General features: G+C 44.0%; 3 protein-coding genes and 1 non-coding gene across 5 annotated transcripts; 2 read left to right on the top strand and 2 right to left on the bottom strand.

The window, feature by feature from the left end:
- Positions 1 to 21,616: 21,616 nt before the first annotated feature.
- LOC125547062 lies at positions 21,617 to 28,990 on the bottom strand. Its single transcript, XM_048711091.1, has 13 exons — positions 28,937 to 28,990; positions 25,098 to 26,303; positions 24,885 to 24,985; positions 24,688 to 24,802; positions 24,230 to 24,307; positions 23,782 to 23,874; positions 23,592 to 23,675; positions 23,389 to 23,484; positions 23,100 to 23,162; positions 22,981 to 23,011; positions 22,413 to 22,459; positions 22,151 to 22,209; positions 21,617 to 21,999 (listed from the first exon to the last, which is right to left on the bottom strand). The coding sequence occupies exons 1-13, from the start codon at positions 28,988 to 28,990 to the stop codon at positions 21,795 to 21,797; spliced, it is 2,232 nt and encodes a 743-aa protein (XP_048567048.1). The 3' UTR covers positions 21,617 to 21,794.
- Positions 28,991 to 33,776: 4,786 nt separating this feature from the next.
- Positions 33,777 to 37,639, top strand: LOC125545524. Of its 2 annotated transcripts, XR_007300067.1 has the most exons (5): positions 33,780 to 34,018; positions 34,337 to 34,708; positions 35,511 to 36,637; positions 36,744 to 36,929; positions 37,191 to 37,639. XR_007300067.1 is itself a non-coding variant. In XM_048709503.1 (4 exons), the coding sequence occupies exons 2-4, from the start codon at positions 34,366 to 34,368 to the stop codon at positions 36,736 to 36,738; spliced, it is 1,482 nt and encodes a 493-aa protein (XP_048565460.1). In that variant the 5' UTR covers positions 33,777 to 34,018; positions 34,337 to 34,365; the 3' UTR covers positions 36,739 to 36,881. The 2 variants fall into 2 exon arrangements, 1 of the variants encoding a protein (XP_048565460.1); XM_048709503.1 differs by lacking the exon at positions 37,191 to 37,639 and having other exon boundaries at positions 33,777 to 34,018; positions 36,727 to 36,881.
- Positions 37,640 to 37,783: 144 nt separating this feature from the next.
- LOC125545525 (ribonuclease 2) lies at positions 37,784 to 40,674 on the bottom strand. Its single transcript, XM_048709504.1, has 9 exons — positions 40,364 to 40,674; positions 40,156 to 40,184; positions 39,979 to 40,052; positions 39,740 to 39,841; positions 39,584 to 39,587; positions 39,356 to 39,447; positions 38,953 to 39,114; positions 38,216 to 38,312; positions 37,784 to 38,119 (listed from the first exon to the last, which is right to left on the bottom strand). The coding sequence occupies exons 1-9, from the start codon at positions 40,576 to 40,578 to the stop codon at positions 38,049 to 38,051; spliced, it is 846 nt and encodes a 281-aa protein (XP_048565461.1). The 5' UTR covers positions 40,579 to 40,674; the 3' UTR covers positions 37,784 to 38,048.
- A 2,409-nt stretch (positions 40,675 to 43,083) lies between these two features.
- On the top strand, positions 43,084 to 43,279 carry LOC125549785. The gene has a single exon (XR_007301504.1). It is a non-coding gene; the product is annotated as a U2 spliceosomal RNA (small nuclear RNA).
- Positions 43,280 to 70,409: the final 27,130 nt, after the last annotated feature.

Raw genomic sequence — 70,409 nt, 5'->3', positions numbered from 1 at the left:
CATCGGTGATTTGGATCACGACGAGTACGACTCCATCAACCCCGTTCACTTGAACGCTTCCGCTTAGCGATCTACAAGGGTATGTAGATGCACTCTCCTTCCCCTCGTTGCTGGTCTCTCCATAGATAGATCTTGGTGACACGTAGGAAAATTTTGAATTTCTGCTACGTTCCCCAACAGTGGCATCATGAGCTAGGTCTATGCGTAGTTACTATGCACGAGTAGAACACAAAGTAGTTGTGGGCGTTGATTTTGTTCAATATGCTTACCGTTACTAGTCCAATCTTGATTCGGCGGTATTGTGGGATGAAGCGGCCCGGACCAACCTTACACGTATGCTTACGTGAGACCGGTTCCACCGACAAACATGCACTAGTTGCATAAGATGGCTGGCGGGTGTCTGTCTCTCCCACTTTAGTCGGATCGGATTCGATGAAAAGGGTCCTTATGAAGGGTAAATAGCAATTGGCATATCACGTTGTGGTTTTGCGTAGGTAAGAAACGTTCTTGCTAGAAACCCATAGCAGCCACGTAAAACATGCAAACAACAATTAGAGGACGTCTAACTTGTTTTTGCAGGGTATGCTATGTGATGTGATATGGCCAAAGGATGTGATGAATGATATATGTGATGTATGAGATTGATAATGTTCTTGTAATAGGAATCACGACTTGCATGTCGATGAGTATGACAACCGGCAGGAGCCATAGGAGTTGTCTTAATTTATTTATGACCTGTGTGTCAACATAAACGTCATGTAATTACTTTACTTTATTGCTAACCGTTAGCTGTAGTAGTAGAAGTAATAGATGACGTGACAACTTCAAGAAGACACGATGATGGAGATCATGATGATGGAGATCATGGTGTCATGCCGGTGACGATGATGATCATGGAGCCCCGAAGATGGAGATCAAAAGGAGCAAAGTGATATTGGCCATATCATGTCACTATTTGATTGCATGTGATGTTTATCATGTTTATACATCTTATTTGCTTAGAACGACGGTAGTAAATAAGATGATCCCTCATTAAAATTTCAAGAATGTGTTCTCCCCTAACTGTGCACCGTTGCTAAAGTTCGTCGTTTCGAAGCACCACGTGATGATCGGGTGTGATACATCCTTACGTTCACATACAACGGGTGTAAGACAGTTTTACACATGCAAAACACTTAGGGTTAACTTGACGAGCCTAGCATGTACAGACATGGCCTCGGAACACAAGAGACCGAAAGGTCGAGCATGAGTCGTATGGTAGATACGATCAACATGAAGATGTTCACCGATGATGACTAGTCCGTCTCACGTGATGATCGGACACGGCCTGGTTGACTCGGATCATGTAATCACTTAGATGACTAGAGGGATGTCTATCTGAGTGGGAGTTCATAAGATGAACTTAATTATCCTGAACATAGTCAAAAGGTCTTCGCAAATTATGTCGTAGCTCGCGCTTCAGTTCTACTGTTTAGATATGTTCCTAGAGAAAAATTTAGTTGAAAGTTCATAGTAGCAATGATGCGGACTAGGTCCGTAAACTGAGGATTGTCCTCATTGCTTCTTAGAAGGCTTATGTCCTTAATGCACCGCTCAGTGTGCTGAACCTCGAACGTTGTCTGTGGATGTTGCGAACATCTGACACACACGTTTTGATAACTACATGATAGTTCAGTTAACCGGTTTAGAATTAAGGCGCCGAAGACGTTTTGAAACGTCGCGAAACATATGAGATGTTTCGAGGGCTGAAATTGGGATTTCAGGCTCGTGCCCACGTCAAGAGGTATGAGACCTCTGACGATTTTCTTAGCCTGCAAACTAAGGAGAAAAGCTCAATTGTTGAGCTTGTGCTCAGATTGTCTGAGTACAACAATCATTTGAATCGAGTGGGAGTTGATCTTCCAGATGAGATAGTGATGTTTCTCCGAAGTCATTACCACCAAGCTGCTAGAGCTTCGTGATGAACTATAATATATCGAGGACATATATGATGATCCTTGAGATATTCGCGATGTTTGACACCGCAAAAGTAGAAATCAAGAAGGAGCATCAATTGTTGATGGTTGGTAAAACCACTAGTTTCAAGAAGGGCAAGGGAAAGAAGGGATACTTCATGAAACGGCAAATCAGCTGCTGCTCTAATGAAGAAACCCAAGGTTGAACCCAAACCCGAGACTAAGTGCTTCTGTAATAAGGGGAACAGCCACTGGAGCAGAATTACCCTAGATACTTGGTAGATTAGAAGGCTGGCAAGGTCGATAGAAGTATATTGGATATACATTGTGTTGATGTGTACTTTACTAGTACTCCTAGTAGCACCAGGGTATTAGATACCGGTTCGGTTGCTAAGTGTTAGTAACTCGAAATAAAAGCTACGAAATAAAACGGAGACTAGCTAAAGGTGAGCTGACGATATGTGTTGGAAGTGTTTCCAATGTTGATATGATCAAGCATCGCAATCTCCCTCTACCATCAAGATTGGTGTTTGCGTTGAGCATAGACATGATTGTATTATGTCTATCGCAATACGGTTATTCATTTAAGGAGAATAACGGTTACTCTGTTTATTTGAATAATACCTTCAATGGTCTTACACCTAAAATGAATGGTTTATTGAATCTCGATCATAGTGACACACATGTTCATGCCAAAAGATAGTAATGATAGTACCACCTACTTGTGGCACTGCCACGTAAGTCATATCGGTATAAAACGCATGAAGAAGCTCCATGTTGATGGATCTTTGGGCTCACTCGTTTTTGAAAGGATTGAGACATGCGAACCATGTTTGTTGGTAGATATGCATGAAGAAACTCTATACAGATGGATCGTTTGGACTCACTTGATTTTTGAATCACTTGAGACATGCAAATCATACCACATGGGCAAGATGACTGAAAGCCTCGGTTTCAGTAAAATGGAACTAGAAAGCAAATTGTTGGAAGTAATACATTTTGATGTGTGCAGTCCAATGAGTGCTGAGGCGTGTAGTGGATATCGTTATGTTCTTACTTCACAGATGATTTGAGTAGATGTTGAGTATATTTACTTGATGAATCACGAGCCTGAATTATTGAAAGGTTCAAGTAATTTCAGGGTGAAGTTGAAAGATCGTCGTAACAAGAGGATAAAAAGATCTATGATATGATCATAGAGATGAATATCTGAATTACGAGTTTGGCACAGAATTAAGACATTGCGGAAATTGTTTCACAACTAATACAGCCAGGAACACCATGGTGTGATGGTGTGTCCGAACATCATAACTGCACCCTATTAGATATGATGCATACCATGATGTCTCTTATCAAATTACCACGATAGTTTATGGGTTAGGCATTAGAGACAACCACATTCACTTTAAATGGGGCACCACGTAGTTCCGTTGAGACGACACCGAATGAACTATGGTTTAGAGAAATCTAAGCTATCGGTTCTTAAAAGTTTGGGGCTGCGACGCTTATGTAAAAAAGTTTCAGGCTGATAAGCTCAAACCCAAAGCGGATAAATGCATCTTCATAGGACACCCAAAACAGTTTGGTATACCTCCTGTCTCAGATCCGAAAGCAATAAGGGATTGTTTCTAGAATCGGGTACTTTCTTGAGGAAAAGTTTCTCTCGAAAGAATTGAGTGGGAGGATGGTGGAGACTTGATGAGGTTATTGAACCGTCACTTCAACTAGTGTATAGCAGGGCACAAAGAGTTGTTCCTGTGGCACCTACACCAATTGAAGTGGAAGCTTATGATAGTGATCATGAAACTTCAGATCAAGTCACTACCAAACCTCGTGGGATGACAAGGATGCGTACTACTTCAGAGTGGTACGTAATCCTGTCTTGGAAGTCATGTTACTAGACAACAATGAACCTACGAGCTATGGAGAAGCGATGGTGGGCCCGGATTCCGATGAATGGCTCGAGGCCATAAAATCCGAGAGAGGATCCATGTATGAAAACAAAGTGTAGACTTTGGCAGAACGACTCGATGGTCGTAAGGCTGTTGAGTACAGATGGATTTTAAAAGGAAGACGGACAATGATGGTAAATGTCACCATTAAGAAAGCTCGACTTGTCGTTAAGATGTTTTCCGACAAGTTCAAGGAGTTGACTACGATGAGACTTTCTCACTCATAGCGATGCTAAGAGTCTGTTGGAATTATATTAGCGATTACTGCATTATTTATGAAATCTTGCAGATAGGATGTCAAAAACATTGTTTCTCGACGACTTTTCTTGAGGAAAGGTTGTATGTGATACAACCGGAAGGTTTTGTCAATCCTGAAAGATGCTGATAAGTGTGCAAAGCTCCAGCAATCCTTCTAAGGACTGGAGTAAGCATCTCGGAGTTGGAATGTATGCTTTGATGAGATGATCAAAGATTTTGGGTTTATACAAAGTTTATGAGAAACTTGTATTTCCAAAGAAGTGAGTGGGAGCACTATAGAATTTCTGATGAGTATATGTTGTTGACATATTGTTGATCGGAAATGATGTAGAATTTCTGGAAAGCATATAGGGTTATTTGAAAAGTGTTTTTCAATGAAAAACCTGGATTAAGCTACTTGAACATTGAGCATCAAGATCTATAAGGATAGATCAAAACGCTTAATGGTACTTTCAAATGAGCACATACCTTGACATGATCTTGAAGGTGTTCAAGATGGATCAGTCAAAGAAGGAGTTCTTGCCTGAGTTGTAAGGTATGAAGTTGAGACTTAAAGCTCGACCACGGCAGAAGAAAGAGGAAGGACGAAGGTCGTCCCCTATGCTTTTGTCATAGGCTCTATGCCATGCTGAGTACCGCACCTGAAGTGTGCCTTGCCATGAGTCAGTCAAGGGGTACAAGAGTGATCCAAGAATGGATCACAGGACAGCGGTCAAAGTTATCCTTAGTAACTAGTGGACTAAGGAATTTTCTCGATTATGGAGGTGGTAACAGAGTTCGTCATAAAGGGTTACGTCGATGCAAGCTTAACACCTATCCGGATAGCTCTGAGTAGAGATACCGGATACGTATAATGGAGCAACAATTTAGAATAGCTCCAAGTAGAACAGTTATTTGGAATAGCTCCAAATAGAACGTGGTAGCTACATCTAGGAGATGACATAGAGATTTGTAAAGCACACACGGATCTGAAAGGTTCAGACCCATTGACTAAAACCTCTCTCACAAGCAACATGATCAAACCCAGAACTCATTGAGTGTTAATCACATAGTGATGTGAACTAGATTATTGACTCTAGTAAACTCTTTGGATGTTGGTCACATGGCGATGTGACCTGTGAGTGTTAATCACATGGCGATGTGAACTAGATTATTGACTCTAGTGCAAGTGGGAGACTGTTGGAAATATGCCCTAGAGGCAATAATAAATTAGTTATTATTATATTTCCTTGTTCATGATAATCGTTTATTATCCATGCTATAATTGTATTGATAGGAAACTCAGATACATGTGTGGATACATAGACAACACCATGTTCCCTAGTAAGCCTCTAGTTGACTAGCTCGTTGATCAATAGATGGTTACGGTTTCCTGACCATGGACATTGGATGTCATTGATAACGGGATCACATCATTAGGAGAATGATGTGATGGACAAGACCCAATCCTAAGCATAGCACTAGATCGTGTAGTTCGTATGCTAAAGCTTTTCTAATGTCAAGTATCATTTCCTTAGACCATGAGATTGTGCAACTCCCGGATACCGTAGGAGTGCTTTGGGTGTGCCAAACGTCACAACGTAACTGGGTGGCTATAAAGGTACACTATGGGTATCTCCGAAAGTGTGTGTTGGGTTGGTATGAATCGAGACTGGGATTTGTCACTCCGTGTAAGCGGAGAGGTATCTCTGGGCCCACTCGGTAGGACATCATCATAATGTGCACAATGTGATCAAGGAGTTGATCACGGGATGATGTGTTACGGAACGAGTAAAGAGACTTGCGGTAACGAGATTTGAACAAAGGTATCGGGATACCGACGATCGAATCTCGGGCAAGTATCGTACGCTAGACAAAGGAATTGTATACGGGATTGATTAAGTCCTTGACATCGTGGTTCATCCGATGAGATCATCGTGGAACAATGGTGGGAGCCAACATGGGTATCCAGATCCCACTGTTTGGTATTGACCGGAGAACGTCCTCGGTCATGTCTGGCATGTCTCCGAACCGTAGGGTCTACACACTTAAGGTTCGATGACGCTAGGGTTATAAAGGAAGTTTGTATGTGGTTACCGAATGTTGTTCGGAGTCCCGGATGAGATCCCGGACGTCACGAGGAGTTCCGGAATGGTCCGGAGGTAAAGATTTATATATGGGAAGTCCTGTTTTGGTCACCGAAAAAGTTTCGGGTTTATCGGTAATGTACCGGGACCACCGGAGGGGTCCGGGGGTCCACGGGGGCCATGGGCCCCAGAGGCATACATGGGCCAAGTGTGAGAAGGCACCAGCCCCTAGGTGGCTAGGGCGCCTCCCACATGGCCCATGCGCCTAGAAGGGGAGAGGGGCAAACCCTAAGGGCAGATGGGCCCTAAGGCCCATACTCCCTGCGCCTCCCTCTCCTCCCCCTTTGGGCCGCCACCCAAACCATCTAGGGCTGCCGCCCCTCTAGGGGTGGGAACCCTAGAGGGGGCGCACCCTCCTCCCTTCCCCTATATATATGAGGCCTAGGGGCTGCCCAATACACGCGATCTGATCTCTGCCTGTTGGTGCAGCCCTCCCTCTCTTTCTCCTCATATCTCGGTGCTTGGCGAAGCCCTGCAGGATTGCCACGCTCCTCCATCACCACCACGCCGTTGTGCTGCTGCTGGATGGAGTCTTCCTCAACCTCTCCCTCTCTCCTTGCTGGATCAAGGCATGGGAGACGTCACCAGGCCGTACGTGTGTTGAACGCGGAGGTGCCGTCTGTTCGGCACTAGGATCATCGGTGATTTGGATCACGACGAGTATGACTCCATCAACCCCGTTCTCTTGAACGCTTACGCATAGCGATCTACAAGGGTATGTAGATGCACTCTCCTTCCCCTCATTGCTAGTCTCTCCATAGATAGATCTTGGTGATACGTAGGAAAATTTTGAATTTCTGCTACGTTATCCCTCTACATCATGTCATCTTGCTTAAGGCGTTACTCTGTTTTCATGAACTTAATACTCTAGATGCATGCTGGATAGCGGTCGATGAGTGGAGTAATAGTAGTAGATGCAGGCAGGAGTCAGTCTACTTGTCTCGGACGTGATGCCTATATACATGATCATACCTAGATATTCTCATAACTATGCTCAATTCTGTCAATTGCCCAACAGTAATTCGTTCACCCACCGTAAAATACTTATGCTCTTGAGAGAAGCCACTAGTGAAACCTATGGCCCCCGGGTCTATCTTCATCATATTAATCTTCCAATACTTAGTTATTTCCTTTGCTTTTTACTTTGCTTTTATTTTACTTTGCATCTTTATCATAAAAATACCAAAAATCTTATCTTATCATATCTATCAGATCTCACTCTCGTAAGTGGCCTTATAGGGATTGACAACCCCTATTTGCGTTGGTTGCGAGGATTTATTTGTTTTGTACAGGTGCGAGGGACTCGCGCGTAGCCTCCTACTGGATTGATACATTGGTTCTCAAAAACTAAGGGAAATACTTACGCTACTTTACTGCATCATCCCTTCCTCTTCGGGGAAAACCAATGCAGTGCTCAAGAGGTAGCACCCCGCTCCATCACCTCCCGCCTCCGCCGCGTACGTATGTCTGCCTCATTCACGGCACTGTGTTTCCCGCTTGGGCGCCGATGCTATGTTGGTCGCTCAAGCGTTAGCGCTGGACGTGCTCGCCCGCATGTCGTCACATGTCGGCCATCGTCGCTTGCTTCTGCTCAGACTCCTCCATCACCCCATCTCCGTCATTTGTGATTTCGATCTCATCACCGAGCAGTGCCCCCGACCTCGCGCGTGATTGGATTGATCACCCGCCCGCCAGCGATCCGCTTCATCCGTACTACATGACCAACCTGATAAGTTAGTTGCACGTGCCTCCACAGATCATTCATGGGGTACATCACGCCCCTCCACCGATAGAGTAATGGGCTTACCATTGCGTCGCTCCATCGGGCCGCCGCCCCTTGGTTCCCCACGTGGCTACACCGACCCGCCTGTTGCCGCTGCATTGCCCCTTTGGGCCGTAGCGCCACGGCACACGGTCCACACCGCCGCCTCGAGGTTGTCCCTGCGGTTGCATTGACCCACACGCTACCGCTACGTTGCCCCTTGAGGCCATAGCACTACGGCGCGCGGTCCACGCCACCACCTCGAGGTCTTCCACGCCATCACCCCGACCCTCACGTTGTTGTTGTGTCTCCTCTTCGGGTTGTAGCGTTGCGGCACGCGATCCACTCCACCATCCCCGTGTGTCGACTTCTACATGGTATGCACTGTGCCACCTTCCTAGGCACGGGAATGTCACCGTCCACACATGGTCTTCATCAACTATTAGGTTTTTCCCTACCTACTTCGAGCATCGCTGTCGCGCTTCTACCGGCGACTAACTGAAGGAAATATGCCCAAGAGGCAGTGATAAAGTTGTTATTTTATATTATATTTCCTTATTCATGATAAAGGTTTATTATTCATGCTAAAATTGTATTGATCGGAAACTTAAATACATGTGTGAATACATAAACAAATACCATGTCCCTAGTAAGCCTCTACTAGACTAGCTCGTTGATCAAAGATGGTTAAAGTTTCCTAACCATAGACATGTGTTGTCATTTGATAATGGGATCACATCATTAGAAGAATGATGTGACAGACAATACCCATCAGTTAGCTTAGCATAATGATCGGTCAGTTTTATTGCTATAGCTTTCTTCATGTCAAATATTTATTCCTTCGAATATGAGATTATGCAACTCCCGGATACCGGAGGAATACCTTGTGTGCTATCAAACGTCACAACATAACTGGGTGATCATAAAGATTCTCTATAGGTATCTCCGAAGGTGTTTGTTGAGTTAGCATAGATCGAGATTAGGATTTTTCACTCCGAGTATCAGAGAGGTATCTCTGGGCCCTCTCGATAATACACATCATAAGCATGCACCAAATGACTAAGGAGTTAGTCACAAGGTGATGTATTACGGAACGAGTAAAGAGACTTGTGATAACCCGCAAGTATAGGGGATCGCAACAGTTTTCGAGGGTAAAGTATTCAACCCAAATTTATTGATTCGACACAAGGGGAGCCAAAGAATACTCTCAAGTATTAGCAGCTGAGTTGTCAATTCAACCACACCTGGAAACTTAATATCTGCAGCAAAGTATTTAGTAGCAAAGTAATATGATAGTAGTGATAACGGTAACAAAAGGTAACGGTAGTAAAAGCAATGTTTTTGGTATTTTGTAGTGATGATAGCAATAGCAACGGGAAAGTAAATAAGCGAAGAACAATATGTGGAAAGCTCGTAGGCAATGGATCGGTGATGGAGAATTATGCCGGATGCGGTTCATCATGTAATAGTCATAACCTAGGGTGACACAGAACTAGCTCCAGTTCGTCAATGTAATGTAGGCATGTATTCCGAACATAGTCATACGTGCTTATGGAAAAGAACTTGCATGACATCTTTTGTCCTACCCTCCCGTGGCAGCGGGGTCCTTACGGAAACTAAGGGATTTAAGGCCTCCTTTTAATAGAAATGCCCTAGAGGCAATAATAAAGTTATTATTTATTTCCTTATATCATGATAAATGTTTATTATTCATGCTAGAATTGTATTAACCGGAAACATAATACATGTGTGAATACATAGACAAACAGAGTGTCACTAGTATGCCTCTACTTGACTAGCTCGTTAATCAAAGATGGTTATGTTTTCTAACCATGAACAAAGAGTTGTTATTTGATTAACGGGATCACATCATTAGGTGAATGATCTGATTAACATGACCCATTCCATTAGCTTAGCACCCGATCGTTTAGTATGTTGCTATTGCTTTCTTCATGACTTATACATGTTCCTATGACTATGAGATTATGCAACTCCCGTTTGCCGGAGGAACACTTTGTGTGCTACCAAACGTCACAACGTAAATGGGTGATTATAAAGGTGCTCTACAGGTGTCTCCAAAGGTACATGTTGGGTTGGCGTATTTCGAGATTAGGATTTGTCACTCCGATTGTCGGAGAGGTATCTCTGGGCCCTCTCGGTAATGCACATCACATAAAGCCTTGCAAGCATTACAACTAATATGGTAGTTGTGAGATGATGTATTACGGAACGAGTAAAGAGACTTGCCAGTAACGAGATTGAACTAGGTATTGGATACCGACGATCGAATCTCGGGCAAGTAACATACCGATGACAAAGGGAACAACGTATGTTGTTATGCGGTCTGACCAATAAAGATCTTCGTAGAATATGTAGGAGCCAATATGGGCATCCAGGTCCCGCTATTGGTTATTGACCGGAGACGTGTCTCGGTCATGTCTACATTGTTCTCGAACCGTAGGGTCCGCACGCTTAACGTTACGATGACAGTTGTTATGAGTTTATGCATTTTGATGTACCGAAGGTTGTTCGGAGTCCCGGATGTGATCATGGACATGACGAGGAGTCTCGAAATGGTCGAGACATAAAGATTGATATATTGGAAGCCTATGTTTGGACATCGGAAGTGTTCCGGGTGAAATCGGGATTTTACCGGAGTACCGGGAGGTTACCGGAACCCCCCGGGAGTCATGTGGGCCTTAGTGGGCCTTAGTGGAAAGGTGAAAGGGCTGCCCATAAGGGCTGCACACCTCCCCCCTCCCCTAGTCCTATTAGGACTAGGAGAGGTGGCCGGCCACCCCTCTCCCTCTTTCCCCATTGGGAGTCCTAGTTGGAATAGGATTGGGGGGGGGAGTCCTACTCCCGGTAGGAGTAGGACTCCTCCTGCGCCTCCATAGGGCTGGCCGCACCCCTCCCCCTTGGCTCCTTTATATACGGAGGCAGGGGCACCTCTAGACACACAAGTTGATCATTGAGATCGTTCCTTAGCCGTGTGCGGTGCCCCCTGCCACCATATTCCACCTCGATCATATCGTTGTAGTGCTTAGGCGAAGCCTGCGTCGGTAATACATCAAGATCGTCACCACGCCGTCGTGCTGACGGAACTCCTCCCCGAAGCTTTGCTGGATCGGAGCCCGGGGATCGTCATCGAGCTGTACGTGTGCTAAGAACTCGGAGGTGCCGGAGTAACGGCGCTTGGATCGGTCGGATCGGGAAGAAGACGTACGACTACTTCCTCTACGTTGTGTCAACGCTTCCGTTGCGATCTACAAAGGGTACGTAGATCATACTCTCCCCTCGTTGCTATGCATCACCATGATCTTGCGTGTGCGTAGGAATTTTTTTGAAATTACTACGTTCCCCAACACTGGGAGTTCCATAATGCGGCGTGGCTTGTCTGCTTTCCTGGATCTTGCATCGTTTGTGCGGTAGTTGAATTGCCGAACGGGTCATCCGAAGTATGGGACAACAAAGTAGGGCATGTAAAACATGCAACAACAAAGTAGAGGACGTCTAACTTGTTTTTGCAGGGCATGTTGTGATGTGATATGGTCAAGGCATGATGCTGAATTTTATTGTATGAGATGATCATGTTTTGTAACCGAGTTATCGGCAACTGGCAGGAGCCATATGGTTGTCGCTTTATTGTATGCAATGCAATCACGATGTAATGCTTTACTTTATTACTAAAGGGTAGTGATAGTCGTGGAAGCATAAGATTGGCGAGATGACAACGATGCTACGATGGAGATCAAGGTGTCGCGCCGGTGACGATGGTGATCATAAAGGTGCTTCGGAGATGGAGATCACAAGCACAAGATGATGATGGCCATATCATATAACTTATATTGATTGCATGTGATGTTTATCTTTTTTATGCATCTTATCTTGCTTTGATTGACGGTAGCATTATAATATGATCTCTCACTAAATTATCAAGAAGTGTTCTCCCTGAGTATGCACCATTGCCAAAGTTCGTCGTGCCCAGACACCACGTGATGATCGGGTGTGATAAGCTCTACGTCCATCTACAACGGGTGCAAGCCAGTTTTGCACACGCAGAATACTCAGGTTAAACTTGACGAGCCTAGCATATGCAGATATGGCCTCGGAACACGGAGACCGAAAGGTCGAACGTGAATCATATAGTAGATATGATCAACATAACGATGTTCACCATTGAAAACTACTCCATCTCACGTGATGATCGGTTATGGTTTAGTTGATTTGGATCACGTAATCACTTAGAAGATTAGAGGGATGTCTATCTAAGTGGGAGTTCTTAAGTAATTTGATTAATTGAACTTAAACTTATCATGAACTTAGTACCTGATAGTATCTTGCTTGCTTATGTTGATTGTAGATAGATGGCTCGTGCTGTTGTTCCGTTGAATTTTAATGCGTTCCTTGAGAAAGCAAAGTTGAAAGATGATGGTAGCAATTATACAGACTAGGTCCGTAACTTGAGGATTATCCTCATTGCTGCTCAGAAGAATTACGTCCTGGAAGCACCGCTGGGTGCCAGGCCTGCTGCTGGAGCAACACCAGATGTTATGAACGTCTGGCAGAGCAAAGCTGATGACTACTCGATAGTTTAGTGTGCCATGCTTTACTGCTTAGAATCGGGACTTCAACGACGTTTTGAACGTCATGGAGCATATGAGATGTTCCAGGAGTTGAAGTTAATATTTCAAGCAAATGCCCGGATTGAGAGATATGAAGTCTCCAATAAGTTCTATAGCTGCAAGATGGAAGAGAACAGTTCTGTCAGTGAGCATATACTCAAAATGTCTGGGTATAATAATCACTTGATTCAATTGGGAGTTAATCTTCCAGATGATTGCGTCATTGACAGAATTCTCCAATCACTGCCACCAAGCTACAAGAGCTTCATGATGAACTATAATATGCAAGGGATGAACAAGACTATTCCCGAGCTCTTCGCAATGCTGAAAGCTGCGGAGGTAGAAATCAAGAAGGAGCATCAAGTGTTGATGGTTAACAAGACCACTAGTTTCAAGAAAAAGGGCAAAGGGAAGAAAAAGGGGAACTTCAAGAAGAACAGCAAGCAAGTTGCTGCTCAGGAGAAGAAACCCAAGTCTGGACCTAAGCCTGAAACTGAGTGCTTCTATTGCAAGCAGACTGGTCACTGGAAGCGGAACTGCCCCAAGTATTTGGCGGATAAGAAGGATGGCAAGGTGAACAAAGGTATATGTGATATACATGTTATTGATGTGTACCTTACTAGAGCTCGCAGTAGCACCTGGGTATTTGATACTGGTTCTGTTGCTAATATTTGCAACTCGAAATAGGGACTACGAGATAAGCGGGCACTGGCAAAGGACGAGGTGACGATGCGCGTGGGAAACGGTTCCAAAGTCGATGTGATCGCGGTCGGCACGCTACCTCTACATCTACCTTCGGGATTAATATTAGACCTAAATAATTGTTATTTGGTGCCAGCGTTGAGCATGAACATTATATCTGGATCTTGTTTAATGCGAGACGGTTATTCATTTAAATCAGAGAATAATGGTTGTTCTATTTATATGAGTAATATCTTTTATGGTCATGCACCCTCGAAGAGTGGTCTATTCTTATTGAATCTCGATAGTAGTAATACACATATTCATAATGTTGAAGCCAAAAGATGCAGAGTTGATAATGAAAGTGCAACTTATTTGTGGCATTGTCGTTTAGGTCATATCGGTGTAGAGCGCATGAAGAAACTCCATACTGATGGACTTTTGGAACCACTTGATTATGAATCACTTGGTACTTGTGAACCGTGCCTCATGGGCAAGATGACTAAAACACCGTTCTCCGGTACTATGGAGAGAGCAACAGATTTGTTGGAAATCATACATACCGATGTATGTGGTCCGATAAATATTGAGGCTCGTGGCGGATATCGTTATTTTCTCACCTTCACAGATGATTTAAGCAGATATGGGTATATCTACTTAATGAAACATAACTCTGAAACATTTGAAAAGTTCAAAGAATTTCAGAGTGAAGTTGAAAATCATCGTAACAAGAAAATAAAGTTTCTACGATCTGATCGTGGAGGAGAATATTTGAGTTACGAGTTTGGTGTACATTTGAAAAACTGTGGAATAGTTTCGCAACTCACGCCACCCGGAACACCACAGCGTAATGGTGTGTCCGAATGTTGTAATCGTACTTTACTAGATATGGTGCGATCTATGATGTCTCTTACAGATTTACCGCTATCGTTTTGGGGTTATGCTTTAGATACGGCCGCATTCACGTTAAATAGGGCACCGTCAAAATCCGTTGAGACGACGCCGTATGAACTATGGTTTGGCAAGAAACCAAAGTTGTCGTTTCTTAAAGTTTGGGGCTGCGATGCTTATGTGAAAAAGCTTCAACCTGATAAGCTCGAACCCAAATCGGAGAAATGTGTCTTCATAGGATACCCAAAGGAGACTGTTGGGTACACCTTCTATCACAGATCCGAAGGCAAGACATTCGTTGCTAAGAATGGATCCTTTCTAGAGAAGGAGTTTCGCTCGAAAGAAGTGAGTGGGAGGAAAGTAGAACTTGACGAGGTAACTGTACCTACTCCCTTACTGGAAAGTAGTACATCACAGAAAACTGTTTCAGTGACACCTACACCAGTTAGTGAGGAAGCTAATGATAATAATCATGAAACTTCAGATCAAGATACTACTGAACCTCGTAGATCAACCAGAGTAAGATCCGCACCAGAGTGGTATGGTAATCCTGTTCTGGAGGTCATGCTACTAGATCATGATGAACCTACAAACTATGAAGAAGCGATGGTGAGCCCAGATTCCGCAAAGTGGCTTGAAGCCATGAAATCTGAGATGGGATCCATGTATGAGAACAAAGTATGGACTTTGGTTGACTTGCCCGATGATCGGCAAGCAATTGAGAATAAATGGATCTTCAAGAAGAAGACTGACACTGACGGTAATGTTACTGTCTACAAAGCTCGACTTGTCGCGAAAGGTTTTCGACAAGTTCAAGGGGTTGACTACGATGAGACCTTCTCACCCGTAGCGATGCTTAAGTCTGTCCGAATCATGTTAGCAATTGCCGCATTTTATGATTATGAAATTTGGCAGATGGATGTCAAAACTGCATTCCTGAATGGATTTCTAGAAGAAGAGTTGTATATGATGCAACCGGAAGGTTTTGTCGATCCAAAGGGAGCTAACAAAGTGTGCAAGCTCCAGCGATCCATTTATGGACTGGTGCAAGCCTCTCGGAGTTGGAATAAACGCTTTGATAGTGTGATCAAAGCATTTGGTTTTATACAGACTTTCGGAGAAGCCTGTATTTACAAGAAAGTGAGTGGGAGCTCTGTAGCATTTCTGATATTATATGTGGATGACATATTACTGATTGGAAATGATATAGAATTTCTGGATAGCATAAAGGGATACTTGAATAAAAGTTTTTCAATGAAAGACCTCGGTGAAGCTGCTTACATATTAGGCATAAAGATCTATAGAGATAGATCAAAACGCTTAATTGGACTTTCACAAAGCACATACCTTGACAAGATTTTGAAGAAGTTCAAAATGGATTAAGCAAAGAAAGGGTTCTTGCCTGTGTTACAAGGTGTGAAGTTGAGTAAGACTTAATGCCCGACCACTGCAGAAGATAGAGAGAAAATGAAAGATGTTCCCTATGCTTCAGCCATAGGATCTATCATGTATGCAATGCTGTGTACCAGACCTGATGTGTGCCTTGCTATAAGTTTAGCAGGGAGGTACCAAAGTAATCCAGGAGTGGATCACTGGACAGCGGTCAAGAACATCCTGAAATACCTGAAAAGGACTAAGGATATGTTTCTCGTATATGGAGGTGACAAAGAGCTCACCGTAAAAGGTTACGTTGATGCAAGCTTTGACACTGATCCGGACGATTCTAAATCGCAAACCGGATACGTGTTTACATTGAACGGTGGAGCTGTCAGTTGGTGCAGTTCTAAACAAAGCGTCGTAGCGGGATCTACATGTGAAGCGGAGTACATAGCTGCTTCGGAAGCAGCGAACGAAGGGGTCTGGATGAAGGAGTTCATATCCGATCTAGGTGTCATACCTAGTGCATCGGGACCAATGAAAATCTTTTGTGACAATACTGGTGCAATTGCCTTGGCAAAGGAATCCAGATTTCACAAAAGGACCAAGCACATCAAGAGATGCTTCAACTCCATCCGGGATCTAGTCCAGGTGGGAGACATAGAGATTTGCAAGATACATACGGATCTGAATGTTGCAGACCCGTTGACTAAGCCTCTTCCATGAGCAAAACATGATCAACACCAAGGCTCCATGGGTGTTAGAATCATTACAGTGTAATCTAGATTATTGACTCTAGTGCAAGTGGGAGACTGAAGGAAATATGCCCTAGAGGCAATTAATAAAGTTATTATTTATTTCCTTATATCATGATAAATGTTTATTATTCATGCTAGAATTGTATTAACCGGAAACATAATACATGTGTGAATACATAGACAAACAGTGTCACTAGTATGCCTCTACTTGACTAGCTCGTTAATCAAAGATGGTTATGTTTCCTAACCATGAACAAGTTGTTATTTGATTAACGGGATCACATCATTAGTGAATGATCTGATTGACATGACCCATTCCATTAGCTTAGCACCCGATCGTTTAGTATGTTGCTATTGCTTTCTTCATGACTTATACATGTTCCTATGACTATGAGATTATGCAACTCCCGTTTGCCGAAGGAACACTTTGTGTGCTACCAAACGTCACAACGTAACTGGGTGATTATAAAGGAGCTCTACAGGTGTCTCCAAAGGTACATGTTGGGTTGGCGTATTTCGAGATTAGGATTTGTCACTCCGATTGTCGGAGAGGTATCTCTGGGCCCTCTCGGTAATGCACATCACTTAAGACTTGCAAGCATTGCAACTAATGAGTTAGTTGCGGGATGATGTATTACGGAACGAGTAAAGAGACTTGCCGGTAACGAGATTGAACTAGGTATTGGATACCGACGATCGAATCTCGGGCAAGTAACATACCGATGACAAAGGGAACAACGTATGTTGTTATGCGGTCTGACCGATAAAGATCTTTGTAGAATATGTAGGAGCCAATATGGGCATCCAGGTCCCGCTATTGGTTATTGACCGGAGACATGTCTCGGTCAGGTCTACAGTTCTCGAACCCGTAGGGTCCGCACGCTTAAGGTTTCGATGACAGTTATATTATGAGTTTATGCATTTTGATGTACCAAAGTTTGTTCGGAGTCCCGGATGTGATCACGGACATGACGAGGAGTCTCGAAATGGTCGAGACATAAAGATTGATATATTGGAAGCCTATGTTTGGATGTCGGAAGTGTTCCGGGTGAAATCGGGATTTTACCGGAGTACCGGGAGGTTACCGGAACCCCCCGGGAGCTATATGGGCCATAGTGGGCCTTAGTGGAAAAGAGAAGAGGCAGCCCAACATGGGCCGCACGCCCCTCCCCTCCCTTGGTCCGAATAGGACAAGGAGAGGGGGCCGGCCCCTCTCTCTCCTTTCCCCCCTCCGCGAATCCTATTCCAACTAGGATTGGGGGGGAATCCTACTCCCAAAGGGAGTAGGACTCTCCTGGCGCGCCTCTCCATGGCCGTCCGCACCCCCTTCCCTTAGTCCTTTATATACGGAGGCAGGGGCACCCCAGAAACACACAAGTTGATCCACGTGATCATATTCTTAGCCGTGTGCGGTGCCCCCTTCCACCATAGTCCTCGATAATATTGTAGCGGAGTTTAGGCGAAGCCCTGCTGCAGTAGTACATCAAGATCGTCACCACGCCGTCGTGCTGACGGAACTCTTCCCCGACACTTTGCTGGATCGAAGTCCGGGGATCGTCATCGAGCTGAACGTGTGCTAGAACTCGGAGGTGTCGTAGTTTCGGTGCTTGATCGGTCGGACCGTGGAGACGTACGACTACATCAACCAAACGCTTCTGTTGTCGATCTACAAGGTATGTAGATCATACTCTCCCCTCTCGTTGCTATGCATCACCATGATCTTGCGTGTGCGTAGGAAAATTTTGAAATTACTACGTTCCCTTAACAATTAGCACATAGTGAATACATGAACTCCTCAAACTATGGTCATCATCGGGAGTGGTCCCGATTATTGTCACTTCGGGGTTGCCGGATCATAACACATAGTAGGTGACTATAGACTTGCAAGATAGGATCAAGAACTCACATATATTCATGAAAACATAATAGGTTCAGATCTGAAATCATGGCACTCGAGACCTAGTGACAAGCATTAAGTATAGCAAAGTCATAGCAACATCAACCTCAGAACATAATGGATACTAGGGATCAAACCCTAACAAAACTAACTCGATTACATGATAAATCTCATCCAACCCATCACCGTCCAGCAAGCCTATGATGGAATTACTCACGCACGGCGGTGAGCATCATGAAATTGGTGATGGAGGATGGTTGATGATGACGACGGCAACGAATCCCCCTCTCCGGAGCCCCGAACGGACTCCAGATCAGCCCTCCCGAGAGGTTTTAGGGCTTGGCGGCGGCTCCGTATCGTAAAACGCGATAATTTCTTCTCTCTTATTTTTTCTCTCTCCGAAAGCAAATATATAGAGTTGGAGCTGGCGTCGGAGGGCATCCAGGGGGCCCACGAGGTAGGGGGCGCACCCTAGGGGGGGCGCCCCCCACCCTCGTGAGAAGGGTGTGGGCCCCCGGGTCTTCATCTTTGGCGAGGATTCTTTTTTCTAAGATTTTATGTGGAGTTTCAGGTCATTCCGAGAATATATATTTTTCTGCACATAAAACAACACCATGGCAATTCTGCTGAAAACAGCGTTAGTCCGGGTTAGTTCCATTCAAATCATACAAGTTAGAGTCAAAAACAAGGGCAAAAGTGTTTGGAAAAGTAGATACGGCGGAGACGTATCATTACTCATAGATGGTTATGTTTTTCAAATAATTAATGGCTTAAAATAAAGGTGCATAGAAAGTAATATTAAAGTGGTTTCTTATGTGGGGAGATCGGGGTTCATAACACTAGTAGCATCTCTTTTGCACATGATATTCAAAATATAAAGCACAACTATAAATATAGAGATGATACCCCGCATGTTGCTACGTTAATCGAATGCAGATATTTTTTGAGATTTGGTAGCATGAAAGTTTAGTATTTGAATTAGCAAAATGGAAAATGAAACTAAAATACATATTGTATACTTATATTTGATTATCATATAGTTGTAGAACATTTAATGAATATGAGTAGCATGCGCGGTGCATGTTAATGTGAGTCTTTTTCATACATGGTGGCATGCATAGTAGCATGTTTACGAAATTAACGTTAGTGATGCATGCATGGTGGCATGATGAGTTGGCATAATTGCATGTTGAGATAATTAAGTTAGTGGGGATCGACTATTTAGGTACACTAGATGATACCCCGCACGTTGTTGCAGGAATATTTTGCAACATATTTCAATGTGATTCGTTGTATGAATAATGAATAATTGAAGTAATAATATAAAAAGCTAAAACTGAAAATACATATAATTTATTATGTTTGATTACTATATAATTGTAATTTTTATTATTAAATCTAAATAGATAGTAGAATGAAAATTCTCTTGGATGTTTGCATGTTGGGATGAGTCTTTTTTTCATGCATGTTTAATGATGAAGTGACATGCTTACATGTTGGAAGACATATGATAGTGAAGGTGGGCCTTTTCTCATGCATGATATGAGATGATGTGGCATGCTTGCATGTTGAGAGAAATAGTTAGTGGGGGTTAGCTATTTAGATATAGAAGATAGAAGATATAGGATAAACTCTATAATTATATACGTGGTACCTGAAGACCTTCATTCAACGACCTCCTCAAAACAAAGTTGTCCGTTTATCTCTTTCATTCGATAAAATAGTTGCCTCCTTTTTAGTACATATTAGATATAATTAATATTGCACTTCCAGGGTTTTGTCACCACAAGGTACATGTCCCTCATTTGCAGCAAGTTTCTCCAAATAGGGGACTATGTGCTTTTATGCTTAACATGTCTAAAACAACCCAGAGAGAGAATTTGTTGCCAAACCCTCTATTCTGCTTCTAATTTTCAACACCACTTACATAATAAGCTCACATTCAAACCCATGAGATTCTTGACACCCAAACCTCCTTTCTTCTTGGTTGTACAGATAATTCACCATTAGAAGTTCGCCATCCGATCATATGATTTTTTTATTGTCCACGTTACGAACGAAAGATATTCTGACTTGGTCAAACTTCTCAATGACAGGTAACGAATACATTGACATTGACACGTGATATTGACAAGAGCTAGCCAGGCAAGAATTTACCAGGGCGAGTCTACCTCTAAAATACACAGGGGCACTCCATCCTTTTATGAACCTTCTCCACCAAACTGGCCTAGTCAACAACATGAGTAGTCACACACAGAAAAGTTTTAAGTACTTCAAAGGCCAACGACCAATTTGACAGTTGAACATATTTAAGTACTTCAAAGGCCAATGACCAATTTGACAGTTCAACATATTAGAATAAAACTAAGCTCGGATAATTGTATTAACAATGAATTGCTCTTTTGAAAGTTAGTCTTCACCCGAAAAAGAATCCTCAAAAAAACAAAAATCTAAAGCAGAAAAAAAAAGCGCCTACAAAAAAGCATGGCACAAGAGAAAGGCCCACACAGCAGCCTCAGTGAAACTCCTGATGCCCTCATCGCCTAGAAGGCCACGCATAAACTTGGAGGTGATTTGTAATGACTACAACTTGTGAACCTTGACACCACCACTTGGCACTTGGAGTACTCAACCAAAGAGTGTCGAATCAACATGTCCGAAGCCAATGTTCCGAATAGAAGTGCCATGGCATCAATAGCCATGCTTATAAGTTAGACCATTTGGAATGAAAAAAATGCAAGGGTCTCTCGTTACAAGTCCGCACCACCGAAAATCCTAATTGAGGGCATCAAGAAGGAAGCAAGACTTCGGTCCACCACAGGTGCAAAACATTTGACATAAATAATGCCGGGAGAGTAATGGCCTTTTGTATTTTGTTTGGACATGTGTCGTCTTTTTCTATAACCGAACACTCTATTTCTCTCTTAATTAATGAATGACGCAAAGGTCATGCCTCCGTTTCGAAAAAATAAAAAATCTCCCGCTTCACCTCATCCTGAACAAGCATGATTGTCTCATCTGCATACTGAAACATGACCGATATTGGCTTGAGCACTCTTCACCATCCTAGCCAGACTACCAGCAGCTATATTGGAAAGGAAAGTGGGTAATGTTGTCCCCTGACTCACCCCACTTGAAGCTGACAAAATACGGGCCATTAAGTATGACACACATAGTGCCATTCTTAACCGCAGAATGAATCTGCTTGCCCCACCTCTCAGAGAAACCTTTATGCATGCAAATATGTGAGTGTTTTGTGCATGGTGTGGCATGTACAAAAACGTCAAGTGAAGTTGTGCTAGCATTTCTCTATTTTAGCGAGAGGCAATGAGACTGGACCAATGACTGAAGACTTCTGCTAACAAGTGTAATATAAACTGCTGCTTATAAATTTACAATGCCGGTCGTCGTCACGGCGGCTCATGGTACCATTACTAACATCAAAAACATCAATTCACCAGACTGACGGCGAAGTGGCTACGGATCCAGTTCACACGCTCACAGGGAGCTTCTCATGCTTCGGAGGCAAAACTGTCTGTCTTGGTGGACTCCTCCGCATCAGACGGCTTCGATTCGTGCTTCGCTGCCGCTTTGAGAACTCGGTCCTGCACCGCCGTCGTGGAGGGGGACGTCGCCAGGCCAATCTTGTTCGGCTCTAGCTTCTTAGCTGCCCACGAGAACGCTTCCGCGCCCACTCTTAGTGGGGACAGCAACAGCCTGCGGAAAGAGAAGGAGAGGGGGAGAATTTGTGATGGTTCTAATTTGTGCTTGAAGTTTGAGCAGTGGCAAGCTTAAAACACCTGAACTACAAAATGATGGAATGAAAGCGCACCACAGAACACAAATGTCACAAGCCAGGGGAACTTACTTTAGGTCTTGCAGAAAATCCTCCGAACCCTCGTACGTAGAGAACCGCAGGTAGATTGTCTATGACAGTAGAAAAATATCAGGTGGCAGGGCATAAACATTGTCGCTGACACTTGACAAATGGCCACATATTTTAACTTTTTGTAGTTGACGGTAGTAGAAAATTGCACAAACTTACATTGCTTGTATCCAATCATGATGCACATACATACTGAACAATGAATATGCTATGTGCAAAACATTTAAAAATGGAGAGTACTTACCAACCCAAGACTAAGAACACCGATGTACTGCAAAGTCGTCTCCCATTCTACAATCAGGTTCATCCATAGTCAATTCATCAGAAAGTAGTTTGAAGTGCTTGCAGTTTACAGGTTTCACCTAACTAAAATTTAGAAGCCCAATAAAAAATATCTGTGGGCATTAGGCCAAAAAGGCCAATGATGCACATTTAAGTGAAATGGCAAATAAATCAAACAATGGGAAGTGGTTTAGGTCGATGCCTAACAGAAGGACAGTATATACCAGGTAATGGAGAAGCGGTTTTCAAAACTGTTTAACTGCAAACATTCCACCAAGCAATACCTTCTTAATTTTACTAAAATGCCATACTTGAATTGCATCAATTTTTGCTATGCAAAAGAAAGTTTCCTCTTATGTGTATATATCCTAAAGACCATTCCCTTGTACTTTGTACATGAACTATTTGTCCTTTGAATCGAGTGTCACAGCCCTTGCCCTTTGTAGCAAAACACATGACTATCTGATACCCCTTGGTGTCAGGAGGACCCATTTTATAAACCATACATGCTATCTCCATACTCTACTTACCTAGCAAAGCATAAGTCACTGCTGAGAGGCCCTGTGCAAAAGAAATCAAAATTAGCAAGAAAGAAGCATGCCATCAGCTGCTGCAGACACCCATAAAAGAAGAAGTGGCATGTATGTACCAGAAGAGATCCAAAGACAAGTGTAGGGGTGGGCTTTATGCCTTCTAGGATTTCCTCGGCATCCTACACACATTCAGAACAATGATTCAAGTGCTTGACACTTTGATAGTGATAAAAGGCTGGAATGTGAGAGTGATGACAAACACCAAACCCTTTTATTAAATATCATGCAACCAATAATATACGAAATATGAATCCACTACAGTCACAAAAGATCCCAAGAATCATTCAAATGATAGCCAAAAAGTGAAGAAAATTGCACAAATGATTCTCAGGTGTGAATTATTACCTCATTTATTACTGTCAATGCAGTCTCAGGTTTCAGTTCTTTCACACGAAGATTCTTTGCCCAAGATTGGAAACCACCTTTAACCAGGTAAGGTTGCTGCCATCGAAACATTCAATATTAGACAGAAGAATAGTGCATGCAGGGAACTATGAAGAAAGAAGCATACAAAACTTGTCCTCAAGAAAAATATATCCAAAACTTGCCTGCACACCAAGCTTCTTCAGTAGCCTAGCAATGGACTTTGATCGGGTTCCATTAGCATCCATAATGATGACCTTTGAATCACCCTACAAAAGCAGGTGAAAAACACAGTACATATAGAATATTATTTCTTGTGAAGAAACGATAGAGTATAAATATCAAATACAAGCCTCAGTCAAACAGAGTAAGTACCTTAACCAACTTCAAGTTGCGGATTACAACTGCAACCAAAGCATCATCAACTTCATTTCCACCTTTAAGTAGCTTCTTTGTTGGACCTTTGATCTGAATTTCAAAACAAATGTATTAATTATCAATAAAGAAATATATTTTGTAATTTCACCATTTTAAAAACCTTAAGACAAAGTGGCTAATAGATCATAAGAGTAATTTCATATTCTTTAAAAATTAACAAACACAAATCTTAATACTATCAGGACAAAGAAGGACTTTTCGTTACATGAAACAGCTTTAATCTTTACGGATAGACGTACAAATTTGGAGCTGAATTCAGGGGAGTTAGAGAAATTGTCCAGAAATTAGTGGGTGCTTGAATAGATATAATTCACCAAAAATAGAGCTTCTAGAATTAGGAGAGGAACAAGTAGCACTCTAGATCTTCAGTTCACACCAGACATACCTCAGGCGAAGCAACACTTGCATATTTAGATCTAGCTGCACGGCGTAGGTCAGGAATTCCATCTTTCACCCTCAAGTCCTACAGAACATAATTTGATGAGAAGCTGCTATAGTTGTTAAAAATAACTGATATATCAAACAGTTGTGTTAAGGTACATCTAATTGTTCAGTTACATGTGCTCCACAAAGGACACAACAAAGCCATGCAGACCTCCAGTACCTATGGATGCTTCACTAAAAATGTTTATGTTCACAAAGGTAGGACATGAGTGAAGAACTTGATAGTAAAGTGTTTCTAAGAAGCAATCAAGCAATGACACATCCATTTGCTAAAATATTCATAATTAATCTTACATTTGGACAATTTGCAGAAATATCATGAACCAGATTCGAGAGATATCTTAGATGAAAAAAGGACATGAACGGAAGAAAAGGCTAATGAGATTTACAATCTCTTGCCTCAGGCCGAACATCAACAAGTACGGCTTTGCCATCACTTTTCAATAACTCCAATGTCGATTCAGGTGACAAGTCTCCAGAATAACCACCATATGCGAAGAGCCAGTAAGATATCCTACAATGTTACAAAATTCAGGACTTCACAAAACCAAATGCAGGAAATGTACCAGTACAAAAGAAATGAAATTTCCCTTTACCCTATTGTTGTTGAACCTCCAAGCAAAACTGCTAATTGAACAATTGGGTCACTTGGGTTCAAACCAACATTCTTTCCGATGCCTTCGATGATAATGTATACCTGAATCAACAATTTACAGAATATTTTCAGTGGCCTCATCAACAATTGGCTCAACAGTTTACAGATTTACTGCTAGGAGTGTCTTAAAGGGAGACTATTGCTACAAATATACCTGTTGAAGGGCACTTCCAATTGGTCGCAATACTATGCTAGCTTTCTCCTCGGATGAGTTCAGCAAATCTTTGACATTTGGTGGCAACGACGACTTGGCCGAGCCATAGTAGTATACGAGGGACGTGGTTGCACTGCCCAGTGAATCCTCTGCAACAACAATTGCCTTCCTAAGAACATCAGCCGCCACGGCGCCAGCTCCGGCCACCTTATCTTCAAATGCACCGGGAACGTCCGGGACCCCACCGGCGGCCTGCTTCTTGGTGGCAGCCACCGAGGAGGTGATGCCACCAGCGACGCCCCTTATCGCCTTCCTGTAGGCCCCGAGAGCGTCGTACGCCGACAGCCTGAGCTTGTCGTAGCCTTCGGTGAGCGCGTCCTCCGCCTGGAATATCTGCTTGCTGAGCTTGTCGATGAACCTGGCCACGGACTCCTCGACGCCGGTGGCGTCGGCCGGGAACGTGGTGGGCATCTCCGCGTCCATCAGGGCCTGCTGCGCGGCATCGTCGGTGACCGCGCCGACCACAGCGTCCGCGGCCAGGTCGACGGGCATCAGCGGCGGGTCAACCCCAGCGCGCCAGAGGGGGTCGGGCAGCTCGGCGGCGGAGGCGAACCCCCGCACGATGTCGTCCGGCGCGGTGGCGTAGGGGGAGACGATGGCGGAGTCGGAGAAGAGCGGGCGGTCAGGCACCGCCTGCGCGACGAGCGGGTCGGCGGCGAAGGGCCTGAGCGCGCCGGCCTCGACCCTCCGCAGCGCCCGCGCGCCGGCGGTCACCGGGCAGAGCGGGGAGCATGGGGTGGGCGCGGCGGAGGAGCAGAAGGGCAGCATGGCGGGAGGGGTGGTGGCATCAGACGGGTGTGGCCATGGCGCGCGGGGCGGGGGCGGGCACAGTTCACGAGTGGGGTGGTGGTTGGGCGCGCGCGTGTGTGGAAGAGGCGCTCGATCCGGGGTGTGTGGAGCCGGTGCGACGCCGGGATTCGGTGATCTGCAGCATCGTGCGCGCGGGATTGCGCGGATTGGTGCTGGGGCACCGTGCGCGCGGGCGTGTGGCTCGCCGGCGTCGGGGGTTGGGAGGTGGACCCGTCCCGGCGCGCCGTGTGCCACATACGCTCGGCTCCCTCGTTGCTCCGGTCGTTTTCCGGTCACCGCGGTCGCTGTTGTTGGGTGGCTCCGCCGTTCCGGTCTGACGTTCGACGGTAGGTGTGGCTAAATTCGTGAAGTACGAGTGCGATTTTTTCGAAGCACGGGTGCTGGGAGCACTTTATTTTAAATAGTTCAAAAATCACGTTTAAAAGTTTTTGAAAAAAATGTTTTTTTGTTTTTTTAAATATGGATGTTTAGTACACTGTATAAAGTTTGGTGATGAAATAAGTAACCATGTAAGCTACACAAAAATGATAAAATGTTGATTTCTAAATGGAGAACAGTACATGTACCGCTTATTTTTGCCACAGCTTGCAGAAATGTTCTTACATGATTGAAATTTTGCAAGCATCCAGAAAATTTGTCAATGTTTTCCACACAAAAAAATCAAACTTTTATAATATTTTTTTTATTTTTTTCGAATTTACTGTTCACCCTGAGGTCATTTGAGCTCATGAGTAGAATAGGGCTTTCGGGCCGGAAGCCCATCTAATTCGGTGTCATTCTATTCCGAACAATTCCACGTTATCTTCCAAAATCGCCTAACACTAAAAAAATACTACCTCCATTTCAAAATATAAAATGTTTTGGTAGTATAGTTTAGCTAACAAAACGTCTTATATTTTGGAATGGAGGTTGCGCGCATGTTACAAACTTGAAGTGCATGCTGCACTTTGGTGCTAAAACTTCAAAAGGGTTGCGGTGTGGTCTCAAACTTGGCACGCCTGTGACGAAAAGCTCACGGACCAATCACAACATGCCCGCTCGCAACCACATCAGATGTGTTTGTCGAGGTGGAAATGCTCTAAACGGCCAATGCAACGTTGCTGATAACCCCCACGGTCTATGGGCTTGCACCCCGTAGTCCTTGAACTGTTACGACCCCCCCCCCCTCCCTAAACTTATGAAACTCGTAGTGAGCGATCCGGAAAAAGATGATAAATGCAGCGACAACATAGGCCACATGCATATAACATATACAATACTTACTAAAACAACCAAAGAAAATAGATAAAATTTCCCGCAAATAAGCATTTCTGCACTATTGTAATTTAAATTTCCTGCAAATCTCATCAAATATTTGCACATGTTGGTACGGATCCTCCGCGTTGTCACCTGTAAAATGCTTACTCTGCAACAGTTTGAGTAAACTCGGATTAATTTCCTATGTTTCATCATTGGGGCTCAGGCCTAAAGATGTGATGATTTCTTTAAAGGGTGGTCCCAAGTTCTTTATTGCGATGAGTTGATACACATGTTCAAGCTTGGCCATGGTTATTAGAACCTGGTAAATAACTTGGTACACGAAATAAACCAAAACATAAAATAAAGACCAAAGGCTCTTAACTCCACGACATCAACGCCAGAAAGAACTTGATGTCCCGCAAGTGCATATGGTTGAGTTGTAGTCTTTTCTAAGTAAAAGTATCAATTTCACAAAGAGCATAGGAAATGGTTTTTGCCTCTTATAGAGGTTTACCAAAGTGCCTGCAAGTCATCTTTGGGCCAAAGAAAAGTGATGTGCAAGTAAAAATATTGAAAGAGTGTTTTGAGAATAATTAAAGTAAGCAAATAATGAACGAGGGAGTAAATGAAGTGATGAAATCTTCAATAGCGCTAAGGTGTTCCCAAGGAGTCCAGATTCACAACTAGTATTTTTGTTACTTATTTGTGCGAAAGCACAGTTTTGGGTTCAGATAACTTATCCACTTTTATATGCTTATTGTGTGGGCGAAGCCAGATAAAGATATATGCATATTGTCGCAACTCTGTATCAGGCACGACAGCACCATCCCTTCCCCTGTCGAGTGAAGGCAACGATGATTAAGGGTCTTCCCGTCGATGCGGCAAAAGAATTTGGTGTCTCGGTTATGCCTTTTACCAAAGGTTTGTGAAGCAGGGAGATAACTTTTGTCACCGCAGTACCCCCTCTTCCTAACTCGCCAATGATGGTAACATCCTTTACATTCATTACGGCAAAATTTGTGAGGTCGACATCACACAACATCACGAAGAATAGTTAGCACAAACTTATAAAGAGAATCATGCATCTTATTGGCATTCAGTAATACACATACTAGGATTCCTTCATATCATCGAGAACTAGAGGGTTTACTCGGACACAAAGACAATAAACCTCATCCTGGTGATCATGGCAATAACGGATGAATGATTAATGTAACACACGTATGAATCCACACTAGGGTTTGGTATTACAAAGAGATGGATAAAGAAGTCGTATCGAGGTGTGGATGATGACGATGGTAGATGTCGTAGTCTCCTTGATCGAGGTGTTGGAGTGGCGGTGCCCTACTACCGATTCCTCCTTCAGTTCCCGTTCGAAAGTGAGGTTTTATGCGTCTATTTTGTGGTTCTAGTCTCTCTCTCCCTCCCTCTCTCTCTCTCAGTTTCTCATATGTGAGATCCGATCAAGCAAAAGTGAAATAGTCGACAATGGAAAGGCGGTGGGGTATGGTACGAACCGTGGTACAAGTGGGCAATGTTCATACCACGCGCCGTTTTCTCTTCTAAAAAGCCCTACATGGGTGGTTTGGTCTCGATTGACATTTTCTTCATTTGGTAACTTTTTTACGAGGTTCATTTGGTACTACCTCTGTACACAAATATAAAACGTTTTATGTCACTAAGGGAGAATGTTATTATGACATCAATTAGCATGTGCCAAATAAAGGCACCTGCGCGTGGACGAGCAGGTTGGAACGGTGAAGCTCACAGCTTGGAGGCTGCATGGACAGACTCTGACGTCAAATACAGTAATGCTACACCTACATATTGCTTTACAAATAGCTACGTAAACCTTCCATCCCAAACAAACCAGCCCCCCTGATTTTCACTGGATGGGCCCCCCTTCCTTTTCTTTTCCAATCAGACGTTTTTCATCTAAGGGCATGTTTGGATTGTCGTTTTCCATTCAAATACCTTTGTAGAAAATACAGACCTCTGTCGGCCGTTTTATTTCCGTCCGGAAATCCTTCGCAGCTCGATAAGTTACAGCTGTAAATTAAATACCCTTGTATTTTTTTTGCATGGAAATACCCTTGTATTAGAATACCCGATGTCAAGCGCAGTCTAAGCCTCTTCGTAAGATACGTAAAAGTATGTCTAGTGCCCTAGATATGCCCTAGTTATTGCACATCTAAATGAGTGAATCAAGCACAAAGAAGAAAAGAAAAAAGAAAAAGAAAATATCCACACGAATCTTGATGTAAGATTAATGACATAGGACTTAGATGTGCAATACTTATTGCACATCTGGATGTGCTTTAGCAAAACTGTAAAAGTATTTACGTAGGTGTAGCGTTGTCCCGTCAAATATCATGCACTGGACGAGGGCCAAGACAAAGACCAAGGGGGAGACCGGGAGAGGGAACCTTCGTAGATTGTGCAGGGGGTCGATTCGGATACGGGACGATTGGTGTCCGATACCTGATCAACTCCGTACCGCTTCAACCATTATAACCCTTTCCTTCATACTCCACTAACCAGTATTCAGTATATACTCATCACGCTTTAACTGGCCTTCTCTGACCCCGATCGATCTTTTCGAAAACGCTAATCCCAGAAAAACCTCGACGTACGCCAGCAAACAAGACCTGCCGGCGCCGGGAGATTAGCCATGAGCGCCGCCACCACCTACCTTGCGTGGCAGCAGATGCGACGATCGCGTGAAGCCAGGGTGGTGGTCGGTGTCCCACGCACCGAGCCGTTGCAGATGCGACGGGAGGGTGAAACCTGGGTGGCGATCGGTGTCCCGCTCCTCGAGCCCTGTCCCCAGTCTAAGCCTGCCCCCTGCCACAAGCCGTTGATGAGGGTAAGATAAGATGCACCCTCGAATTTTAGAACCCACACTGGTAATGGTAGTATGAACTTTATTTCTCCAACTTAGTACTCGTAGTAAGAAAGACATTTATATGTTTGACATTACAAAGAAAGTTAATGGAATGTGTATAAACTTGTCAGCGTTTCTTCTCTTCTGTAAAAGTGTACGAACGTCCCTGTTATGTGCAAAAGATAATAATGAGTTACTTGACTTGCGCTCCGTAGTATTCTATTTTGTACGATAATCCAGTTCGGTGCCTGGGCTCAGATGAGCCCGGTAAACAGTAATGTGCTTAAAAATAGTAAAACAATAAAAAAAATTGTAATTTTTTGACAAGCAAGATGCGCATGTGCGTGTAAAAAATTTATGAAGTTTGAACACTCGAGGAGCACACGGCAAAAAGACAAAATCGTGCATGAACAGTGTTGTTTTCAAATGTTTCTCACGTACCCTCTTTTTTTTTGCCACGAGCTCCTCAAATGTTCATACTTCATGAAATTTTGCAGAAACATCACACATTTCAGCATCTTGCATCACAAAAAAATGATTTTTTTTTCAATTTCTTGTTTATTTTTTGCGACCTTATTGTTTATGCCCGGATTCATCTGAGCCCGGGCACCAAAAGGCCGCACTCATTTTGTACACACAATTGCTAGTATCACTTTTTTCGCTTGAATCTGATGAAAGGGAAAGTGTGATCCGATGTAGTAATGATTTTCTACTTACATTTATTCTTTGCAGTGTTTCATGATCGCGGTGGGAATCATATATACGGTTATGCTCTTCATTGTGGATGGGCCACTCTATGCGAGGATACTTGCCACGTGTGTGATTTGGATTGTGCCGATTAGTATCCTCAGGCTCACATTTGAATCCGATGATCATCTTGAGGATATAGCTTAGTCCTGATCTATCACTTGGCTGTGGTGAGGAAAGGATGATGACGGCAACGTGTCTTTGACTCGCTTCAGTGTTTGTAATCGTCGCTAGCTGGTTTATGGACCTAGATGTGATTTCTGCTACTTTTGATGTTCTTTATACTACCTTAACAATTGAAAGTTTTTAGATGGAATAGATATAAAAAAAAGTTCGAAAAAAAACTTAGTCTTGACCTGTACGTGGTGAAATAGTAGCCTTTGCATTTTCATATATTATATATACGTGTATACACTAGCAAATACTCCCTCCGTTCCAAATTACTCGTCGCAAAAATGGATGTATCTAGAACTAAAATACATCTAGATACATCCATACATGCGACAAGTAATTCGGAACGGAGGGAGTATGTCCGTGCATTGTAACGGAGAGAAAATATTACACATCCTTTGCCCGATAAACATGGCTCAAGATCCACATAGGTTCACGTCCTCTACTTCAAACATGGCACCCCTTTTTGAAAATGGCAGAACGGTCATGATTCGCTATTTTCTTGTAAGTTTCAAATATAGCATGATGAATATGGGATTATAGATTAGAAGATGCTCTCTCCATTCAAAAATATTTGTCGGAGAAATGAATGTATCTAGATGTATTTTAGTTCTAGACACATCCATCCTTATCCATTTCTTCATCAAGTATTTTCACTGAGAGGGGGGTATTAACTATTTTGTAGGTGCATTTGAATCTATACATAATATTAAAGGACAGAAACTTTCATAGTTCTTCATACGTCATGTCGTTTATATCCGTTGATTTTATTTAACTATAAAGATTGATGGCTGAGATCTCTTCTATTTTTTCTTATCAAAAAGGTAAGATTTCCGTTCCATCTCTTTCAATTGATCACATCAGACCTAGCGATCAATTTATTTTTTTTTGGAATCCTAGCGATCGATCTCTTCCTGGCCTAGCGATCTATTTTCTCTCCTATCTAAAAAAGGTAGCGTCCCTAATATCAATCTCTTTTTTTTTGCCTAAAAAGAAAAGAACAACGATCTCTGCATCTCGTCAAGCTGTCCTTTGCTAATTGCTAGCAATGTTGGCCCAGGTAAAGTCGTTAGGGGCAAGCCCGGCCATCCAGCCCACACGTTTGATTTTGACATATTGGGCAACCGATCCAATCCTAAGAGACACTAAAAAAATACAAAAATCCAATTTATACTTCTATATGGCAAGACGTGCACAGCTGGCTATGCAATCAATCTTTTTTCCAAAAAAAGGAGTAGAGCGTACACGCACGTAGAGTTTTTGTGGGCTTTTCTTGGGCTAGCTTTGCACGTAACATGTGTCAATCGTGAGGATCTAAACTTGTGAACCAGGCTAGCACCACCTCTGGGCTTCTCTCTTTCTCTCGGCGGCTCCGGCGGCTCTCTGTATAGTTGTACCATTGAGTCGGCGTGAATTATTTATAGCTGCAAGGGCACATCAACGACATGACGGACGACGACTGTTTGCAAGATAAACGAAGGCGCTCTATTTGTTTATTACTTTTTATTTATGAAGTGTGATTGCCCTTCGTACAATACATCTTCATATAACATAGTGTACATTGATTACATGTCTCATTATCTAAGTAATGTAAGGTAAGCAGCGGCGTGCCATTTGTGTGTTGTTTTTTATGAAATGTGATTGCCCTTAGTACAATACATCTTCACATGACACAATGTCCATTAATTACATGCCTCATTACCTTAAGTTAATCTTATATATGCATCTGACTCTCTCCTTAACTCTAATCCTAAGACCAAGGCCGGCCTCACACACTTCCTCTGCCTCCAGCCACCTCTTCACTACAACTTTGTGCCTCGGATTCGACGACAACAACGAGCAAAATGAGGATGACATGTACGGGGGCAACTAAGATGAGAGAGTGAAAGAGATAGATGGCAGGAAGGGGTAGAGCAGCCGTCAAATGCCATGTCGCCATCCTTTACCGCATCCCCATCCTCGTAGCCCTCACCGAGTCATGTGCTAGAGGAGGTCGTGCGGGTTGAGATAAACGAGAATTGGGTTGTCATCCTGTTGAGCCCATCTACAACATATATATGGTTCATCGTGTAGCCACATGTCCATACTGGTAGCCGTGCCAACCAATTAAAGCCTTTAATGACGCAAAACTCTCATGGGCACCGCCGGGCAGAAGCCCGCTTTGCTCGACCAGCTAGCGCCTGTCATCAACGCATAAAGCTGTTGGACCCGGAGTCTCTGGTGTCACATGATGGATGGCGTGTTATGCTTTTACTCCCGTTGCAACGCACGAGCATGTTTCCTAGTCTAACAAAAAGAATGAAAGGATCAACGCTGGCTACCGGGCCGAATTGCACTCAATGCAGCCCATCTGTTATCCATCGCCTAATTAAACAAATCAAGATAAAAGAGAGAGAAAAAAGGGGTTGAGCTGGAATTCAAACCCGGGATTTCAGGCTAGATGGTTACGTGCGGTATCCATTATGAATGACTTCAGTTTCGTTAGAAAAGAGGTTTGGGCCTACATGAGTTAGCCGGCCGGCCGGATCTATGAAACAGGAGAGAAGAGAACTTTTCGGTCGGTCGGTCGGTCGGTCTCTCTCTTCTCTTTTGTTGTTGTTAACAGTCAGGGGCAACTTGGTTCGAAAGTGTAACGAAATTGACGGAAATGCCATTCAGGGAAGGAAATGTAGATGCAGTGTCAAAAATAAATCTTATTTTAAAAGAGCCAAACAAGGAATTCTCTCGGGGAAAAAAGTTATGATGATTACGAACAGCAACCCCCGACCGCCCTGACATCCCTGGCCCCCGCCCCTGTGGAAAGAGAAGTACCCCTGCGTCGTCGTCTCGCGTGTTCTTCTCCCCCCCTCTCTCTCCCGGATTCGTATCCCTCCCCGCTGCCTGGTTCGATCCAATTTGTTCTTCCCCCCCGCGCAATTTGCTGCGCCGACGGCGACGGGCCACGGCGCGCATGCCCTGCCGGCACAGGCACCGGAGCGGCGCTAATTGATTCCCTCTCATGTTGGCATAGGTAAGGAACCCTAGCTCCACTGGCTGGATTTTGGAGCCATGAGCTCGTATTGTTTCTGAGGATCTCCGTTGTGGCGGCTAGGGTTCGACGCAGCTGTGCTTTATCCCCCATCTATTCGCTGCCGATTTGGTTGCTGCGTGTCACCCTGGTAAACCAGGACACACCCGTTGCCCCACTAGTTCCTCTCCTTGCCCATCTGGGTTCGACCCCGTAGGGCCTAGCATAAGGTGTCGGCGGAGCTTATATTGTCCTAATAATGTTGGGGTTTGAACTGAACTGAAGCCCGTTGCTGACCATCGGTCTACTCGTGAACTTCAGGTTGCCAGAAAACTTCAGCAGGGGAAAAAATGGTTCAGCTCTTTCTGCAAGTGCCGGCAGACGACGGCAGTGTCGATACAGATGCTGTGAGAGCGAGGAGGTCTCTGCTGGACAAGGCTGAGTCGGTGATCAAGTCGGTTGTAAGGTCCGGAGGCCGGTACGAGGCTCGGATGTGGCTGTGCAGTACCGTCTCGTCGATTCATCTGCTCGATCCGCGTGACCAGCGGGACCTGTTCCTCGATCTCCTGGAGATGAAGGACTTGAGGCGGGATGTCGCTGCACGCCTGCTGCGGATGATTTTCGACAAGAAGCCTGCGAAGGCTGGCTCCGTTTTAGCGAAGAAGTGTCATATGCTGGAGAAATTTTTTGAAGGCAGGTTCACTAAGAACTTGATTTTCTTTGTATTATCTGCTTCTACTCACATAGGTTCTACTTTATTTTTGCTTGCTGCAATTCACCAGTTTATGTATCTAGTTTCCAGAACTTACTTTCTGTAGTTAAATATATTTAAAGATATTATGTTAAGATATATCATCAGTCCACGTTATGGTTCAGCAAACTATCTGTTCAGCTGCTTAAGCTTATTCATAATGTAAGATCTGCTTGAATAATTTTTGGTTAGTGCTGTACTTGATGGTTATGGTAACTAATGCCCCTTGCTTGTGGGCATTGCTTCAACAAGTTAGAGTGTATGTCATATTAGTAGCATATCATGGCATTACAGTAATGCACTGCCATAAACTAACAGAAAAAACGAAATTATGTTTTCGTTACGTTGTTACAGTAACACCTGCCTCTCTTCCTGTTTCTGCGTGCCTTCGGGTAGTGATCACTTTTCTGGATGTGGTGTATTCTATGGTTCATCAAGAAACATCTTGGAGTTATTAACAGGAATTGCTTGCTACATATACATATGCTCTTGTAGAAATGTAATTTTCTAACATAAACAGTATGTTATGTTCTGCCTACCCTTTACTCAAAATCTATGTAAGTACCTTTTTATGCTGGACGGCTTTAATAAAATCTTGATCAAATTAAGCAAAACATGTTTAGGGGTTAGAGCTTAGGTACAATATTGTTTTGTCTTTCATCATGCAATACAATAGAATTTAGTTCTGATGCCACTTCTTACATGTGATGTATCATTGCTTACATTATATATTATGACCTGCAGGAAACCCTGAGCGGATACTGCAATGGTTTAGCCACTTTGCTGCTACTGGGGAGTCAGCACACAAAAAGGGTGCTCGGGCACTTGCTCAGTTTGCATTTGTTAATCGTGATGTTTGCTGGGAGGAGCTTGAGTGGAAAGGCAGGCATGGTCAGTCTCCTGCTGTTGTTGCTACTAAGCCTCACTACTTTCGTGATCTTGATGTTCTCCAGACAGTGGAAAATTTCCTTGAATATGTCCCAGACTTCTGGTCTTCAGAAGAGCTTGCTGATTCTGTCAAAGATGGTGAAATACTGCAAATTGATACAGAATATTTTGTAGATCAATTTGTCTATTTGATGTATGAGGGGAATTTCAAAGATGTCTGGCAAGTAGTTGAAGATTTTCTGATGGAGGAGCAGTTTTCCACCCTGTCTCAGTATGTTCTTATTCATCTAGACGAACAAAGGCTTCTTCGTTTCTTAAAAACATTAGGGAAGCTCATCAGTCCGAATGCACAGTGCACAAAGTTAGCATTCCCATGCTGCTGGCTTGAGGTTCTTTTGTCGGCACATATTGATCAGATATCTCTTGATGAACTTATCCTATTGAACTGTGTCATTGCCAAGGGTAGACAACTTTGGCATCTCATGAATGACGAAGAACACGAGGAAGAACGAGGGAGGATGAACGAGCTTGTGAGGACCATGAATGACTTGACTGATGCTAATCATTTTGCTCTCATAAAGGATTTCATGGGTACAAAGTTTCCTGATGCACTCAAGTGGATAGGCATCCAGTCCTGGGTAATTTTATGTGGTTTGTCAAAATTATGCAAATCAGCTGTTTCTTGTGAATCTCTGTTCACTGGTAACAGCATAGAATTTCGCAAGGCTTATGATTATTCATTGGTTCAGAACGATGGGCACTCAGTTTCACATACTTCAGATACTGATGAGAAGGATCTGACTAGAAGTAGTCATAAAAAAAGAAAGAGAGATAAGAAGAGAAGACGACATAGATATGATTCCGACGAGGATAATGTTGATCAGCTGCTTGAACTGGGAGCTTTCACTGGGAAGAGGGCTATTGAATCACAATGTGGAAGCTGGTACCTGTCAACTGATGACTTCTCTGCTCCTTGGGACATTGTATGTTATCTTCTTGCCTTCCCTCTGTACTATTTCAACCAATGTCTTCAACAGAGAACTCATCAATTTTTATTTCGTACTCATGGCAGTCATCTTACTGATGCAGGCCGACATACCGGATCACCTTTCTACTTGTTATCTTAGAGTGTGGCTGAAATGGGCTTGCTTTAGATGATCCTCCTCCTTGTGGCACATGTGTGGCAATCATACTAGCTTCTCTGGTGAAGTGGAGCTGTTTATACATGCATTTTCCCAAATGGCATATGCAATCTTCAGACCATGCATCCTGATGGTAAGTGATCGCTTCCTTTATGTCCTACTTGTTGGGTACCATGACATTCATTTCTTCTGTAAAATGCCCAAGTTCAAAAGTCTGTAAACTTTAGAACCTGTAGTTTGATGACTTTTGTAAGTTTTAAATTACACTTCATGTGTTCATCTTATAATATCCATCTATCGTTATGTAAACTTCCGATCGCTCGTAGTTCCAGCATTGTTTTACTTCCATATGACGCTACCCTCACATTTGTCACTTCTTTTTTTTCTTTTGCAGATTCATGCATTTTGGATGTGTTAACTGCATGAGTTCGCACGATACCCTAGACCAGAATGTCTCCTGGGGTTCATCCGAGTAGGTTGGTGCCAATGGAAATTCCGGCTACATGGACATGGAAAATAGCTGTAGTATTGCCCTGAAACAAGTTTGAATGCCGTTTTTGATATTATTACAGATCTTAGTGTTGACCACGGGGTAGTACAAACTAATCTGCAGTCGTAAGTATGACCCGGCGATACATCACAGTTTGTAACTGCTCTTGGTTTTTCTGATTAAACGTATTCTAGATGCGCATCACCAGCACCAGCTAAGAATTTTGTACTACATATGCATCTGTGTTTCTGTACTGGCTGCAGTTCCTGGGTGCAAAGTCTCCAAAAAAATTTCCTTCACATTGGAACATATATATAGCAGTGAATGCGATGACGAGACATCACTATTTGGCAGCTGAACTCAATTTTTCATTCAAGAATGTCTCGGTGTCAATCAATCAACTGCTAGTACGTCTAAACTCTGCGGATGGAACAAACTGCATGCGACATGAACCGTTCATGACTAGAAACGTTTAGACAGGCCACATCCTTCAGCAATAGAATGAACTAATATGTACATTTAACATCCATTATTCATACATGCAATGAGTAACATGAGTTTGATATCCAGCGGTTTTACAAATCAGAACATAATCGAACCATGTTGTTCAAACGTGGAATGTTGTCCTTTACAAATAGTATGGACAAACCAGAGACCCGTTTTAGCCGGATCTCCAGTGCCCAGCACCTGTGGCTACGGTCTTGCAAGCAGTCAGAACCGTGAAGGCATCTGTTTCCTCATAGCCCAGCAATGCTCGGTACCTTAGGATGTAAAGAAGTACAACCCGTTGTCGCTGGCTTCTGGGACAATCTCCAGTGTCGAATTTGTGAGTACTGCAGATGTTCAGAGATCAAGATTAGCATGGGCACCAGGGGTTGAACAACACATAAGTAAACTTAAAAGCTTCTGTATAAGGGGTTAAAACTTACCGATGGGATCATATGTTGGCAGGGAGATTTTTTTAGGGCAATGCTTCGACTTCGATAGGTTCTTGTACATTGCCGAAGTAGTAAGGCAATCGCGAGGCTGGAATAAAATCAAGATGAGTTTGTTGTACAAAAAAAATGACTGAAGTGGAAAATGTGCCAATTATGAAGAGATTTGCATTTTGATGCAAAACACTTGCAGGTATTCCAACTTTGGGGACATAGTCAAATAGGTTATTGAAAATTAACCGGCAGTGGAACCTAACCAACGCCTGTTTATGACACAATAGGAGGAAGCAGCTTTGAGTTCTAAGAAAAAAAATTGAATGAAAGTAAGCTGGACAGTACAGACTCCAGACCAAAATTTCCCAAACACAGTTATGCCATTCCATTCAAATAAAAATCGGATTCACCTATTTTGTTATCAGTATTTAGAGAGATAGTTGATCGTATTCCAGAAAGTAACATGCTTCAAATTTTAGCAAATGTAACATTGTAACTGCAACTATCAGTTCTGTGGGGGGGGGGGGGGGGGGTGGGGGATTAAGAACGTGTTGCTGTTGGTAATCGGTACCACATTAATAGTACTTCATGGCAAAAAATGAGGATTCCTATCGGCCTGCGTGTTGGACATCATTCAGAACGGTTGTGGCAACATTATTCCTTAAGCAGTGAAGTTCTCTTCATGCAAATAAAAATGAAAACTGAGGAGACCTGTCCAAGGACAAAAGATGACTCACCTTCAAATCCTTGGTGAAGCATAACCTTAGTTCTTCAACTGAGCCCTTCTTGCATATGATCTGCGGTGAGCCCCCAAAAGCATGCTTGATGGTATCAATGACATCACTCAGTGCATATTCTTTACCGTTGGAGACCAGGATATCTCCAGTCGCCAGCATTTCCTGCAATCCCAATCCAAATTATAACAATGTAAAAGAGACAAATTTCTATGAACAATTTAGCAGGAGCCAAATTCATACGCACTACAATTCGAGTGGTTTTAAGTTTGTTTTCTTCGTCAGGAAACAAAGCTAATTTGAATAACAACGGTTCAGGTGCTATAGCCAACAAAAGAAACCACTAATTCCTGCAAGAAATGACAATAATGCGCTACACCTAATGAGTCAATGACCAGATGCTTACTGTAACGTTATATTTGTAGTAGAGATCAAGGGCGGTGGTGAAGTACTGTAATTCTTCATGAACAACAGGGGCCGAGCATGTTCCATGCTTCTCTGTGAAAATTAAACAAATGATGGAGACTTAGCAATGGAAATGAGACAATGTTTGCGCTCATGGATTACTAAATTAGCAACCCTCTTTTATGACAACAATCCAATTCATTAGGTCAAGCGGATTGAAGAAAATTACCCCACTAAACGATAGTAATCCACGAATGACCGATCGAGCAGCACATGCCAATGTCATTATGCAAAACAGCAGGTAAGGGGAAACAACACAAAGGTTAGTGACAATTCCGATCGATGGGTAATTTTAGAGTTCAATCCGTCAGTTCTGACACAATACCTCATGAGCCCAGAAGGGGCCCCTGCCACTGAAGCAGGTGGAAGAGGTCGAACAGTAGAGGGACGGCCAGTATTTGTCCAGAGTGGGCTTCAGAGGCGTTAACTAGACCAAAATCAACGAAGAATACACGGCAGAACCATGCATCAACGAGGTCAGCACAAAACGAATGGAATTGAACTTGGGCAGGATTAATGAAGCCAGAGCGGCCACGTATCAGTGACAGTGAGGTCTCTGCGGACCTTGTCCATGTCGAAGCTGGTGTGGCGGCAGCACGACGGCCAGGTCCCGTCATCGTAGTCCGGCCACAGCCCGTCTGTTCCGACAACGGAAAATGAAGCACGCCGGTGAGGGAATTCACATCGACCAGAAACCGATATAGAGCACAAAATTAAGCATGATGTTCGCCGTGCACTTACGGATCGTGAAGGTGTGGAGCGCCTCCGACCTGCAACGAGGAACACGGAGAACAAACGGCGTGAGCACATGTGCGCAGGGCAGGATGGTGAATCGAATCGAATCTCCGGAGCGCCAGAAACCCCACCCGACCCGACCCGAACGAGAGCCCCGCGCGCGCGGATGAGGCGGTGGTGGGGAGAGAGGAGAAGAGGGGGCCGGAGCACGTACCGGCAGCAGCCGTTGACGGCGCAGCAGTGGCGGGTGGAGGAGCAGATGGTGCCTGGCCACTGCAGCGCCAGCGCGAAGTAGTCGAACTCGCGCTGCTCCTTCCCCACCGCGGCCGGGGCCACGGACGCCCGGGCGAGGCCCGTGCCGAACAGGCCGGCGGCGACCAGCGCCCAGACCGCCAGCAGGCACGTCGCCGTCGCCGTCGCCGTCGCCATTGCCTCCGCCCGCCGCGGTGTCTCCTTCTCCCCCTTTCCTTCCCTCCCTCTGGCTGCCGGGTGGGTCGTAGTTTCAGAGCTGAGCGTAGTAGTATAGAGTGCAATCAAGACGCAATCGGGTGCTTAATAATGGTGCGGTTAGGCATGACCTCGTGCCGCTGGCAAGTGGGGCCCGCGCGTCCTGGCAGGTAGGAGCACCTCTCCGTCTATTTTCTGTTTTGCTTTCGTAATTCAAAATAAAATCAGTTCTCTACCGGTAGCTCTGCCGTTCAAAAATCCAAAGTACACCATCTACTCCCTCATCTCATGACATAAGATGATTTTACAAGCTGTTTTAGCTTGAAAAAACATGTTATATTGTGAGGACAGAGAAGTAGCATAAACTAAAGAATTGATAGGCTCGGTCTGTGGATGTATTTTGAAATGCCCATGCAGAAAAAGGGTATATTTTGATATGTGCTTTGAGAAACGTGTGAAATGCATGTTATTCTGTTTATTCAAATCGATTCCCACGCGATACTCCATGTAAAAAGCTGGGCCCTTTCTAAATAAATAAAACATGTTTGACAACTGAAGTCGCCTGAAAATCAGAGTCGGTGCAAGTTGATTTTGTTGAAGAAAAAAGTGAGGACCAGAGCTACGAGACGGAGCCAGGACAACATTGATGTTTGCGTTGTCCTTGACCGGTGAGGACGGAAACGTCGCAGCTGCCCGTGACATCGCTTGCGGGAGAAAGCTCGAGACTTGGTGGTTCCGTGTGCGTGGTGGGCTACGGGCGCCGAAGAAGAAGAAGGGGGATTAAAAAGGATGGTTGGGTGGCGAGGCGGTGCGTTGCGGTACCTGCTAGTCAAATTATGGGTAGGGGAGGGGGCGACGATTTGGTATGAGTTAACACCTAATAAAAAGCCCTCACTGACAGTACAACGAACACCAGAAAAAGTCCTCACGCCCTTCTCTTTTATTTGCGAGAAAACTTTCAATCTATGCATCATCAATCATGGCAGTACAACCTAAAAAAGATCATGGTAGTACAACGAACACAAAAAATAATAATAATTACATTCAGATTCGTAGAACACCCGGCGATGATCACAAACACTGAAGCGAGCCAAAGGCGTGCCGCCGTCATCACCTTTCCCTCACTGCAGCCGGACAAAACTTGTTGTAGGAGACAGTCGGAGAGTCGTTGTACTAAGGTCTCATAGGACTAACGCACCAGAACAGCAACCGCTACTGATGAAAATAAGTGTAGATCGGAAGGATCCAAACTGAAGACACATGAAGAAAGACAAACGAAGATCAGATCCGAGCGGATTCGCCAAAAACAACCACCGACCGAATCACATAGGAACCGACGGAAACACACCTCCACACACCCTCCGATGATGGTAGTTGCACTGCCGGATCGAGGGCTAGGCGGAGAGAACTTTATTCAATCTTCAAGAAGCCACCATCTTCCTAAACAGAACACAAGCCCTAAACTCACATAAAAACACTTAAAGAAGAAGAAGAAGAAGAAGAAGAAGAAGAAGAAGAAGAAGAAGAAGCTCTTCCACCGGCAAGGACCTAGATCCATCGTGCTTTCATGGCTTAAGGTCATAGGTGACGAGGTAGACTTGCAACGCTGCCGACGGGGGGCCAGAAAACCCTAGCCTCCCTTGGCCTCGCGAGAGACACATGGGAACGGGTACGGGAACGGGTGTGTATTTACTGAAAATACAAATACGTAAAATGTGGGGTATATGGCCCTTCTTTTTCTCGTCGCAAACATTTTCCAGACGGGAACTTGTGGGCGGGGGGCGCAGAGATAGAGTACCACACGCATCACATGCCCCTGTGGAAATTGCAAGTAGCAAAAAAGGAAAAAAGAAGATAAGAGCCGAGCCCCACCCGGCCAAGAAAAAAAGAGCCTGCCGGATGCAGCAACCGACCCGAGGCTGGCCGACTATTTTGCCCCGGCATATGTCGTCGGTCTGATGCTCTCGAATCTCTGGATTATTTGCGGAATATCCTTTGCCATCATTAAACACCGTCGAAAGAGACAAGCAAGCGAGCTCGTCTCTGATCACAACCAGCTCGCCCAGGGGGCGAAACGCACTACTAGTCTGCTACAGTACATTGAGAGCAGCGGCTGTGCCCGATCCCTCCGATATTCTTTGATGCCATTTTCACCATGTTTACACCGCACGTTTTTCTTCGAGACAAATGTACACCGTACGTGCCTTTTTTTCTTGAGTGAAACACCGTACGTGGCTATCTACTTTTTTTTAGAAGAACCGTACGTGGCTATCTACTGTTACAAAAAGGTTGTAACGCTAATATGGCATCGGGCCCATTGGACCTCAGCAAAAGGCGGCCCATGCAAAGCGGTTGGCTCGGGGGCAATGCACCGTCCGCACTCCGCAGGCGCGAGGAGCAACTCGTTTAGTCCCACCTCGCCCAGCGAGGAGGGCACGGGAGGGCGAGGAGGCTACAAATAGAGGGGCAGGGCAGCAGCTACAACTCATACCTTTCTCGGCCTTTTGGCTAAGATCAAGTGTAGTATCTGTTCTTATCAGTTTAATATCTGATATGTGGACCATGTGTCCATAACGATATTAAATTTATTTTTTATGGGGAGGGTCCACCATAGTGGCTTGCCACTGGGGCCCTCATGTGTTTCTTGGACGTTGCACTACTGTCCAGGTGTGGCGCACCCCAACCAAAGCAATTTAAATTTTTAGCCTCTTATTGGGTGAGGTGATGGTTAAATGTTTGAAATATTCAATCGGGTGTAGAGGGCAATGGCTACGTGCATGCCCAACCACCTACCTGTGCTTTTGGCAGAACTTTCTGCGTGCAAATTCAGATATCTATCTTGGTGTAGTGATGTTCAAAAAATCTATCTTTCTTTTTTGAGGGATTCAAAAAATCTATCTTCATGTCGTGCGAGTCATTTATCGTGACACCTACGTGATGCAGAGGTAGAGCGCCGTGGAGAAGTAGCCGCACCCATCCTGTATCTCTGGGTAGGCACAGATTCCGTGAGTCGCTGCAACACAAACGAAGCGTGAGCCCAGTGGATCAGCCCAACGGGGTACTGTAGACAAAACAAAAGGTATAAGCAAGTGTAATGCTCCTCCGCACCCCGTCCGTGTAATGCCTTCGATGCGGCTATATCTCCCACATGTCGAAACACGACTTAGAGGCATAACCGCATCAAAAGCAATGTCGCAAGTGAGGTAATCTTCACACAACCCATGTAATACATAAGGGAAAGAGATACATAGTTGGCTTACAATCGCCACTTCACACAATTACATGAATAAAACATTACATCATCCAGATACACACAAGGTCCGACTACGGAACCCAAAATAAAAGAAGATCACCCCAAATGCTACACAGATCCCCGATCGACCCCAACTGGGCTCCACTACTGATCAACTAAACGAAACAACACAAAGAACAAGATCTTCATCGAGCTCCTCCTTGAGCTTGGTTGCGCCACCTGATCGGTAACATCGGCACCTGCAAACTGGTTTTGGAAGTATCTGTGAGTCACGGGGACTCAGCAATCTCACACCCTCGCGATCAAGACTACTTAAGCTCATGGGTAAAGTAAAAGGTATGAGGTGGAGCTGCAGCAAGCGACTAGCATATATGGTGGCTAACATGCGCAGATGAGAGCGAGAAGAGAAGGCAAAGCACAGTCGAGAAACTATGATCAAGAAGTGATCCTAGAACAACCTACATCAAACATAACTCCAACACCGTGTTCACTTTCCGGACTCCGCTGAGAAGAGACCATCACAGTTACACACGCGGTTGATGCATTTTAAATAAGTTAAGGTGTCACGTTTTCTACAACCGGACATTAACAAATTTTCATCTGCCCATAACCACGGGCACGACTTTTGAAAGTTCAAATCCCTGCAGGGGTGTCCCAACTTAGACCATCACATGCTCTCACGGTCAACGAAGGATATTCCTTCTCCCAAGACAATCGGATCAGACTCGGCATCCCGGTTACAAGACATCCTCGACAATGGTAAAATAAGTCCAGCAACACCGCCCGAATGTGCCGACAAATCCCGATAGGAGCTGCACATATCTCGTTCTCAGGGCACACTCAGATGAGACATCCTACGAGTAAAATCAACCCTCAGGTTGCCCCGAGGTGGCCCCGCAGTCTACTCGGTCGGACCAACACTCAGAGGAGCACTGGCCCACGAGGGCTCTAAATAAAGATGACCCTTGAGTCCACGAAACCCAAGGAAAAAAGAGGCTAGGTGGCGAATGGTAAAACCAATGTTGGGCATTGCTGAAGGAGTTTTATTCAAGGCGGACTGTCAAGGGTTTCCCATTATAACCCAACCGTGTAAGGAACACAAAATTCGGGAATATAACACCGATATGACGGAAACTAGGGCGGCAAGAGTGGAACAAAACACCAGGCATAAGGCCGAGCCTTCCACCCTTTACCAAGTATATAGATGCATTAATATAAATGAGAGATACTGTGATATCCCAACAAATATCCATGTTCCAACAAAGAACAAACTCCAATTTTCACCTGCAACTAACAACTCTATAAGAGGGGCTGAGCAAAGCGGTAACATAGCCAAACAACAATTTGCTAGGACAAGGTGGGTTAGAGGCTTGGCTTAACAATATGGGAGGCATGATAAGCAAGTGGTAGGTATCGCAGCATATGCATAGCAAAAGAGCGAGCATCTAGCAAGCAAAGATAGAAGTGATTTCGAGGGTATGGTCATCTTGCCTGAGATCCCGCAAGGAAGAAGAACGAGTCCATGAAGAAGACAAACGGACATAGTCCAATGAATCCTCACAAACGCGAAGTTAACGGAACCAACCCGAAGAAGCACACCGGAAAGAAGCAAACAACATAGTAAATAAACATCACATAAACATGGCATGATGCACAACCAAGTATGATGCATGTCCGGTTTAAATATGCATGGCATGGCAAAGTGCACAAACAAAACTACGAGTTAAGCGGAGCCCAATATGCAACGAGTTGCATATTGACGGAACACCACATCAATTATTTAGTTTACTCCTGGTTAGGTACTCAACAAAATTAAATGTTCTTTAACATGGCAAGGGGTGGAGCAAGTGAAAACTACCTATCTAGGCAAGTTTAAATGAGGCCGGAACAACAAACAACAAGTCCGGAAAATCCTCATGTGCATATTTTGGTTATGATACTGTTCTACCCTAAAACATATTTTATAGTTGTTAAACATGCAAGTTAAACTAGGCATTTTTCTACCCCATTTACATATAAAGATTAATTAAATCCGAGCTACTGTTAATTAGTTATGAATTAGAGCATTTTAATATGGCATAGGAGCAAATTTAATCAAACAGCATTTTAAATATTTTAAACATGATTGAAAGTTGGATATAATTAACCTACACATAAATCTAAGCATTTTTCATATATAATTCATTTTAATCCGAGGCACCAATTGTGAGTTATTATATGCATGTTGTCTAGGGGGTTTTCTGCAAAACTGCTATCTCTGGAATAAAAGAGAAATTCGCCAGACGGGAAAATACATGCACTGGGCTGAATCTGGCTGGCCCAACACGCACAGGAGAGGGGGTTGGGCGCTGCTCACCATGGGCCATGGCCCAGTTTGACGGTGAACAAGGGGGGCTGGCGCGCTGGGCCTTGGGCCTGGCCGGTGGAGCAGCGGCTCGCGCGCTGGGCCTCACGCAGGGCGCTGCTGGCTGGATCTGACGAAGGGAGGGGCACAGCCCATGCAGGCAGAAATCACGGTCAACACGACCACGAGCAGTGCTGGCGTTCGTCTCCCTTGGACGAGCAGAGGCAACGGCGAGGCAGGGAACGACGAACTTGGCGCGCGAGGAGGCGAGGATCTCGTCGAGGCGTTGTTCTTGGTGGTGGTCGACGCAGCGGCACCGGTCGTCGGGCGATGAGTGTTGGGGAACGTAGCAGAAATTCAAAATTTTCCTACGTGTCACCAAGATCTATCTGTGGAGAGACCAGCAACGAGGGGAAGGAGAGTGCATCTACATACCCTTGTAGATCGCTAAGCGGAAGCGTTCAAGTGAATGGGGTTGATGGAGTCGTACTCGTCGTGATCCAAATCACCGATGACCAAGTGCCGAACGAACGGCACCTCCGCGTTCAACACACGTACAGCCCGGTGACGTCTCCCACGCCTTGATCCAGCAAGGAAAGAGGAAGAGGTTGAGGAAGACTCCATCCAGCAGCAGCACAACGGCGTGGTGGTGGTGGTGGAGGAGCGTGGCAATCCTGCAGGGTTTCGCCAAGCACCACGGGAGAGGAGAAGGACTTGGGAGAAGGGGAGGGCTGCACCAGAACATTGGTATGGCTGCCCTCCCACCCCCACATATATATAGGGGCAAGGGAGAGGGGGGGAGGCGTAGCCTTGGCCCTTCCTCCAAGGAAGGTTGCGGCTAGGAGGAGTCCCTTCTCCCCAAGGCACCTCGGAGGTGCCTTCCCCCTTTAGGACTCTTCCTTTCCTTATCCTTTGACGCATGGGCCTCTTGGGGCTGGTGCCCTTGGCCCATATAGGCCAAGGTGCACACCCCTACAGCCCATGTGGCCCCCCGGGGTAGGTGGCCCCACCCGGTGGACCCCCGGGACCCTTCCGGTGGTCCCGGTACAATACCGGTGACCCCGAAACTTGTCCGATGACCAAAACAGGACTTCTCATATATAAATCTTTACCTTCGGACCATTCCGGAACTCCTCGTGACGTCCGGGATCTCATCCGGGACTCCGAACAACATTCGGTAACCACATACAAACTTCCTTTATAACCCTAGCGTTATCGAACCTTAAGTGTGTAGACCCTACGGGTTCGGGAGACATGCAGACATGACCGAGACGTTCTCCGGTCAATAACCAACAGCGGGATCTGGATACCCATGTTGGCTCCCACATGTTCCACGATGATCTCATCGGATGAACCACGATGTCAAGGACTTAATCAATCCCATATGCAATTCCCTTTGTCTACCGGCACAATACTTGCCCGAGATTCGATCGTCGGTATCCCGATACCTTTGTTCAATCTCGTTACTGGCAAGTCTCTTTACTTGTTCCATAACACATCATCCCGTGATCAACTCCTTGATCACATTGTGCACATTATGATGATGTCCTACCGAGTGGGCCCAGAGATACCTCTCCGTCACACGGAGTGACAAATCCCAGTCTCGATTCGTGCCAACCCAACAGACACTTTCGGAGATACCTGTAGTGCACCTTTATAGTCACCCAGTTACGTTGTGACGTTTGGTACACCCCAAAGCACTCCTACGGTATCCGGGAGTTGCACAATCTCATGGTCTAAGGAAATGATACTTGACATTAGAAAAGCTTTAGCATACGAACTACACGATCTTGTGCTAGGCTTAGGATTGGGTCTTGTCCATCACATCATTCTCCTAATGATGTGATCCCGTTATCAACGACATCCAATGTCCATGGTCAGGAAACCGTAACCATCTATTGATCAACGAGCTAGTCAACTAGAGGCTTACTAGGGACATGGTGTTGTCTATGTATCCACACATGTATCTGAGTTTCCTATCAATACAATTATAGCATGGATAATAAACGATTATCAACAAGGAAATATAATAATAACTAATTTATTATTGCCTCTAGGGCATATTTCCAATAGTCTCCCACTTGCACTAGAGTCAATAATCTAGTTCACATCGCCATGTGATTAACACTCATAGGTCACATCGCCATGTAACCAACATCCAAAGAGTTTACTAGAGTCAATAATCTAGTTCACATCACTATGTGATTAACACTCAATGAGTTCTGGGTCTAATCATGTTGCTTGTGAGAGAGGTTTTAGTCAACGGGTCTGAACCTTTCAGATCCGTGTGTTCTTTACAAATCTCTATGTCATCTCCTAGATGTAGCTACCACGCTCTATTTGGAGCTATTCCAAATAACTGTTCTACTATACGAATCCAGTTTACTACTCAGAATAATCTGGATTAGTGTCAAAGTTTGCATCGGCGTAACCCTTTACGACGAACTCTTTTACCACCTCCATAATAGAGAAAATTCCTTAGTCCACTAGTTACTAAGGATAACTTTGACCACTGTCCTGTGATCCGTTCTTGGATCACTCTTGTACCCCTTGACTGACTCATGGCAAGGCACACTTCAGGTGCGGTACACAACATAGCATACTGTAGAGCCTACGTCTTAAGCATAGGGGACGACCTTCGTCCTTTCTCTCTATTCTGCCGTGGTCGAGCTTTAAGTCTTAACTTCATACCTTACAACTCAGGCAAGAACTTCTTCTTTGACTGATCCATCTTGAACACCTTCAATATCATGTCAAGGTATGTGCTCATTTGAAAGTACCATTAAGCGTTTTGATCTATCCTTATAGATCTCGATGCTCAATGTTCAAGTAGCTTAATCCAGGTTTTCATTGAAAAACACTTTTCAAATAACCCTATATGCTTTCCAGAAATTCTACGTCATTTCTGATCAACAATATGTCAACAACATATACTCATCAGAAATTCTATAGTGCTCCCACTCACTTCTTTTGGAAATACAAGTTTCTCATAAACTTTGTATACACCCAAAATCTTTGATCATCTCATCAAAGCATACATTCCAACTCCGAGATGCTTACTCCAGTCCTTAGAAGGATTGCTGGAGCTTTGCATACTTATTAGCATCTTTCAGGATTGACAAAACCTTCCGGTTGTATCACATACAACCTTTCCTCAAGAAAATCGTCGAGGAAACAATGTTTTGACATCCTATCTGCAAGATTTCATAAATAATGCAGTAATCGCTAATATAATTCCAACAGACTCTTAGCATCGCTACGAGTGAGAAAGTCTCACCGTAGTCAACTCCTTGAACTTGTCGGGAAACACCTTAACGACAAGTCGAGCTTTCTCAATGGTGACACTTACCATCATTGTCTGTCTTCCTTTTAAAATCCATCTGCACTCAACAGCCTTACGACCATCAAGTATTTCTTCCAAAGTCTACACTTTGTTTTCATATATGGATCCTCTCTCGGATTATATGGCCTCGAGCCATTTTGGAATCCAGGCCTACCATCGCTTCTCCATAGCTCGTAGGTTCATTGTTGTCTAGCAACATGACTTCCAAGACAGGATTACGTACCACTCTGAAGTAGTACGCATCCTTGTCATCCCACGAGGTTTGGTAGTGACTTGATCTAAAGTTTCATGATCACTATCATAAGCTTCCACTTCAATTGGTGTAGGTGCCACAGGAACAACTTCCTGTGCCATGCCACACACTAGTTGAAGAGACGGTTTAATAACCTCATCAAGTCTCCACCATCCTCCCACTCAATTCTTTCGAGAGAAACTTTTCCTCGAGAAAGGACCCGATTCTAGAAACAATCCCTTATTGCTTTCGGATCTGACACAGGAAGTATACCCAAATGTTTTGGGTGTCCTATGAAGATGCATTTATCCGTTTTGGGTTCGAGCTTATCAGCCTGAAACTTTTTCACATAAGCGTCGCAGCCCCAAACTTTTAAGAAATGACAGCTTAGGTTTCCCTAAACCATAGTTCATACGGTGTCATCTCATCGGAATTACGTGGTGCCCTATTTAAAGTGAATGTGGCTGTCTCTAATGCCTAACCCATAAACTATTGTGGTAATTCGATAAGAGATATCATGGTATGCATCATATCCAATAGGGTGCAGTTATGATGTTCGGACACACCATCACACTATGGTGTTCCAGGCTGTATTAGTTGTGAAACAATTTCCACAATGTCTTAATCCTGTGCCAAACTTGTAATTCAGATATTCATCTCTATGATCATATCATAGATCTTTTTATCCTCTTGTTACGACGATCTTTCAACTTCACACTGAAATTACTTGAACCTTTCAATAATTCAGACTCATGATTCATCAAGTAAATATACTCAACATCTACTCAAATCATCTGTGAAGTAAGAACATAACGATATCCACTACATGCCTCAGCACTCATTGGACTGCACACATCAAAATGTATTACTTCCAACAAGTTGCTTTCTAGTTCCATTTACTGAAAACAAGGCTTTCAGTCATCTTGCCCATGTGGTATGATTCGCATGTCTCAAGTGATTCAAAATCAAGTGAGTACAAAACGGTCCATTTGCATGGAGTTTCTTCATGCATATATACCAATAGACATGGTTCGCATGTCTCAAACTTTTCAAAAAACGAGTGAGCCCAAAGATCCATCAACATGGAGCTTCTTCATGCATTTTATACTGATATGACTTACGTGGCAGTGCCACAAGTAGGTGGTACTATCATTACTATCTTATATCTTTTGGCATGAACATGTGTATCACTACGATCGAGATTCAATAAACCATTCATTTTAGGTGTAAGACCATTTGAAGGTATTATTCAAATAAACAGAGTAACCATTATTCTCCTTAAATGAATAACCACATTGCGATAGACATAATCCAATCATATCTATGCTCAACGCAAACACCAATCTTGATGGTAGAGGGAGCGGACGATATTTGATCAACCTTGGAAATACTTCCAACACATATCGTCATCTCACCTTTAGCTAGTCTCCATTTATTCAGTAGCTTTTATTTCGAGTTACTAACACTTAGCAACCGAACCGGTATCTAATACCATGGTGCTACTAGGAGTACTAGTAAAGTACACAACAACACAATGTATATCCAATATACTTCTATCGACCTTGCCAGCCTTCTCATCTACCAAGTATCTAGGGTAATTCTGCTCCAGTGGCTGTTCCCCTTATTACAGAAGCACTCAGTCTTGGGTTTGGGTTCAACCTTGGGTTTCTTCACTAGAGCAGCAGCTGAATTGCCGTTTCATGAAGTATCCCTTTGTGCCCTTGCCCTTCTTGAAACTAGTGGTTTCGCCAACCATCAACAATTGATGCTCCTTCTTGATTTCTACTTTTGTGGTGTCAAACATCGCGAATATCTCAAGGATCATCATATATGTCCCTGATATATTATAGTTCATCACGAAGCTCTAGCAGCTTGGTGGTAATGACTTCGGAGAAACATCACTGTCTCATCTGGAAGATCAACTCCCACTTGATTCAAATGATTGTTGTACTCAGACAATCTAAGCACAAGCTCAACAATTGAGCTTTTCTCCCTTAGTTTGCAGGCTAAGAAAATCGTCGGAGGTCTTATACCTCTTGACGTGGGCACGAGCCTGAAATCCCAATTTCAGTCCTCAAAACATCTCATATGTTTTTGCGACATTTCAAAAACCGTCTTTGGTGCCTCAATTCTAAACCATTTAGCATTACGCACTGAACTATCATGTAGTCATCAAAACGTGTATGTCAGATGTTCGCAACATCCACAGACGACGTTCGAGGTTCAGCACACTGAGCGGTGCATTAAGGACATAAGCCTTCTATGAAGCAATGAGGACAATCCTCAGTTTACGGACCTAGTCCGCATAATTGCTACTATCAACTTTCAACTAAATTTTCTCTAGGAACATATCTAAACAGTAGAACTGAAGCGCGAGCTACGACATAATTTGCGAAGGCCTTTTGACTATGTTCAGGATAATTAAGTTCATCTTATGAACTCCCACTCAGATAGACATCCCTCTAGTCATCTAAGTGATTACATGATCCGAGTCAACTAGGCCGTGTCCGATCATCACGTGAGACGGACTAGTCAACGTCGGTGAACATCTTCATGTTGATCGTATCTTCTATACGATTCATGCTCGACCTTTCGGTCTTCTGTGTTCCGAGGCCATGTCTGTACATGCTAGGCTCGTCAAGTCAACCTAAGTGTTTGCATGTGTTCCGAGGCCATGTCTGTACATGCTAGGCTCGTCAACACCCGTTGTATTCGAACGTAAGAATCTATACACCCGATCATCACGTGGTGCTTCGAAACTACGAACTGTCGCAACGGTGCACAGTTAGGGGGAACACTTTCTTGAAATTTTAATGAGAGATCATCTTATTTACTACCTTCATTCTAAGCAAATAAGATGTATAAACATGATAAACATCACATGCAATCAAATAATAGTGACATGATATGGCCAATATCATATAGCTCCTTTGATCTCCATCTTGGGGCTCCATGATCATCATCGTCACCGGCATGACACCATGATCTCCATCATCATGATCTCCATCATCGTGTCTCCATGAAGTTGTCACGTCATCTATTACTTCTACTACTACAGCTAACGGTTAGCAATAAAGTAAAGTAATTACATGACGTTTATGTTGACACGCAGGTCATAAATAAATTAAGACAACTCCTATGGCTCCTGCCGGTTGTCATACTCATCGACATGCAAGTCGTGATTCCTATTACAAGAACATGATCAATCTCATACATCACATATATCATTCATCACATCCTTTTGGCCATATCACATCACATAGCATACCCTGCAAAAACAAGTTAGACGTCCTCTAATTGTTGTTTGCATGTTTTACGTGGCTGCTATGGGTTTCTAGCAAGAACGTTTCTTACCTACGCAAAGACCACAACGTGATATGCCAATTGCTATTTACCCTTCATAAGGACCCTTTTCATCGAATCCGATCCGACTAAAGTGGGAGAGACAGACACCCGCCAGCCACCTAATGCTACTAGTGCATGTCAGTTGGTGGAACCGGTCTCACGTAAGAGTACGTGTAAGGTCGGTCCGGGCCGCTTCATCCTCCCACGATGCCGCCGAATCAAGATAAGACTAGTAACGGCAAGCATATTGAAAATCAACGCCCACAACTACTTTGTGTTCTACTCGTGCATAGAAACTACGCATAGACCTAGCTCATGATGCCACTGTTGGGGAACGTAGCAGAAATTCAAAATTTTCCTACGTGTCACCAAGATCTATCTATGGAGAGACCAGCAACGAGGGAAGGAGAGTGCATCTACATACCCTTGTAGATCGCTAAGCGGAAGCGTTCAAGAGAACGGGGTTGATGGAGTCGTACTCGTCGTGCGTGATCCAAATCACCGATGATCAAGTGCCGAACGCACGGCACCTCCGCGTTCAACACACGTGCAGCCCGGTGACGTCTCCCACGCCTTGATCCAGCAAGGAGAGAGGGAGAGGTTGAGGAAGACTCCATCCAGCAGCAGCACAACGGCGTGGTGGTGGTGGAGGAGCGTGGCAATCCTGCAGGGCTTCGCCAAGCACCACGGGAGAGGAGAAGGACTTAGGAGAGAGGGAGGGGCTGCACCAAAGGCATAAGGGGTGTGTCAAGAGGCCCTCCTACCCTCACTATATATAGGGAGCCCAAGGGGGCGGGTGCGCCAGCCCTAGGAGATCCAATCTCCTAGGGGGCGGCGGCCAGGGGAGGTTTCCCTCCCCCCCAAGGCACCTAGGAGGTGCCTTCCCTCCTTGGGACTCTTCCTTAGGGTTCCCCCTTCACCCTAGGCGCATGGGCCATAAGGGAAGTGGAGCCCCAGCCCACTTTGGGCTGGATCCCTTCCCACTTCAGCCCATGGGACCCTCCGGGATAGGTGGCCCCACCCGGTGGGCCCCCGGGACCCTTCCGGTGGTCCCGGTACAATACCGATGACCCCGAAACTTGTCCCGATGGCCGAAATAGGACTTCCTATATATAAATCTTTACCTCCGGACCATTACGGAACTCCTCGTGACGTCCAGGATCTCATCCGGGACTCCGAACAACATTCGGTAACCACATACAAGCTTCCTTTATAACCCTAGCGTCATCGAACCTTAAGTGTGTAGACCCTACGGGTTCGGGAGACATGCAGACATGACCGAGACGTTCTCCGGTCAATAACCAACAGCGGGATCTGGATACCCATGTTGGCTCCCACATTTTCCACGATGATCTCATCGGATGAACCACGATGTCAAGGACTTAATCAATCCCGTATACAATTCCCTTTGTCTAGCGGTACGATACTTGCCCGAGATTCGATCGTCGGTATCCCGATACCTTGTTCAATCTCGTTACCGGCAAGTCTCTTTACTCGTTCCGTAACACATCATCCCGTGATCAACTCCTTGATCACATTGTGCACATTATGATGATGTCCTACCGAGTGGGCCCAGAGATACCTCTCCGTTTACACGGAGTGACAAATCCCAGTCTCGATTCGCGCCAACCCAACAGACACTTTCGGAGATACCTGTAATGTACCTTTATAGCCACCCGGTTACGTTGTGACGTTTGGCACACCCAAAGCACTCCTACGGTATCCGGGAGTTGCACAATCTCATGGTCTAAGGAAATGATACTTGACATTAGAAAAGCTTTAGCATACGAACTACATGATCTTGTGCTAGGCTTAGGATTGGGTCTTGTCCATCACATCATTCTCCTAATGATGTGATCCCGTTATCAACGACATCCAATGTCCATGGTCAGGAAACCGTAACCATCTATTGATCAACGAGCTAGTCAACTAGAGGCTTACTAGGGACATGGTGTTGTCTATGTATCCACACATGTATCTGAGTTTCCTATCAATACAATTATAGCATGGATAATAAACGATTATCATGAACAAGGAAATATAATAATAACTAATTTATTATTGCCTCTAGGGCATATTTCCAACACACGTCACTCCAATCGCTGCCGCGTGCTACTGGGGTTCGGCGCCGGGTGGTGAATGGTTGCGGGCTCTCCTCGTCAATCCAGCACCAATCTGCCCTCCACTCCTCCCACTTGCCGCGGAATTCTCCCTCCAGATACGTTTCCTTCTTGCCGACCCTTGAGATCCAGGCGATTCCGCCGGATAGGGATTCTCCTCTCTCTACTCGGGGTATGAAGAAGTGGCGGAAGAGGGCAACGTTGGCAAGGACTCCGACAAAGTTTTCGCAGAGATGTGCGAAAACTGCCATCGTCAGAACGGCATTGGGAGTGAAGTCAAGGAGGTGGAATCCATAGGTATTCATGATGTCGCAAAAGAACTCAGAGAAAGGCGGGCAGAGCCCGCAGTAGAAGAACAGAGCGAAGAAGGGATATCCGTTTGGGGCTTTCTTCCAAGCGGCGGCGGGGAGTACCTTTGTGCGCGGATGCGCGCGCTTCTCCGCCGACCAGAAAAGGTAGTAGTTCTCCCTCAGCTCCTTCGCGCCAAGCTTGGGGGGGAAGACGACCCGCTCCTTCCGCAGCGCCGCGAGCCGCTGCGCCTCGGTCGACTTCACGGCCTTCCCCTTGTTGGCTTTTGGAGCCATGGCGGAAGCAGTGGAGGAGGTCGACGGCGTTGGTGGTGCTGGTGGTGATGTGGGGGCGGAGCGCTGCTCTCTCTCTCTCAGTTTTGGGAAGGCGAGGGAGCGGCGGAGATTTCTGAGATTGGAACGGCAACGGGCAAGTGGGCGAACTGCCCCTGTTTCCCCTGCTTATAAAGAGGGAGGGGGCGGACGTTCCGCATTTCCGAATAAAGAAACCACCCACGTCCTCTTCCACGACGCCGCATTCAACGCGTGTCGTTCGGGGAGGGCGCGGTGGATACGGAGTGAGATACGGCGTAACCTAGGCCGCGCATGCCCGTGCCCTGTTTTGGGCCTGGCCCAACAGCGCTTGGCACCGTGTATGGCCCAGGCCCGGGGGCTCCTGTCGGTGTACTAGAGTAGGGGTACCCTAGTATCCCGAACTTGTGCACGGGCAGTCGCAGCATCCCGCGGCAAGGCTTGCCGGGTGATCGCCAAGGTCCTCCGTGGTTCCTTTGGAGCCATTCAAGAACAAAGTATCCAAGTCAAAGAGACAAGACCCCGGCAAGAGGAGCTTGCCGGGAAGGCCAACCAAGGCACCTCAAGACCCCGACAAGAGGAGCTTGCCAGGAAGGCCAACCAAGGCATCTCAAGGAACTTGCCGCGGCGCACCACGCGTCCCGGCAAGGCCCGGTGAGCGACAAGCTCCCGGGCGCGACAAGACAACAACCGCGGCAAGGTGCTTGCCGCGGCAAGACACCACTGTGCCCGCGCTCCAGCACATCCACCAACGTGTCGCTCTGGGACCCCTCCAGGCGTACGTGGCGGAAGGCTGTGCAGCTTGCGGTGCGCGGTGGCAAGCGGCGCTGACAAGATCGCCATCGTGGCGAACGGTGGCGTCCCTGGCGGTCCTTTTTTTGCACTGTTTAGGCGACACATACGGGCATTTAAGGCCCTTGTCCCCTGCCGTCAGGGTTAGGTATGATACACTGTAGCAGGTAGCTGTACCTACTGCAGCACCTTTCCATTTTTACCCTTTACCTCCGTTGCCACCTGTTGGTGACCCCTTGAGCGTATAAAAGGAGGCCCGTGTGCAACGTAGAGGGGGGTTCGAAACACGCTCACGCTCGGTCTCGTTAGCTGCTGAAGTGTACTGTAGCACTCCGCGCTCCCGAGTAAGAAATCAATACAAACCACAAAGCAGGAGTAGGGTTTTACGCATCCGTGCGGCCCGAACCTGGGTAAATCGCTCGCGTGCTTCGCCTCGATTTGCTCTTTGCACGATCTCCGCCCCCGCCGAACCGAAAGGGACCCGGCCCGCCGGTCCCATAGGTGCTCGTGGATCAGTACCCCGGCATAGACATACTATCATCCTCGGGAATATCAAGAATAACAAAGTCCGTTAAAATAGTAACGTTTGCAACCACAACAGGCACATCCTCACAAATACCGACAGGTATAGTAGTTGATTTATCAGCCATTTGCAAAGATATTTCAGTAGGTGTCAACTTATTCAAGTCAAGTCTACGATATAAAGAGAGAGGCATAACACTAACACCGGCTCCAAGATCACATAAAGCAGTTTTAATATAATTTATTTTAATGGAGCAAGGTCTAGTAGGTACTTCGGGATCTCCAAGTTTCTTTGGTATTCCACCCTTAAAAGTATAATTAGCAAGCATGGTGGAAATTCCAGCTTCCGGTATCTTTCTTTTATTAGTAATCATATCCTTCATATATTTAGCATAAGGATTTGTTTTGAGCACATCAGTTAATCTCATACGCAAAAAGATAGGCCTAATCATTTGAGCACATCAGTTAATCAGTTAATCTCTCATCATTAGTGAACAGGGCAGCTATATCATTTAACTTAGTAAGATGTGCCACAACAGTTTCAGATTCATAGCCATAAAACGGATCAGATTCCACCAAAGTAATTATATCAGGATCAACAGAGAATTCATAATCCTTATCAGGAACACAGATAGGTGAAGTAGCAAAAGCAGGGTCGGGTTTCATTTTATCTCTAAGTGATTCTTTGTTCCATTTAACTAATAACCTCTTAAGCTCATATCTATCTTTGCAAGCTAAAATAGCGGTAGAAGATTCCATATCAAAAAGATAACCCTCAGGAATAACAGGCATATTTTCATCATCACTATCATCATCGTATTCAGATTCAATAATTTCTTTTTCTTTTGCCCTAGCAATTTGTTCATCAAGAAATTCACCAAGGGGCACAGTAGTATCAGGGATATAAGCAGTTTCATCATAAGTATCATGCATAGCAGAAGTGGCATCATCAATAACATGCGACATATCAGAACGAAAAGCAGAAGCGGGTGTAGGTGTCGCAAACTTACTCATAACAGAAGGTGAATCAAGTGTAGAGCTAGATGGTAGTTCCTTACCGATGTCTACTACACAACCTTCTTCTTGTAGACGTTGTTGGGCCTCCAAGTGCAGAGGTTTGTAGGACAATAGCAAATTTCCCTCAAGTGGATGACCTAAGGTTTATCAATCCGTAGGAGGCGTAGGATGAAAATGGTCTCTCTCAAGCAACCCTGCAACCAAATAACAAAGAGTCTCTTGTGTCCCCAACACACCCAATACAATGGTAAATTGTATAGGTGCACTAGTCTGGCGAAGAGATGGTGATACAAGTGCAATATGGATAGTAGATAATAGTTTTTGTAATCTGAAATAATAAAAACAGCAAGGTAACTAATGATAAAAGTGAGCGTAAACGGTATTGCAATGCGTTGAAACAAGGCCTAGGGTTCATACTTTCGCTAGTGTAAGTTCCCTCAACAATACTAACATAATTGGATCACATAACTATCCCTCAACATGCAACAAAGAGTCACTCCAAAGTCACTAATAGCGGAGAACGAACGAAGAGATTATGATAGGGTATGAAACCACCTCAAAGTTATTCTTTCCAATCAATCCGTTGGGCTATTCCTATAAGTGTCACAAACAGCCCTAGAGTTCGTACTAGAATAACACCTTAAGATACAAATCAACCAAAACCCTAATGTCACCTAGATACTCCAATGTCACCTCAAGTATCCGTGGGTATGATTATACGATATGCATCACACAATCTCAGATTCATCTATTCAACCAACACAAAGGACCTCAAAGAGTGCCCCAAAGTTTCTACCGGAGAATCACGACGAAAACGTGTGCCAACCCCTATGCATAGGTTCATGGGCGGAACCCGCAAGTTGGTCACCAAAACATACATCAAGTGGCACATGGTATCCCATTGTCACCACAGATATCCACGGCAAGACATACATCAAGTGTTCTCAAATCTTTAAAGACTCAATCCGATAAGATTACTTCAAAGGGGAAACTCGATTCATTACAAGAGAGAAGAGGGGGAGGAGAAACATAAGATCCAACTATAATAGCAAAGCTCGCGATACATCAAGATCGTGCCAAATCAAGAACACGAGAGAGAGAGAGATCAAACACATAGCTACTGGTACATACCCTCAGCCCCGAGGGAGAACTACTCCCTCCTCGTCATGGAGAGCACCGGGATGATGAAGATGGCCACCGGAGAAGGATTGCCCCCTCCGGCAGGGTGCCGGAACGGGTCTAGATTGGTTTTCGGTGGCTACGGAGGCTTCTGGCGGCGGAACTCCTGATCTATTGTGTTCTGGAAGTTTTAGGGTACGACGATATATATGGGTGTAGGAAGTACGTCGGAGGAGCCACGAGGGCCCCACGAGGCAGGGGGCGCACCCCCCACCCTCGTGAGCACCTAGTTTCTTCCTTGACGTGGGGTCCAAGTCCATCAGGTGTGTTTCCTTCCAAAAATAACTTCTCCAGTTGATTTCGTTCCGTTTCGACTCCGTCTGATATTCCTTTTCTTCGAAACACTGAAATAGGCATAAAACAGCAAATCTGGGCTGGGCCTCCGGTTAATAGGTTAGTCCCAAAAATAATATAAAAGTGGAAAAATAAAGCCCAATATTTTCCAAAACAGTAGATAATATAGCATGGAGCAATCAAAAATTATAGATACGTTGGAGACGTATCAAGCATCCCCAAGCTTAATTCCTGCTCGTCCTCGAGTAGGAAAATGATAAAAAGATAATTTTTGATGTGGAATGCTAGTTGGCATAATTTCAATGTAATTCTTCTTACTTGTGATATGAATATTCATATCCGAAAGATTCAAGACAAAAATTCATATTGACATAAAAACAATAATACTTCAAGCATACTAACTAAGCAATTATGTCTTCTCAAAATAACATGGCCAAAGAAAGCTATCCCTACAAAATCATATAGTCTGGCTATGCTCCATCTTCACCACACAAGATATTTAAATCATGCACAACCCCGATGACAAGCCAAGCAATTGTTTCATACTTTAATGTTCTCAAACTTTTTCAATCTTCACGCAATACATGAGCGTGAGCCATGGATATAGCACTATAGGTGGAATAGAATGGTGGTTGTGGAGAAGACAAAAAGGGAGAAGATAGTCTCACATCAACTAGGCGTATCAACGGGCTATGGAGATGCCCATCAATAGATATCAATGTGAGTAAGTATGGATTGCCATGCAACGGATGCACTAGAGCTATAAGTATATGAAAGCTCAACAAAAGAAACTAGTGAGTGTGCATCCAACTCGCTTGCTCACGAAGACCTAGGGCATTTTGAGGAAGCCCATCATTGGAATATACAAGCCAAGTTCTATAATGAAAGATTCCCACTAGTATATGAAAGTGACAACATAGGAGACTCTCTATCATGAAGATCATGGTGCTACTTTGAAGCACAAGTGTGGTAAAAGGATGGTAGCATTGTCCCTTTTATTTTATTTTATTATTTTTATTTGGCCTTTTTTTATTTGGCCTTTCTCTTTTTTTGGGACAATGCTCTATTGAATAATGATCATCACACTTCTATTTATTTACAACTCAATGATTACAACTCGATACTAGAACAAAGTATGACTCTATATGGATGCCTCCGGCGGTGTACCGGGATATGCAATGAATCAAGAGTGACAAGTATGAAAGAATTATGAACGGTGGCTTTGCCACAAATACTATGTCAACTACATGATCATGCAAAGCAATATGACAATGATGATGCGTGTCATAATAAACGGAACGGTGGAAAGTTGCATGGCAATATATCTCGGAATGGTTATGGAAATGCCATAATAGGTAGGTATGGTGGCTGTTTTGAGGAAGGTATATGGTGGGTTTATGGTACCGGCGAAAGTTGCGCGGTATTAGAGAGGCTAGCAAAGGTGGAAGGGTGAGAGTGCGTATAATCAATGGACTCAACATTAGTCATAAAGAATTCACATACTTATTGCAAAAATCTATTAGTTATCGAAACAAAGTACTACGCGCATGCTCCTAGGGGGGATAGATTGGTAGGAAAAGACCATCGCTCGTCCCCGACCGCCACTCATAAGAAAGGCAATCAATAAATAAATCATGCTCCGACTTCATCACATAACGGTTCACCATATGTGCATGCTACGGGAATCACAAACTTCAACACAAGTATTTCTCAAATTCACAACTACTCAACTAGCATGACTCTAATATTACCATCCTCATATCTCAAAACAATCATCAAGTATCAAACTTCTCTTAGTATTCAACACACTCATAAGAGAATTTTATTATTCTTGAATACCTAGCATATTAGGATTTTAATAAAATTACCATGCTATTTAAGACTCTAAAAACAATCTAAGTGAAGCATGAGAGTTCATCTATTTCTTCAAAATAAAACTACCACCATGCTCTAAAAGATATAAGTGAAGTACTAGAGCAAATGACAAACTACTCTGAAAGATATAAGTGAAGATCAATGAGTAGTTGAATAATTATGCAACTATGTGAAGACTCTCTAACATTTAAGAATTTCAGATCTTGGTATTTTATTCAAACAGCAATCAAAGCAAAATAAAAATGACATTCTAAGAATAGCAAACATCATGTGAAGAAGCAAAAACTTAGGATCAACCGATACTAACCGATAGTTGTTGAAGAAGAAAGGTGGGATGCCAACCGGGGCATCCCCAAGCTTAGATGCTTGAGACTTATTGAAATGTTATCTTGGGGTGCCTTGGGCATCCCCAAGCTTGAGCTTTTGTGTCTCCTTAATTCCTCTCATATCAAGGTCTCCCTAAATCTCAAAAGCTTCATCCACACAAAACTCAACAAGGACTCGTGAGATAAGTTAGTATAAACCATTGCCAAAACCTTATCATACTCTAATGTAGCAAATCACTAAAATTATTATTCAAAATTGCATACTAAATGCCTCTGCATATTTAATAGTCCTATCCTCAAATAGAATCATTAAAGAAGCAAACCTATGCAAACAATGCAAACGTAACAATAATCTTCCTAAACAGGATAGTCTGTAAAGAATGCAGCAATATCCATACTTCCCTAGATCCAAAAATTATGAAAGAAAATTCCCACTGTAGTAAATTTATCAGAGCTTAATATGCAAAAGGTTTCAACATTTTATCACATTCTGACTTTTCTAGGGAATTATTGCAACAGCGGTAAACTTTCTGAGTTTCTGTTTTCAAACAGCAACATGTATACTTGTAACATAGGCATAGTGAAGGCTGTCAATGCCACTTTTATTGAAATAAAAGATGCAAAACATTGTTCTAAATAAACAGCAAGCAAATCCTAACAAAATAAATTGACGCTCCAAGCAGAACACATATCATGTGGCGAATAAAAATATAGCTCCAAGTAAAGTTACCGATGAACGAAGACGAAAGAGGGGATGTCTTCCGGGGCATCCCCAAGCTTAGGCTCTTGCCACTCCTTATTCCATAGTCCATCGAATCCTTACCCAAAACTTGAAAACTTCACAACACAAAACTTAACAGAAAACTCGTAAGCTCCGTTAGTATAAGAAAGTAAATCACCACTTCAAGGTACTGTAATGAACTCATTCTTTATTTATATTGGTGTTAAACCTACTGTATTCCAACTTCTCTATGGTTTATAAACTCTTTTACTAGACATAGATTCATCAAAATAAGTAAACAACACATGAAAAACAGAATCTGTCAAAAACAGAACAGTCTGTAGTAATCTGGATCAAACGTATACTTCTGCAACTCATAAAATTCTCAAATAAATTGCTGGACCTGAGGAATTTATATATTAATCATCTGCAAAAATAATTAACTAAATGTCACTCTCCAAATAAAAATGGCAGCAATCCTCGTGAGTGCTAAAGTTTCTGTTTTTGACAGCATGATCAACAAGACTTTCCCCAAGTCTTCCCAAAGGTTCTACTTGGCACACACACTAATTAAACACATAAAACCACATCTAAACAGAGGCTAGATGATTTATTTATTACTAAACAAGAACAAAAATCAACGAACAAAAATAAAATTGGGTTGCCTCCCAACAAGCGCTATCGTTTAACGCCCTAGCTAGGCATGATTATTTCAATGATGCCCACATAAAAGATAAGAATTGAAACATAAATAGAGCATCATGAAGAATATGACTAGAACATTTAAGTCTAACCCACTTCCTATGCATAGGGATTTTGTGAGCAAACAACTTATGGGAACAATAATCAACTAGCATAGGAAGGCAAAACAAGCATAACTTCAAGATTTTAAGCACATAGAGAGGAAATTTGATATTATTGCAATTCCTACAAGCATATAGTCCTCCCTCATAATAATTTTCAGTAGCATCATGAATTAATTCAACAATATAACCAGCACCTAAATAATTCTTTTCATGATCTACTTGCATAGAAAATTTACTACTCTCCACATAAGCAAAATTCTTCTCATGAATAATAGTGGGAGCAAACTCAACAAAATAACTATCATGTGATTGAAAATTAAGATCAAGATGACAAGTTTCATGGTTATCATTATTCTTTAAAGCATACGTGTCATCACAATAATCATCATAGATAGGAGGCATGCTTTCATCATAATAAATTTGCTCATCAAAACTTGGGGGACAAAAAATATCATCTTCATCAAACATAGCTTCCCCAAGCTTGTGGCTTTGCATATCATTAGCATCATGGATATTCAAGGAATTCATACTAACAACATTGCAATCATGCTCATCATTCAAATATTTAGTGCCAAACATTTTATAGATTTCTTCTTCTAGCACTTGAGCACAATTATCCTTTCCATCATACTCACGAAAGATATTAAAAAGATGAAGCGTATGAGGTAAACTCAATTCCATGTTTTTGTAGTTTTATTTTATAAACTAAACTAGTGATAAAATAAGAAACTAAAAGACTCGATTGCAAGATCTAAAGATATACCTTCAAGCGCTAACCTCCCCGGCAACGGCGCCAGAAAAGAGCTTGATGTCTACTACACAACCTTCTTCTTGTAGACGTTGTTGGGCCTCCAAGTGCAGAGGTTTGTAGGACAGTAGCAAATTTCCCTCAAGTGGATGACCTAAGGTTTATCAATCCATAGGAGGCGTAGGATGAAGATGGTCTCTCTCAAGCAACCCTGCAACCAAATAACAAAGAGTCTCTTGTGTCCCCAACACACCCAATACAATGATAAATTGTATAGGTGCACTAGTTTGGCGAAGAGATGGTGATACAAGTGCAATATGGATAGTAGATAATAGTTTTTGTAATCTGAAATAATAAAAACAGCAAGGTAACTAATGATAAAAGTGAGCGTAACGGTATTGCAATGCGTTGAAACAAGGCCTAGGGTTCATACTTTCGCTAGTGTAAGTTCCCTCAACAATACTAACATAATTGGATCACATAACTGTCCCTCAACATGCAACAAAGAGTCACTCCAAAGTCACTAATAGCGGAGAATGAACGAAGAGATTATGGTAGGGTACGAAACCACCTCAAAGTTATTCTTTCCAATCAATCCGTTGGGCTATTCCTATAAGTGTCACAAACAGCCCTAGAGTTCATACTAGAATAACACCTTAAGATACAAATCAACCAAAACCCTAATGTCACCTAGATACTCCAATGTCACCTCAAGTATCCGTGGGTATGATTATACGATATGCATCACACAATCTCAGATTCATCTATTCAACCAACACAAAGGACCTCAAAGAGTGCCCCAAAGTTTCTACCGGAGAATCACGACGAAAACATGTGCCAACCCCTATGCATAGGTTCATGGGCGGAACCCATAAGTTGGTCACCAAAACATACATCAAGTGGCACGTGGTATCCCATTGTCACCACAGATATCCACGACAAGACATACATCAAGTGTTCTCAAATCTTTAAAGACTCAATCCGATAAGATTACTTCAAAGGGGAAACTCGGTTCATTACAAGAGATAAGAGGGGGAGGAGAAACATAAGATCCAACTATAATAGCAAAGCTCGCAATACATCAAGATCATGCCAAATCAAGAACACGAGAGAGAGAGAGAGAGATCAAACACATAGCTACTGGTACATACCCTCAGCCCCGATGGAGAACTACTCCCTCCTCGTCATGGAGAACACCGGGATGATGAAGATGGCCACCGGAGAAGGATTGCCCCCTCCGGCAGGGTGTCGGAACGGGTCTAGATTGGTTTTTGGTGGCTACGGAGGCTTCTGGCAGCGGAACTCCCGATCTATTGTGTTCTGGAAGTTTTAGGGTACGACGATATATATGGGTGCAGGAAGTACGTCGGAGGAGCCACGGGGGCCCCACGAGGCAGGGGGCGCGCCCTGGGGGGGGGCCACCCTCGTGAGCACCTCCCGTATCTCCTGACGTGGAGTCCAAGTCTATCCGGTGGCTTTCGTTCCAAAAATAACTTCTCCAGTTGATTTCATTCTGTTTCGACTCCGTTTGATATTCCTTTTCTTCGAAACACTGAAATAGGCATAAAACAGCAAATCTGGGCTGGGCCTCCGGTTAATAGGTTAGTCCCAAAAATAATATAAAAGTGTAAAATAAAGCCCAATATTGCCCAAAACAGTAGATAATATAGCATGGAGCAATCAAAAATTATAGATACGTTGGAGACGTATCACTTACCTCCCCTCGTAGTTGAGGGATAGATCTTGGTTTTTGGATCTCTCAAGTTCTTCATAGTGTCCAATAGATATAAATCCCAAGTGACTCAAAGAATAGAGCTATGCTCCCCGGCAACGGCGCCAGAAATTTGTCTTGATAACCCACAAGTATAGGGGATCGCAACAACTTTCGAGGGTAGAGTATTCAACCCAAATTTATTGATTCAACACAAGGGGAGCCAAAGAATATTCTCAAGTATTAGCAGCCGAGTTGTCAATTCAACCACACCTGGAAACTTAGTATCTGCAGCAAAGTGTTTAGTAGCAAAATAATATGATAGTGGTGGTAGCGGCAACAAAAGTAATGTTTTTGGTATTTTGTAGTGATTGTAACAGTAGCAGCGGGAAAGTAAATAAGCGAGAACCAGTATATGGAAAACTCGTAGGCACCTGATCAGTGATGGATAATTATGCCGGATGCGGTTCGTCATGTAACAGTCATAACATAGGGTGACATAGAACTAGCTCCAATTCATCAATGTAATGTAGGCATGTATTCCGTATATAGTCCTACGTGCTTATGGAAAAGAACTTGCATGTCATCTTTTGTCCTACCCTCCCGTGGCAGCGGGGTCCTATTGGAAACTAAGGGATATTAAGGCCTCCTTTTAATAGAGAATCGGAACAAAGCATTAGTGAAGGAAATATGCCCTAGAGGCAATAATAAAGTTATTATTTATTTCCTTATATCATGATAAATGTTTATTGTTCATGCTAGAATTGTATTAACCGGAAACATAATACATGTGTGAATACATAGACAAACAAAGTGTCACTAGTATGCCTCTACTTGACTAGCTCATTAATCAAAGATGGTTATGTTTCCTAACCATGAACAATGAGTTGTTATTTGATTAACGGGATCACATCATTAAGTGAATGATCTGATTGACATGACCCATTCCATTAGCTTAGCACCCGATCGTTTAGTATGTTGCTATTGCTTTCTTCATGACTTATACATGTTCCTATGACTATGAGATTATGCAACTCCCATTTGCCGGAGGAACACTTTGTGTGCTACCAAACGTCACAACGTAACTGGGTGATTATAAAGGAGCTCTACAGGTGTCTCCAAAGGTACATGTTGGGTTGGCGTATTTCAAGATTAGGATTTGTCACTCCGATTGTCGGAGAGGTATCTCTAGGCCCTCTCGGTAATGCACATCACTTAAGCCTTGCAAGCATTGCAACTAATGAGTTAGTTGCGGGATGATGTGTTACAGAACGAGTAAAGAGACTTGCCGGTAACGAGATTGAACTAGGTATTGGAATATCGACGATCGAGTCTCGGGCAAGTAACATACCGATGACAAAGGGAACAACGTATGTTGTTATGCGGTCTGACCGATAAAGATCTTCGTAGAATATGTAGGAGCCAATATGAGCATCCAGGTTCCGCTATTGGTTATTGACCGGAGACATGTCTCGGTCATGTCTACATTGTTCTCGAACCCGTAGGGTCCGCACGCTTAAGGTTACGATGACAGTTATATTATGAGTTTATGCATTTTGATGTACCAAAGTTTGTTCGGAGTCCCGGATGTGATCACGGACATGACGAGGAGTCTCGAAATGGTCGAGACATAAAGATTGATATATTGGAAGCCTATGTTTGGATGTCGGAAGTGTTCCGGGTGAAATCGGGATTTTACCGGAGTACCGGGAGGTTACCGGAACCCCCCGGGAGCTATATGGGCCATAGTGGGCCTTAGTGGAAAAGAGAAGAGGCAGCCCAACATGGGCCACACGCCCCTCCCCTCCCTTGGTCCGAATAGGACAAGGAGAGGGGGTCGGCCCCTCTCTCTCCTTTCCCCCTCCGCGAATCCTATTCCAACTAGGATTGGGGGGGGTCCTACTCCCAGAGGGAGTAGGACTCTCCTGGCGCGCCTCTCCATGGCCGGCCGCACCCCCCTCCCTTAGTCCTTTATATACGGAGGCAGGGGCACCCCAGAAACACACAAGTTGATCCACGTGATCATATTCTTAGCCGTGTGCGGTGCCCCCTTCCACCATAGTCCTCGATAATATTGTAGCGGAGTTTAGGCGAAGCCCTGCTGCAGTAGTACATCAAGATCGTCACCACGCCGTCGTGCTGACGGAACTCTTCCCCGACACTTTGCTGGATCAGAGTCTGGGGATCGTCATCGAGCTGAACGTGTGCTAGAACTCGGAGGTGCCGTAGTTTCGGTGCTTGATCGGTCGGACCGTGGAGACGTACGACTACATCAACCAAACGCTTCCGTTGTTGATCTACAAGGTATGTAGATCATACTCTCCCCTCTCGTTGCTATGCATCACCATGATCTTGCGTGTGTGTAGGAAAATTTTGAAATTACTACGTTCCCTTAACAGTGGCATCCGAGCCTAGGTTTTATATGTTGATGTTATATGCACGAGTAGAACACAAGTGAGTTGTGGGCGATATAAGTCATACTGCTTACCAGCATGTCATACTTTGGTTCGGCGGTATTGTGGACGAAGCGGCCCGGACCGACATTACGCGTACGCTTACGCGAGACCGATTCTTCCGACGTGCTTTGCACATAGGTGGCTTGCGGGTGACAGTTTCTCCAACTTTAGTTGAATCGAGTGTGGCTACGCCCGGTCCTTGCGAAGGTTAAAACAGCACCAACTTGACAAACTATCGTTGTGGTTTTGATGCGTAGGTAAGATTGGTTCTTGCTTAAGCCCGTAGCAGCCACGTAAAACTTGCAACAACAAAGTAGAGGACGTCTAACTTGTTTTTGCAGGGCATGTTGTGATGTGATATGGTCAAGACATGATGCTGATTTTATTGTATGAGATGATCATGTTTTGTATCCGAGTTATTGGCAGCTGGCAGGAGCCATATGGTTGTCGCTTTATTGTATGCAGTGCAATCGCGATGTAATGCTTTACTTTATCACTAAACGGTAGCGATATTCGTGGAAGCACAAGCTTGGCGAGACGACAACGATGCTATGATGGAGATCAAGGTGTCGCGCCGGTGACGATGGTGATCACGACGGTTCTTCGGAGATGGAGATCACAAGCACAAGATGATGATGGCCATATCATATCACTTATATTGATTGCATGTGATGTTTATCTTTTATGCATCTTATCTTGCTTTGATTGACGGTAGCATTATAAGATGATCTCTCACTAATTATCAAGAAGTGTTCTCCCTGAGTATGCACCGTTGCGAAAGTTCTTCGTGCTGAGACACCACGTGATGATCGGGTGTGATAGGCTCTACGTTCAAATACAACGGGTGCAAAACAGTTGCACACGCAGAATACTCGGGTTATACTTGACGAGCCAAGCATATACAGATATGGCCTCGGAACACGGAGACCGAAAGGTCGAGCGTGAATCATATAGTAGATATGATCAACATAATGATGTTCACCAATGAAACTACTCCATCTCACGTGATGATCGGACATGGTTTAGTTTATTTGGATCACGTAATCACTTAGAGGATTAGAGGGATGTCTATCTAAGTGGGAGTTCTTTAAGTAAAATTAACTGAACTTAAATTTATCATGAAACTTAGTACCTGATAAGTATCTTGCTTGTTTGTGCTTGTTTGTAGATAGATGGCTCGTGCTGTTGTTCCGTTGAATTTTAATGCGTTCCTTGAGAAAGCAAAGTTGAAAGATGATGGTAGCAATTACACGGACTGGGTCCGTAACTTGAGGATTATCCTCATTGCTGCACAGAAGAATTACGTCCTGGAAGCACCGCTGGGTGCCAGGCCTGCTGCAGGAGCAACGCCGGATGTTATGAATGTCTGGCAGAGCAAAGCTGATGACTACTCGATAGTTCAGTGTGCCATGCTTTACGGCTTAGAATCGGGACTTCAACGACGTTTTGAACGTCATGGAGCATATGAGATGTTCCAGGAGTTGAAGTTAATATTTCAAGCAAATGCCCGGATTGAGAGATATGAAGTCTCCAATAAGTTCTATAGCTGCAAGATGGAGGAGAACAGTTCTGTCAGTGAGCATATACTCAAAATGTCTGGGTATAATAATCACTTGATTCAATTGGGAGTTAATCTTCCAGATGATTGCGTCATTGACAGAATTCTCCAATCACTGCCACCAAGCTACAAGAGCTTCGTGATGAACTATAATATGCAAGGGATGAATAAGACTATTCCCGAGCTCTTCGCAATGCTGAAAGCTGCGGAGGTAGAAATCAAGAAGGAGCATCAAGTGTTGGTGGTCAACAAGACCACTAGTTTCAAGAAAAAGGGCAAAGGGAAGAAGAAGGGGAACTTCAAAAGAACGGCAAGAAAGTTGCTCCTCAAGAGAAGAAACCCAAACCTGGACCTAAGCCTGAAACTGAGTGCTTCTATTGCAAGCAGACTGGTCACTGGAAGCGGAACTGCCCCAAGTATTTGGCGGATAAGAAGGATGGCAAGGTGAACAAAGGTATATGTGATATACATGTTATTGATGTGTACCTTACTAATGCTCGCAGTAGCACCTGGGTATTTGATACGGGTTCTGTTGCTAATATTTGCAACTCGAAACAGGGACTACGGATTAA

The sequence above is a fragment of the Triticum urartu genome, chromosome 3, assembly GCF_003073215.2.
Source record: "Triticum urartu cultivar G1812 chromosome 3, Tu2.1, whole genome shotgun sequence".
NCBI classification, from domain to species: domain Eukaryota; kingdom Viridiplantae; phylum Streptophyta; class Magnoliopsida; order Poales; family Poaceae; genus Triticum; species Triticum urartu.
The sequence above is the reverse complement of the archived record's forward strand: the minus strand, read 5'-3'. Positions and strand labels throughout refer to the sequence as shown.

Coding starts and splice junctions, on each gene's coding strand:
- LOC125547062 (XM_048711091.1), bottom strand. CDS start 28,990: ATGCAGCCTCCAAGCTGTGAGCTTCACCGTTCCAACCTGCTCGTCCAC. Junction 23,875..24,229: donor CAAGTGTTGCTTCGCCTGAG/GTATGTCTGGTG, acceptor TTTGAAATTCAG/ATCAAAGGTCCAACAAAGAA. Junction 22,210..22,412: donor GTGTTCTTAGTCTTGGGTTG/GTAAGTACTCTC, acceptor CTACTGTCATAG/ACAATCTACCTGCGGTTCTC.
- LOC125545524 (XM_048709503.1), top strand. CDS start 34,366: ATGGTTCAGCTCTTTCTGCAAGTGCCGGCAGACGACGGCAGTGTCGAT. Junction 34,709..35,510: donor GCTGGAGAAATTTTTTGAAG/GCAGGTTCACTA, acceptor TATGACCTGCAG/GAAACCCTGAGCGGATACTG.
- LOC125545525 (XM_048709504.1), bottom strand. CDS start 40,578: ATGGCGACGGCGACGGCGACGGCGACGTGCCTGCTGGCGGTCTGGGCG. Junction 39,842..39,978: donor CCAGCTTCGACATGGACAAG/GTCCGCAGAGAC, acceptor ATTTTGGTCTAG/TTAACGCCTCTGAAGCCCAC. Junction 38,313..38,952: donor GCTTCACCAAGGATTTGAAG/GTGAGTCATCTT, acceptor ATTTTATTCCAG/CCTCGCGATTGCCTTACTAC.